Here is a 72,089-nt window from a genome sequence, read left to right as displayed (position 1 = left end):
CGAGGAAAGATTTTGATGGGCGATTCAAGGAGACCCAACTGCAGAAACCAGCAAATGATTATATTGTAGACGGAAACTTTGTTCAGGTATAATGAAATTGAAGGCCATCTTCATATGATTTGCTTCGGCTTTTTTGAATTTTTCTAACCCTTTCTATCCGTTGCAACGCGTCGAGAACAAAAGATTTGGGTACAGATGGAACCAATAGATCATCCGCCCATTAAGGATTCATTAAGGCTCAGCGCCTTTTTCGGCTTCGCCTCTTTTAGGTTTATGATAATGAGATGGATACTGACATCATAATGTACAATGATATATTAGAGATGTTATGCCACAATGCAATAACTCAATACATTGTAGCTCTCTTTGAGAAGATTTAGGTTAATGATATCTGATTAGGCATTCACATCATAATGAACACTTACACACTAGAGATGTCATCACACAATGCAATGACTTGATACATGCAATATCAATGCACAAAGCTTGGTAGTGTAACTGGGGTAATTTGGATATGTGAAACTCACAATAACATCAAAATCTCAACCACAAAGAGATCTTTTAAGAGGTTAGCATTTTCAGTATCAAAAGACGAAGCAGTGAAAATAAAAAGCAAAAATGATCAATAAATAAGAAATAATTTTAAACAAATGATGCAAGTTGTACATTTGTTCTTTATTGTTCTCCTTCTCTTGCAATGTTGGGCTCTTAGTATTTAAGCTCAAAATCTTAGCAGCATAAGAATTTCAAATCTATGGTTACTAAAATGTGAGAATCAACTCTTTATTTATAAGAATATTAGGAGGTTCAATCAAAGATTTCATGATTGAAGGATTGATTGGGAGTGATTGAAGGGTTAAACTCTAAATGAGTCACGGTTTGCTAAGTTGATTTCTAAGGTAAGATGATATATTGCTCCAAATCAACAATTTTGATTGATCTATAATAGATTTGATTCTGGACATAATAGATTACATGGGTGAGTTAATTGATTTGATTGATTACAAGACTAATTAGGTGTATTAGAAGACTAAATTGATTGAATTGTTAACTGGTTACTGGGGAAGGAATTAATAATGTTGCTTGAATATTCAAATTTGTGATTGAAGAGTGAGTTGAAAGTCAGTATGAGTTAACTTTTGGAAGAATAATTATGATTAAATAAAAATATTTTATTTACTTGCACATGTAAGAAGAATAATTACTTTAATTAAATAAATATAATGTATTTAATTGTGAATGGAGATCTGATTTAATTATTACATAAATGCAATAACAACAAAGAGGGAATATGATTAAATAATATGCATTATTTAATTAATTATAATGAGATAGAGTATAACCGAATAATGTTGATTTTTTAATTATATTATATATACATAATTGATGAAGTATTAATTTTGATGTTCAATAATTAAAGTAATTAATGAAAATCACTTAATTATGAAATTAAAGAGAAATTATGCTTTGGAATTTAGAGTACAATAAAATGACACAATTTAATCAAATAATGAGATTACTTAATAACTTAAGAGGAATGTTAGTAAGTTGTTGCATTAGAGAAATTGGCCATTTTTAGGTGTCTACATTTTGTCCCTTTTTGATACAATGCTTTTTGATAACAAAGGAAATGATGCCCCTCGAGAGATTGTTTATACAAGAAAGGCCTAAATGATCTCTCAAAATGCCAATAGTGGCATGTTGTGATGGTTAAGTTGTTGAGTTGTTATCCCTTCCATCAAGGTTTGAATCTAATGGGGATGAGGTCTCCCATTTGTGGCCTCACCCCTCTTTTAAAAAAAAATGATTTCTCGAAATAAGACGTCGATTAAATGATGCAAGAAAAGTATAATGAGTAAGAAGTGAAGAATGTTGGTTCTCTAATAAGTAGATTTCAATGGATTTATTTCTCTATTAAATACCATTAATTAAGTTTTTAACTCTAGAAAAGAAATCTCACATGAATGTAGAACGGTCATATGCTCATCATTTGTTATAAAAATTGGTAGTAGCATTAATTGATGTAGGAACATTTGAGGTAAAAATTAATCTAGTATGAATTAAAAATAATAATCATAGGGCTTGTTATTTTATTTTTTTCAAAAATTTATGTTATTTTATAATAGTATTCAAATTTATAATATTGCATCTTTTGGTACCTTCATGTTTATTAGTATAAAGCTTCATATTTGCTATTGTAAATAAACATTCAAAAAGTATAGGCTCACACACATATCTTACCTCTTATAATTTTATGCACTCAAGATTTATAATGTACATCTCTAGTAGGCTATATCACTAAGAATTTTGGCATTTTGAGAGGAAAAAATAGACCATGCATATGATAAAACCACCCAATTAGAGAAAATTATAGCGTCAATTCATGCCTATGATGAACATAATGTGATATAGGCTATTTGTCAACTTTGTACTGAGTGCATTTGATATTTTTGAAATGAACATAAAAATTGCTTCCCCAAAAATATGACTTTGATTCATTAAAAACCAAGACACATTGTTGTAGAGGGGACTAACATGAGCCTATGGGTGCAAACAAATCATGTGCAAGTACCATGGTGGGAAATAAATAGTTCATCAAAGTATGTCAATCTTATGCACTTAGTGCAAATAGGGGCTAGCCTTAAACATCACACATAGTACTAAGGAATAAATTAAGCTTGGAAAAATAAGTCAACTTTGACAAATTAACACTTTTAGCTTAGGATTCAAATCTTAGTGTGTGATGTTTAAGCCATCTGATAGTTAGGGGGCATCACTAATAGGGTATATCTCTAAGTGTTTTGATGTGTTGAGAGGCAAAATGGGACTGTGTAGGGTTGACCAGCACATTCAAACATGATCATAGTGCTAGTTTGTTACAATGATGATAAAATGTGATATGAGCTACTCCAAAACTTTGTGCAATGAATTAATTTGATAATTTTTGCATTAATAGGAAAAAAAATCCCTAAAAAAATGACTTGAAGTCTTCAAAAACTAAGACAATTTATTAAAAAGGGGATTGCATGATTGTATAGGTTTAAACAAACCATGCATTGTTAGAATGTTTAGAATAACTAAGAGAGTGGGGGGGGGGGGGTGTGAATCAGTTACTCAAGGTCCATAAGTACCATTTGAACAATCAAACATTTAAACATTATTTGTTCTACTTAACTTGTTGTAACTCGATCTCTACTATAATTTGTGCTAGTTCTAAGAAGTAAAAATGTACCTTCAATTCTTCAAAACTCGATTAGGTTTCGAAGAACATTGTTTTGATTTTACCAATTTGTGACTCGAGTGGATTAATTAAAATTTAATATGATATGATTGAGTTAATAAGAATTTTGGCTTTTGTTTTTATATTTGGCCACTTTTTTTACCAGCAACTTGGCGCATTCATGCATAAGAAACATATTATTTTAATGTTGATCATCACTACATATTATAGATCAATCATACTTGTAGAAATATGAAATTGTCAAATACATAATAAAAAAAGATTACAGAAGATTTATAATCAAGCATTGAATAATTAGTAATCATGAGTATCAACACAAAGACAATAAGAATCCAATATTAAGATAATATATTATCCTTCATCAATCAAAAAATGGTCAAATATCAATGCATACTAGATAAAGGTGATTATTTATAATAGAGAATCATTGATGTAGTGATTAACCTTAAGATAACTAATGACATATGTTGCGAATAACATGAAAATTTGTGATTATTCCTGAATGATAGCATCAATAAGAGATAATTACCAAAGTAGATTGGCAAATACAAAGATGACATATGTGATTGAGATTAGTAAAGGGATATAAAAAAAATATTGATTGTGTGGAAGGTAACAATACTAAGTTGGTCAATGTTATTTAATGTGTGTCAAAATTACCAATTTGTTTTACTTAACATAAAGAGTGAACAATGAATGGATGAAATTAGTCCAGAGGTGGCCAACACCCTCAAAGAGATAGCCTAATGTCTTTTTTTTCTTCTAGTCATGTTGTTTTTTTTGTTGTTGGCTTAGCATGAGGTTTTTCATTTTTTGTTTCTTCTGTTGTTGTTAGGGGTGTTGGCATTTTGCTAGCCTTTTGTTATTGGTTGCTGCATTTTTTCGCTCTATTGACATATTTTGTTGTTCTATGGGCTTGGAACTATATCTTTGTAATCTTATATTGTAAAATTTTTTAGGGCCCATCAAAACCTATTTTTCCCATAATAAAAAACAAAAAGAGTGTAAAACACTAGTCATAAAGATTTACATACAGGAAAATCTACATGTTATGAAGAGATGTGATTATGGAGAAGCATAAGATGTCTCTATGAGAATATAATAATTTCCTTATATTGAAAGGGAATAATTGGAAAATAAATCTTAGTCAATTAAATCATCAATTTTCGAACAATCAAACTCAATCAATTTTTTTTATAGGTAATCGATTGAAGACTAGATTATTTATTATTATTATTTTTAGATTAATTATTATCATGTGTTAATCTAATGTAGAATTGAACCCAAGACCTCCTCAATGAGAGGCTCACAATTTACTGAGGCATCCTAGGCTCTTGCCTAATCAAACTTAATCAATTAAGGCATCAATCAAAAAAAAAATTATCTCTTATGCATATCTTATGATTTCGATAGCTTGAACAAGCATTTTGGATGAAGTGCCAAAGATGGTTGCATACATTTTAAGAATCAATGTCAAAGAGAGAACTACCATTTTTGCAAACTTCTATAGTAAGATTAAAAAAAAAAAAATTGATTTTTTTGCAAGTATATAAATCTATATAAAAAACAACATGTCACTATAAGTGATTCCCTGATAATTGCATATTCATATTTTTATATCAAAAATGACAACATATCACTCTTGTCGATATTTTGAAAATGACTACATAAGTTCAAGGATTATCTTTATACATCTATCTAAAACATGTGGAGAGATCAATCTTGAGGCCCCTATCTATTATCAATAACTATTTATTGAAATAGGAACCTTCAGATAGGTATCTCTCAGTGTGTTTTAGATAGATTTATAAAGATATCTAAGCTAGTAAAATAATATACTAACAAATTAAAATTTATGATTTTTTTTTAAAAATTAGTATATTAAAATAATATTATTATATTCATTTTATTTTTTATTTGAATTAAATTGATCTTCAAATGTACTAAATTACTATTTTCTCATCTTTAGTTTAATATTAAAAAAGTTGCACGTTATTAAATAAAAATTGACTATGCAAAGTTTTTATATTTAAAAAAATTCTACATTATTGTTGTTAAACAGATTTGTCGTTGTGAATGTTTTCTTCACAATGACCTTGTGTGCCATGTGAATAGTGATAATTTTGCCAATAGTTGGATTGGCTACAATTGATCACTATCAACTTACAATCTTCCTTTGCATTTGAGAGGGGAAACCCCCTCATATGATGGGTGTATTTGGATTTTTTTGTACTTTTATAATGTCCCCACTAATAGGGTTAGTTAGGGACAAGTAATACTTGCAAAATAAATGTTAGAATCACAATAATAATAAAACTAACTATATTACTCTACCCTCTAATTTAACCCCAATCTTAAGGACGTCTCCAAGTCAGGCTTCTTAGCTCATACCTACCTTGTCATCTTCTCGGAAGCGCACCCGTTAGGATTCTTCTTGGATAGGCATCATCTATCCAAGGCTACTCACATATGCATATGTTGACAACTTCAGAATATTCTAGTAGGTCGATTATTGGCCATGGCAGACAATGGAGATCTTAAATATCTCACATGCTCCATGCTACGATATCAACACTCAGCCATGGTAGACAATTGAGATCTTAAATATCTCACATGTTCCATGCTACAAGTAACATTGATTCTCGTCCATGGCAAACAATGGAGATCTTAAATAACTCGCATGCTCCATGCTACGAGTAGCATTAATTCTCGGCCATGGCAGACAATGGAGATCTTAAATATCTCACATGCTCTATGCTTCAAGTCTCATTAATATCCATGGTGTTAACCCCACGAGCTAACACAATATTATCCACAAGTATGGTTCATAAATAAATTCATAAACACAATTAAACAAAAATAATTCATAAACATACTTTTCTTACCTTCTTTTTCAAGAGTCACACCCTTTCATAATACAAATCCTTTGAAAAGTCACAACACTTCATAGTTATAATCCTTCCGAAAAGTCACAACCCTTCATAACTAAAATCCTTTAGAATAATCTCAATACTTTATAATCAAAATATTTTTGAAGAGTCGCAACTGTTCATAATTATGACCCTTTCAAGAGGTACACATCCTTTCAATATCATTGATACTTTTTCAAAAAGTCACTTTCTTATTTTCTTCACATTACTTTCCTCTTCCATTTTCCCTTTTTGAACTCCTCTCCTCTTCTCTTCCTTTTTTTTTTCCTCCCCTCTCTAAAATAAACTCTCCTCTCTTTTATATCTTAATTTTAAAGAGTCATGTCTATTTGTTAAACATCTCTTGACTTTTTATTAGATTTAGTTAATTTATATTATTCTATGTTATATTATTTATTTACTTACTTATTTATATTTATTTTATTTATTATTAAATTGTATTTAGAATGTTAACATACTATCTACAATATTGTCTCTTGTATTTAATTTTATTTATTTCTTTACTCATTGAAATTTTATTATTTTTTAATTATTTAAAATATCATACTAAATATTATTTTATTAATAATATAGATTAAATAAATATTATTTTCTTATTTATATTTTAGTATTAGTTTTAATATAACTTTATTATTTATTTAATAACATTGTATTATCTAATAATTATTAAAATTCTATCTTAAAATGGGGATATGACAACTTTTTACCTAAAAGTACAAAATCATAGAAAGAAAAATGAATATTGGAAACCTCACTGATAGAACTACGCATACCAAATGAGATTCCATAGTGGATAGAAAATTGTAAGAATGATAATGTTGGAAATATAATAGGGAAAGTGTGATACTAAGGGGAGGGGTTGGGGGGTGCATCAATAAGGATCTATAAAAATTCTTTCACTTCAAACAATAAAACAAATTGATATCACCACATAAAAACCCTCATTTAAATATTTATCTCATATCAATGCAATCATTCACATTAACTTAATATCATATCTACCTTCTAACTTTATGAATGTAAACTCATAAACACATAACACATCATGACACAAATTTGGTAACGCAAAAACCCTCCAAGATGAAGGTAAAACTGTGGTTGGGATGACACCCACAAAATCTTCACTACTGTAACAATAAAGTTGTGTATGCTAAGGATACAATGATTTGATCACTTTTGATGATCTACCCTATGAAGGGTCTACTTTATTAAAGGCTAAAAGAACTACTAGGTTCTACCTTGGTTAAAAGATTTTTACATCACAATGAAGTGAGTATTCTATTAGGAGATTTACATAGGCATTCTAAAGCTACCCTGTTAAGAGATTTAAACCTTGAAACACATGTTAAAATGTTTAGTACTCAATCCTTTTGCTAGCACTTCAATGCTTGATAACAAATCTCCTCTATTCAATATAATATCACCTTGTTGTGATAGATTTCCTCTATCTCTGCTCAAAACTCTTCACTAAACTATTTGGTATCTACACTATGATTCATCTCCAAAACTTCACATGCAATCAAAATCTCCACACACATGCACCCATACACTTATTATATTGAATTAGGTCATAGATCTTCCTTAAATAGATGTTTGGGTGAATCTTCTAGATCCAAATCCATGTTCTAGAATCAATCCTTTTATAAAATAGTCCTTACATTTTTCAAATAGGTGGATTACCTTACCTAGGGATTAGTGGTCTTCCTTTGAATGCGTAATCATCTCCTTGATTACCTCCTTGATCTTCAAAATATGCTTCCATCTCAATAAAAATGATTAACATAAGATTTTATGTCATTCCAAAAAAATATGTTAAACTAAGTTACTCATCACTTACATAAGACTGATGCTTGACATAAATTATTTCTTCATATTGTCCCTCGGCATGAACTAAATAACTCAGCTTTGTAGTACCCCTAAATTGGCACATTGGCATTATGACCACATATATAAATTGATACAGGAGCATCTTGTGTCAGAAAAAATAAAAAAACAAAAACTAGAGGAGAGAGAAAGTGACAAAATTAGATGAAAAAAATAGAAAAAAGGAGAAAAAGAGGAATTTCTATTTTTGAGGTGCATAGGTGGCATAAATAGAAAAATAAATTAAAATGGTTGTCATTCCATTTATCAAGGTGTGTAGGTGGAATTCTAGAATTTTTTGGACATTTCTTTAAATCATGCATTTAATATTTGTTGGGCCACATGATGGTGCTTAGTTGTATTTGGGTGGGAATTAAATATTTGTTGAAGGTAGTTGCATTTACTTTTTATCCCACATTGGTTTTGTTTGTAACATCTTGGGTGATAAGTGCCTATTTAAGCAAGACATATGAGCATTTGTAATCAGGCTTCAAGGTGTGATCTCTTCTTAGTAGAAGCTTGGAGAGAAAGAGGAAGCTAAACAGAAAGTTTTCCTAAGTTTGTCGATAGAGCATCGAATGTGAGGCAATTTACAATAGGATTGTGGTGGATTTGTGAGTTTGCAGAGAGAGCACCAAATGTGAGGCAATTTACACTTGGATCTTGGATAAAGTTGAAGAAGAGCTAGTGGTTGCAATTTCAAAACAAGGAGGTTTCTTGGCAGCTTGCGAGCACAAGTTGAGATCTTAGAGGTTTCTATCAGAGTGTAGATTTGGACTAGCTAGTGTTTGGGTTGGATCTTGATGGATCCTATTGGTCTAATTTCTATTGTATTTTTCCATAACCTAGAAGGCCTTACAACCTGACACATTGCATGTAAAAATTATTTTATAAATAAAGAGTTGTGATTTGATATCAGATCTTGCATTGTTGTTTTGTTTCCACTATGTGGTTATTTGTTGGGGGCTAGGACATATCCTTTGGGGATTCTCCTACCTTGTACTACATCATGAATGGATCAATGTTATCCCCTATTTAATCTCATTCAACTCCATCAAAAATAGAGGACTCAATCTCACATTCAGTCTGAACCGTACACTTGGTTTAATCTTGATTGTTGATTGGATCCAAAATTCTATAAAAAGAGACCTCAACCTCTCATTTGAGAGGAAGCAAATGAAGAGTATCAAATTTTTGATGGATTGATTACTCAAGCATCTTGCATTCAAATTTCTATTTCTTTTACATGCTCATAATCTAGATTACAATGCACTTATTTAGCTTAATTTCCTTCTCATTGATCTAAGATTAATTTGAAAATCATCTAGATTAATTCATATCTTTGCATACAAAAAATATAAAAAACATAGATCAATATTGCATTTTCATTGATTCAAATCGTTTATACTAGTTTGGTTTGGTTACTGAATGTTAGAATGAATGTTGATGCTATGCGGGAGCATTGCAAAACATTGTCATGATGTGTTTGTAACTATGTTTGTCATTGATGACAACATAGTAATAAGTCTGTAGAAGACTGACAGAGTAGTAGACTATGATATTTGTATTGAGAACATTATATTACTTATCTAATGATGCATAGTTACCTGAGTATACTACAATGTGTTTTTGTTACATGGGCAAGTTCTCAGAACCTGAATCGACAGTGTACAAAAGATATGATTGATTTATAGAGAATTGTATAGAAACATCGTATCGGAAAAGAAGTTCCCATTGCATGATTGCTACAATTCACTACAATTGAAGTAAAAGGTTGCATAGTGAACTAGAGATAGTTTATTGACCATTGATGATGTCAAAAAGTGCGTATGTACAGAAGTTGCATGTGTGAAAGTTTGTGTATAACTGTGACCGGACAACCTTGATTAAATGGGTATTTCATTTAATTAATGTATGATAATATAGTGTGAAGCCAACTCAAGGATTTATTATTGAGAATGGTATAATGAAAGATATTTTTCATGTTTTAAAAACATGGTGAAGAAGAAAAGACTTGCAAATTATTGAGTAGAAGAGCAAAGTGATTTACTAATGTGTGTAAGTGACCTTAAGGGTTACTGTTACTGATCACAGAGTTCCAAATCTAATTGCATGATTTGAAGGTGAAGGAGTATGATGTACTAGATAGAGGAAGAATTAAAAGCCTATTACATATCTATTATTTTGAAAGGAATAGTATTGAGGTCAATTGGACAGTGGGTTTGTTGATATGATCCTGCAGTTGTTTGGACAGTGGGTTCAGTTGTCTACCACAACTCCTAACAAGATTAAAATCTGTAACGCCCTGCCAATGGATCCAAAAGAATTAACCTAAATTTTTACTAAGTTTTCCATACAATTTTAAAAAAAAAACATGAAAGATAAACCATTCATATCAAACACATAGTAGTGGAAGTAATAACATACATACAACTAAAAACATTCATAACAAGTTACATTCCTTAAGGATCCCAAGACGTTGAGTCACATTTAATCTAACTAGTACTAAGTCTAACAACTACCACATCCACATGAAAGAATAAATAGAAATTCCAATGTCCACATTATACATTTGTTTGAAATGTCTATTCGGAATGCTCAATCATCCACTATACATGTCACAGGGTATGAAAGGCTTAAAAGAATATACATATGTAAAAATAAAGATACATCATCCTCATCAAATCCATGATACAAGTGGAATAAAGTAAATGAAACCAATAACATACATGATACATCCATCCAACAATAAAGATATAACAACCATCATAAAAGATATCCATCCATCAATAAAACACATCTAATCGAAGTGTGTGGTTCCTCCCAATCGTCAATAACATCATTAGACCATCGTGGGCCCTAGCCATCCCTCTGCATGTAACATCCCAAATCACCAAATAGATCATTGGTATTAACATAGTAGGGACATCACTCCTAAAACATACTACATCATATGCAGAAAGCAATCTAACATGCAAAATAAGGCATAAGATAAGTAAACAACATCATCTATCATATGCTAATCATCAATATAAGGATACATGTTCATCATCATAATCCAAGAATAGAATGAAGATAGATACCAACCAGGATGCAAAAGATGGAATATCACCTACTTGATATGTTGATGTTGTGCCCTCAACATGACATGATGGAGTGTGTACATTGTTAGATGTAGATATTAGCATCTCTTCAACATGAGATGATGATATGACTCCAACATAGGAAGATGGTGTAGCTTCACAATTCAATTGTCATCTTGAGCATTGTTCTCTTTTTCTTTCCAATTCTTCCTCTTTATTTCTTTGTATTGGTGGTTCATGTTCCTCTTCAAAAGACAATTCTTCATTATTGCATTACAATTTTCTTTGTTTATGTAGTAGTTTCATTTTATCTCCTTTATTTACAAAATCTCTCTCCCTCTCTTCCATTGTTTTAGTTTCTAGTTTCTTCCTTGGCATGATAACAAATCATTCAAATACATATAAAAATTACAATTATTTCAATGAATACAATCAATATATATATATATATATATATATATATATATAAAACAACTTGTAAAATTGTAATGAAATATTCATACATTAAAATTTCTAACCATGTCCAAATAATAATTCATTCAAACAAACAAATTTTAATGAATTCACTATATATTAAACAACTTATCAAATTATAATGAAATTTATCTCTATAGTGACAAAGAATATTTAGAAATGATTGCATTAACCTTTTCTATACAAAAAATGTTCAAAAACTCTTCAAATAGTATATTTAATGATTCAATTTGGTGTTTGATAGCTTCTAATACCATGAAACCCATGCTTTTTATCAGAACAACGCAACAAACAATAGACGAAAAAGAGAATATGGGTTAGTAGGGACCCAAACTTTCATTGTAAGCATTTTTTGGTGTTTTCACATAGCACATATGTACGATATAAAAACTCTCTCCCCCCCTCTCTCTCCCCTATCCCACCCCCTCTCTCTTCCCCCTATCTCACCCTCTCCCATCCCCTACTCTCTCTCTCTCTCTCCGCTCCATCCCACCCTCTTCCATCCCCTACTCTCTCTGTACCTATCCCCCCCCTCTCTCTCTCTCTCCCTCTCCCTCTCCCTATCTTTCCCTCTCCCATCTACTACTCCCTCCCTCCCTCCCTCCCTCCCTCCCCTACTCCCCCTCTCCATTTCTCCCTCTGTCTCTCCCTATCCTAGCCTCTCCCATTCCCTACTCTCTCTCTCTCTCTCTCTCTCTCTCTCTCTCTCTCTCTCTCTCTCTCCCCATTTCTCCCTTTGTCTCTCCCTAAGTCACCCTCTCCCATCCCTTACTCACTATCTCTCCATTTCTCCCTCTGTCTCTCCCTATCCCACCCTCTCCTATCCCCTACTCTCTCTCTCCCTCTCTCCCTATCCCACCCTCTCCCACCCCCTACTCTCTCTCTCTATTTCTCCTCCCTCTCTCATCCCCTTCTCTCTCTCTCTCTCTCTCTCTCTCTCTCTCTCTCTATATATATATATATATATATATATATATATATATATATATATATATATATCTTGATCTTCATCTCCATGTTTCTCTAGCCAAATTTTTCTCTTACTCCTCTCTTTTACTATATACTTCTCCCACACACACATCTCTCTCTCTCTCTCTCTCTCTCTCTCTCTCTCTCTCTCTCTCTCTCCCTATCCCACCCTCTCTCATCCCCTACTCTCTCCCCATCCTCTACTCTCTCTTGAACTCTCTAGCCTCTCTCTCTATATCCTTCCCTCTCTCCCTATCCATCCTCTCTATTGAAGTACAAGGTTTACACTGTGTGTGTGTACTATAGTGTGTGCACACTATTTAAGCTTTGAAATTAAAAATGCTTTAAATTGCATGGAAACACTATATAAAGAATTGGATACCACCATGCCTAAGGCTTAGATTTTCCTTGGGGATCCAACTTAAAGGTTTGGAGTTTCTAAATTGGCCTAAGACATGTTTTGTAGCAAGTAGACAAAAAATGATTGATTTTCCTTGTGTGCTCTCCTTCAAGTTTCCTCATGCTTGAGCATCAATAAAATCAAGTTACATGATATTGTAGATCTCTATATTAGCTATATAACCATACAATTTATTTTGAATTCATACTATTTCAAGCATTTCAGCTATAATATCTTTTGAATGTATATCCATTTTCTCTCAAAAACCAACATCCACTAATTGGGGTGTAGATTTTAGCTCGTTCATTGAATTTTGCAACTTAGGTTTTTAGAAACTAGACTCCATTCTATACACTTTGAAAATAAGAAATTTTTATTTTGGATTAGTTTTCAATCATTTCTAGGGGGGGCACAGAGATATTTCACAATACTGGGATGTGTCCAATTACAAAATTCATATTAAAAAAAAATACACATTATAAAATTGCCTGAAAAATCTAGGATAAACTACGCAGTGTTAGGAAACTTTTGACTATAGTGATAAAGAATTTTTATGAAAAAAAAAATTATGGGGGCCACACTTTGCACTATGTTATGTTTTTCCTGAAAAAATAGTACCACTTTCTATGGCCCCATTTTTGAGGACCTAAATCTAAACCATTTTGAAAAAAATTAGTGATTTAGAAACTAGATTCAAAGGAATACTACTATTTTTTTTTGTCATATCTTAAAAATTTAAGTGTAATTATCTTCATATTCTTGTTAAAGTTCATAAATTGTTGATTTTAGAAAAGAAAAGAAAAAGTGGCCACTTGTACTCCCCTTTTGGCACCAAAACTTGGTCCACTTACCCCTAGATGTTGGTTATGACTAGTGTATTGATATCCATTTGGGATTTGAGACTATCTCCTTAGTGTGGTGAGATTGGGCCATTTAGGTTCCACGAGGGTGGGTGGTAGTGCTTTTTCTTATACCATTGAGATTTGATAGTTGGATGTCATTGTTGGATGTCCTTGTGCAATATTTCTTTTCTTTCTAATCTTTTATTTTATTATGGATGGTTATACTCTATTGTACTGTATTTGATTTTTAGAGATTTTATTGATGATGTATATTATTTGGACTTTTCATACCCCTTGACTTGTATAATGGATGATTGTTCGGATTAACTATAGACATAAATAACATTTACATGCAAATATAACTAACATCAAATATACCTTTCGGGAGGCCAACGATGCTGCTGATTGGGTTGCCAACTATGCTGTCCTAACGGGGAAAATGGTGAGGTGGACTGATGAATTAAATAATCAAGTTGATCTCAAAGCAATTATTCATCATGAAGCATTCTCTCTACTCCCATCCTAGTCTGTACTAGCATTCGAGGCATGGGTCAGAACATACAATTATCTTAGTAGGTTCATTTAATCCCCATTTAGTGTAATTTTTTTCACTTATTAAAACAACTTACAATGAGTTACCCTAGCAGCCACTTAGGGCCCCAACCCCCATTGCAAGCCACTTCTCGACATTACAAGTAGATAACCTACCCTAGGCTCATGGAATCATAAATCACAAAATCACCACACTCCTATACAAGCGACTAAAAAAATTCCAAAAGATAATCCACAATAAAAGCATCAAATCTCCATGAGCAACTAAAAAGCATCCATTAATAATCATGACCACGACAGATCTCTATTGGCAACTAAAGGTATCACTAATAATCACAATATCCATTGGTTCTTAACAAGAAACCAAAAAGGAATATCAAGAAAATAATATTGATCGAAGACTCCAAAATGATCGAGTCAAAACATGTCACAACATGACAACATCAAAAATAAATCAACACTTCAGTCCCATCATGGCAACTAGAAAGTAACCCAAGTATAATTGATCAATGACTCAAAAATGGTTAAGTCCAGTGTCTCAAATACATACACCTCAGCTTCACACAAGAAGACTGGAAAGTAATAAAAATTAGTAAATAAAAACATCTCATAGAGAATACCATCACATCACCATGGTTGGGTTTTAAAAAGATTGAGATCAACATGCCATCACATTCTCATAACTCCCAAGCCTCTGGTAGACATTCTAACTGGTTAACACTCTAGGACCACCCAAACTCCAAAACACAGATAGCATAAAGAACAAGATACAAACACATATTTTAGTTTTCTTTCACAATCACATGATTAAGCCAAATATTAGGTTTCAGTTTTCATTTTCAAGTACATTTCAAGTGTATAAGATTCTTCATTTAATCTACAACTCAACCCATTTTTTTTTTGAATAAAACATAGAATTATCCCTCCATTATTTTAAAACAATTTTCTAAAATAATCATAAGATAATTATTTACTTATTTATATCATTGAACTAGTTCCCATTGACTTTTAGATAAAATCATTCACATTATTCAAAACATTAGAATAATACTTATCAACTTTCAAATAATTAGTTTACAATTTCCTTTAAACACTTCAAGGACAATCATTTATTTAAAATAATCCTCATTGATTTTAAGTAAAATAAATCTCATTAATAATTCAATTATTTAATTCCACTAAACACTTATTAATATCTCTTCCTTTTAATTTGCCTTCATTAAAAATCCATTTACTAAAATTGACTCATAATTAATTACACTTCTACTATTAACTGGTGCCAGAGTACCAGGGCCAAGGACAAAAGGCCTAGAGGAACTAGGGTCACTAAATAGATCCTAGGGGGATCAAAGAATGAACATGACCTTGAAGGGTCATTTGATTGTAATAAGTCAACAATGGTCACTTAATAATGTTGTGTTTATGTTTTAAATGTTTTGATTGATCACTTTGTAAAAGGATCAATGATGTAGCCTTAATGGCATTTTGGGAGTTAGTGTACCTAGGGTTCACTTCAGGATTCTAAGGTAGATGAGTTATTTAAAGACCTTAAAATTTCCAATTTATTTTAATATGGAAAGTAGAGCCATTATATGGTTTCAAATGCACTTGAAGTGCCTAAAAATGTAAATTGCCAAAAATTGGCAAAATGAAGCCTAGAAGGCTTGTAGAGGGTTTATAGGATTTAAGAGTGGTTTGAGGATTTAAAGTTGGGATAAAACTCTTGAAAATACTTTGGAATATTAATAAAATGCATAATGATGTAGGGCTATCAAATTTTCATACAATACCAAATTAAATTTTCTCTAAAGTCCTAGCTTGTTGTCGTAAGGCACAGTTCGCTTTTTGTATTGAAAAGACTTCTCATTTGGATAAAATCTTGAGTATAAATGTCTTAGATCTATGTTGGTTTAGTTTTTAATTCATTGCATGCTTTGATAGATTATTTTTGTGAAGTTTAAGCACAAAGAACTCCTGGTTATGGAAAATGGAAAATGATTGTCATTGAATAAAACAGTCCCAGTATGGGGGCCATATCTCCCTAATGAACCATTGGATCAATCTAAATTTTAAATATGTTGGAGAGGGCCAAGTTGAACCAAATCTAACTGGAGAAATCGAATAAATTTTTTCTAGATAAAAAGTTATGAATGTCTGAGTTCAGGTCTATGTAAGGGACAGTGATAGGGTAGTTTGTGATGAATTTCCTTCATAAATAAAACTAGAGTTTCCTAATGTTTTTTTTGCAACCAAATAAAAATTAACATACATATCTAGATTCTAATTTCAAGATTGAAGATTCGTTCATGGAGTATATTCAGACACATATAACAGACACGATGAAGACAGGTAGAGAAACAGTGCAAATGGAATATGTGAAAATCACGAGTGCACTTGGATACTGATGCTAATTTGCTATGTCTCAGAAGTCTATAGAGAATTCCCTTCCTTCTCCAACATTTTCCATTCCTCCAAGAATCAAACCAACCGAAACCCCCAAGTGACTAGAAGTGCTTGTAGAAGCATATGAGCATGTAGAAGCATATGAGCTTCTCGAATGCATGTAAGCTTGTCCATACACACTAGGAGAGCCTCTATTTAAAACCCTCTAAGATGCATCTAGAATGTGTCTAGAAAGAACTAGGAGATAAGTAGGACAACTAAACACGTAACTTCCATGACAAGAAGATAGACATGATGAGGTCTCTAGAATGTTGTAGAGACCATGTGCTCAAATAATGTGCTAACTCCTAAGTGTAGACAACACGTGCATAATTAGAGTGCAAACTCTTGTGTTGTCAACATGACAACTCCCAAGAGCTCGCATACTCCTATGTGAATAAAGATAATGCACATTAATTTATTTAATATTCTCTTTGTTTATTTTTATTAATTTATTAATTTTAAATCTCATGCACTCACTTTAATAAATCCACTTGTTTTAACGTGATATATTTTAATCACATGCATGCATCATGCAATCTAAAATCTTTTAATAATTTTAATATCTTTTCCACTTTTAAATTTATTTTTGAAACTTAATTGATAAAATATTTACTAACTTAAATAATAATAATATTAGTTAACATTTATTTAAAAATGAACTCTAAATATATTATTATTAAATTAAATAAATATTATCACGTTCCAAAGTTAAACTTATAATTTTCATTTCCAAATTTAATTATTTTATTTAATTAATTTCCCAATTAATTAAATAAAATAGATATTAAAATATCATATTAATTTTTCATTAAATTAAACCATTAATTAAATCTTTTAATTAGGCTTAATTAATAGAAAATACACCAAGAACTCATAAAGTAAAATACAAAAACCCATCAAAGCAAAAAAAATTCAAAATCAAACCAAAAGGTTAATATCATGAATTACATCATTCGACATGTTCAAAGGGTACTCGACTCAGATACTTGTCCTAATTTTCAATTAGGACAAATGGCTTAAAGGGTTGGGATTTGGACTTGAGAATTTATCTCCCCTCTCTTACCATTGAGATAATGTGATAGGGTAAGCTCATCCTAGCAATTCAGGGAAGTTGATACCCGGTACCTGCAACCTGCATAAAATCCACGCATCTACAAGCACAATATATACTAAGCTAAATAGGCAATGGCAAGAACTAGTGCATCGTGTAGATCTCGACTAGTAGGTGACTATGACTTTCTTCCTTAACCACATTAGAAATGCTATACAAAAAGGAAACAAACACGCACACCATACACATGCAAGTATGGGGTAAGTATCCATGAGAAAACACTTATGATAATAAATCATCTAACTAATCATCATCAATAATTGAAATCACTGAATAATCATCATGTAAACATGAAATATAAAGTACCAAGTAATCTCATCATAAATCAACTGAATCTGAAACAATATCTAATACATCTCAAAATAATGTCACCAATCATCAATATACAATTGACCTAAAAGAGTTTGGCAATGATAACAAAATGCGACCTAGGGGCAAGCACTACAGAATCTCCTAATAGGGATTCAAAGTCTCCTAACAAGGACTCTTGTACTAAGTGTTTTAATAGACTCCTAACAGGGTCCATCTTCTAATGAGGAACATTCATATTAGCACATCATTTTGTGGGCATCATTCCCACCAGGGTTTTCCCTTTGATCAAGGGTTTCCCTAGTCAACATATCTGGTGTAATTGTTTATGTGCATCTCTTTTTGGTTGCTTCTTACTTTAAATGGTCAAGGTTTTTTAAGAGATTAAATGTTTAAATTTTCAAAAAATTGATTCACCCCTACCCCTCTCTTAGTTATATTGGAGGACTATTGTTTCTAACAATTAGTATCAAAGCCTCAAGTCCTTGAAGAAAATTTTTAATAACTTTGGGAGATCCATGGTGAATCTATTCGTAAAGGAAAGTTTGAGATTTTATGGCACAAATTATGATAGCTAAAAGGATAAAATGAAGACTCATCTTTTGTGCATGGGTCTAGGATATTGGCTTGTAACCAAGGCACCTAAAAACATTGTGGAAGAAGATAATCTTGAAAGTTGTATCAAGGAACAAAGAGAAGTATTCATGTGCAACATAAGGGCAAGAGAAGAAATATTGTCAGCTCTACCTAAAAGTGAGTATAGCCAAGTAAAACAACTCAAAACATCTCATAAAATTTGGAAAACCTTCGAAGGTAATTATGAGGGTGATACACATGCAAAAAGAGTTAGATTACAATTTTTATTTTGCATTCCAAGATGCTAAGATGGTGGAAGATGAATGTATGAGAACCTATACTAGTTGAATATATGAGATTGTTGCAGGAATCACATCTCTTGGTGGAAAGAAGTCTGATGATGAAGTTATATGGAAGATCTTGAAAAGTCTGACACCAGCTTTCAAGACAATAACACAGATGATTCGGGTAATGTTACCTTGTACCGCTAATTTCACCAAAGAAACATTTCTTGGTAGATTGGAAGCTAAAGAATTCAATCTGAAACAATATGGAGAATTAGAAAAAGTTGAGATAGCATTTAGTGCCTTTAATACCAAACCAAGTCTGGCAAGGAACACAAAAGCACAAGGAGACATTGCTAGCAGCAGCAAGTCTATTGAGGAAAAGATCCTAGAAGGAGTGGCTCTTCTTCTGGAAAGAGAAAAAGATGGCAAGAATATCTTTAAATTTTGGACATGTAATGAATATGGTCATTATGCATCTAAGTGTCCTAAAAGACAAGGAAAATATAAGGGAAGATTCAAATCTAGAAGACCTAGAAATTGTTTATATGCTAATGAAGAAGAAGAGGAAGGAGAATCTAATCAAAATAGAAGTGAAGATGAATTAGGATTCGTAGCTATAAAGGAGGATGATCTTGATAGATAAATTAAAGAATAAAGTGCAATTATCTCACAAGTTGAAAGGAAATATTGGATCATTGATAGTGGTTGTTCACATTACATGATTGGTGATATGAGAAAATTTGTCAAATTCAGAAGCCATGATGGAGGAATTGTCAGAATAGGGAACAATGTAGCATACCACATTATAGGAATTAGATCTATCACACTAGATGGTAAAACAAATACCGATGATGTTTATTTTGTTGATGGATTGAAACATAAATTATTAAGTGTTGGACAACTTATGGATAAAGTTTAGCAATTGCAGTTTGGTAATGACATATGCATTATCAAGAACAAGGAAGCAAAACTACTTGGTACTGGCACAAGAACCAAAGGTAATGTATTTTAGTTAAACTCCATTAAAATAACATGTTTGGTAGCTAAAGTTGACAACAGTTGGTTATGGCACATAAGATTTTGTCACATCAACTTTGATAACATTGTGAAAGCCAGTAATACACTTGTTGTGAGAGATTTACCTAAGATCACTAAGCCCACCGACATTATTTGTAAGGAATGTATCTTGGCTAAGCAGAAGAAAGTCTCATTTCACAGCAAGCAGTTTAGTACTACATAGAAGTTGGAATTGGTTCATATAGATCTCAGTGGTCATGTAAGAACAAGAGGATTCTGTGGAGAAAGGTATTTTATGATTTTTGTTGATGATTTTACCAAAATGATGTGGATAGCTTTTATTAAGGAAAAATCATAAGCATTTGAGAAATTCAAGATATTCAAAAACAAAGTAGAGAACGACTCTAGAGTTAAAATCAAGAGCTTAAGATTAGATAGAGGAGGAGAATTCACTTCTAGAGAATTCAATATCTACTATGAAAAGCATGGAATTAGGAGACAATTATCTTCACCCCATACACTTGAGTAGAATGGGATTGCTGAAAGAAGAAACATATCAATTGTTGAAGCAGAAAGAGCTATGTTATTCAAGAATGATGTACCAAAAACCTTTTGGAGAGAGGCAGTCAATACAATAATATATACACTGAATAGAGTATAGATTAGAAAAGGTATGGAGAAAACACCTTATGAGTTATCGTTTGGTCACTTGCCATCAGTCAAATATTTCAAGATATTTGGAAGCAAATGCTACATCAAAAGGTATGTTTCTTGGCTATTCATTAAAGAGTAAAGTTTGCAGATGTTTCAACTATATAAAGAAAACTATAGTAGAGTGCACAAATGTGAAAATGGATGAAAATTTTGGCACTAACAAAAAGATGATGGATTATAACTCTGATGGATATGATTATTCTGGGATGACCAATAAATGTAATGAACTATTTCTCAAGATTAACAATGACTTGCAGAATAATGTGCAAATAGAAGAAGTAAGAGAAGAATAAAGCACAGTACCTAAAATAAGAGTTGAAGTAGCAACTCCTACCCCCCCAAATAAGAATGTAATGAGAAATCATCCTAGAAATCAAATAATAGGAAGTAAAAAAAAAGGAGTAACAACAAGAAGTAGAATCAATGAAGAACTATACCTAATATCTCAAGTAGAACCAAAAAGTTCAGATGAAGCAATCAAGGATTATCATTGGATAAAAATAATGAAGGAAGAACTTCAACAGATAATAATAAATGACACATGGGAATCGGTTCCTAGACCCAAGGACAAAAGCATGATTGGTACAAAATGGTTATTTATAAATAAAATGAATGAACAAGGAGAAGTAATAAGAAACAAAGCAAGACTAGTATGCAAAGGCTACTCTCAGCAAAAAGGAATTGACTATGAGAAACCATATGCACCTATAGCAAGAATGAAAGTAGTCAGAATGTTCTTGGCATATGCAGCAAATAAAAATTTCAAGGTATGTCAAATTCATGTTAAGTTAGCATTCTTGAATGGAGAACCTAGAGAAGGAGTCTATATTGAGCAGCAAGAAGGATTTCCTTTGACAGAAGAGAAGGATATGGTTGTAGCTTAAAGAGAGCCTTGTATGGATTAGGGAAAGAACCTAGAAGCTAGCATACAAGGTTAGATAAATACTTAGCAAAGCTTGGATTTGCTAAAGGAACAATAGATAGTAACTTGTACTTGAAAGAAATAGAAGATGATTTGTTGATAATTATTGTATTTTTTGATGATATCATTTTTGGAGGAAATGATGAAGCTAGTAACAAATTCTCAGAAGATATGAAGAATGAGTTTGAGATGAGCATGATAGGGGAAATGAAATTTTTCTTAGGATTGCAAATTGTTCAAAGCAAAGAAGGAATCTTTATTTCTCAGAAAAAGTATTTAAAATATTTGCTAAAATGATTTGGTCTAGAAAATTGTAAACCTGTTGGAACCCCTATGGTAACTGGTCACAAGTTATCAAGCAAGGATGAGACACCTACTGTTGAACAAAAGAAGTATAGATCTATGATTGGAGGATTTTAGTATCTAACTCATAGTAGACCTGATATAGCAAATGTGGTTGGAATTGTGGCAAGATTTTAGGTTGATCCTAAAGAATATCACTATGCAGTAGTAAAAAGGATATTCAGATATCTGAAAGGGACATCTGATTATGGTATTTGGTATAGTAGAAGTAATGACTTTACTCTTTGCACTTATACTGATGTTGATTGGGCTAGAGATAGGGATGATAGAAAAAACACCAGTGGAGGAGCACTCTTTCTTCATGGTAGATTGGTTTCTTGGCTCAGCAAGAAGTAAGATTAAACCTCACAAAGCATTACAAAGGGAGAATATGTTACAGTAGCAAACAACTGCAATCAAGTCATATGGATGAAGCATATGACAAAGATATTAGAATTACATTCAAAGAACCTATTATAATTTACTATGATAATACAAGTACGGTTAACATGTCTAAGAATCCTATTTTGCATTCCAAGATTAAGCACATCTCTATAAAGTATCATGTGTTGAAAAAGAAAGTTGCAAAAAAAGAAATCAGACTAGAGTACATTAACACTAAGGAATAGATTGCAAACATTTTCATGAAGGCCTTACCAAAGGATATATTTGATTACCTAAGAGGTATACTTGGGGTTATGCCCCTACCTATTTTAGAATAGAAGATTGCAAGAGTGCATCAGTCCAAGGAACAGATCACTATGTTAGACTAGATGAAATTGTGATGCTTCCTTTATGGGGGAGTATCTATGATGAATAGAGTTAGCAAAGGACTCTTGGTAACTAGTAATTGGTATACAACAATGTCTTTAGACACTTGAGTTGTTTATGGACATATATATAGAGTTTTAAAGAAATAGACTACCTTGTGGTCATGCTAATAAATTATAGGATGTTCAAGAAAATTGAACCATTTGTGTATTATCTTTGACATTGATGTCAATGGGGGAGAAGTATGGCATGAAAAAAATTATACTATGGACATTGTACTATGGGGGAGAAGTACTGCAATAAAGGATTTGCATGAAGTAAGATATGATTGATGAAGAGGATTTGAAAAGACTTGTTGGTATTCTTGGAACTAGATGTTTTTCATCTATGTTTCCATCAATTCCAAAGGGGGAGATTGTTAGCATGAATGCCAATGCTATGGGTGAGCATTGCAGAGCATTTTCATGATGTGTTTATAACTATTTTTGTCATTGATGAAAACATAGTAATAAGTCTATAGAAGACTGACAAAATAGCAAATTGTGATTTTTGTATTGAGAACATTATATTACTTATCTGATGATGTGCAGTTACCTGAGTATACTACAATGTGTTTTTTTTACATGGGCAAGTATGTAGAACCTGAATAAATAGTGTACAGAAGATATGATTGATTTACAAAGAACCATTTAGAAATAGAGTATCAGAAAAGTAGTTCTCATTGCAAGATTGCTATAGTTTGCTACAATTGTAGTAAAAGGTTGTGTAGTGAATTGGAGAGAGTTTACTGACCATTGATGACATTAGAAAGTGCACATGTATAGAAGTTGCACATGTGAAAGTTTGTGTATAACTATGAGCCAACAACATTGGTTAAATGCATATTTCATTTAATTAATGTTTGATAATACAATGTGAAGCTGACTCAAGGATTTATTATTGAGAATGGTATAAAGGAAAGATGTTTTCCATGTTTTAAAAACATGGTGAAGAAGAAAAGACTTGCAAATTATTGAGCAGCAGAGTAGAGTGATTTACTAATGCGTGTAAGTAACCTTAAGGGTTACTATTATTGAACACAGAGTTCTAGATCTAATTGCATGATCTAAAGGTGAAGGAGTCCAATGTACTGGATAAAGGAAGAAGTAAAAGCCTATTACACATCTATTATTTTTAAAGGAATAGTATCGAGGTCAATTGGGCAATGGGTTTGTTGATTTGATCCTAAAGCTATTTGGACTGTGGGTTCAACTATCTCCCACAACTCCTAATAGGGTTTGAATCTCCTAACAGGGATTCAAAGTCTCCTAACAGGGACTCTTGTACTAAGTGTTGTAATAGACTCCTAACAGGGTCCATCCTCTAACAAGGAACATTCATATTAGTATATCATTTTGTGGGCATCATTCCCACCAGGGTTTTCCCTCTGATGAAGGGTTTCCCTAGTCAACATATCTGGTGTAATTGTTTATGTGCATCTCTTTTTGGTTGTTGTTTACTTTAAATGGTCAAATTTTTTTAAGACATTAAATTTTTAAATTTTCATATAACTGATTCACCCCCCCGCTCTCAACTATATTGGAGGACTATTGTTTCTAACACTGAACTCTCAATTTTGAGAGCATATAGTGAAACTACTTCTAGTTAGAAGGCAATAGATCATCTTGTCCAAACACGCCAGATGAATAATATCATATTCATTCTAGGATGTTACTGATAAACAATGGTCATGGTTAAGTATGTAATTGAATTAGAGGCCCATATTTAACAATCACATTTTTTGTGCCCACCTTGGGGCGGTTAAATCAATTTGATGACCTCATTTTTATTCATTTTTGACATTCTATTTGTACAAAATAGTGAATTCTCACACGCAAAGAAGTTTTCTCACGCGAGAAACCTAAATTTCTATGATATTCTCTACACTTCCTCACATGGAATAGCATATGCTCATGCGGTGAAAGAACTTTCTTGCACAACAAAAAGTGTTTCCTTGCACGGTAAGGTGCATAGTCTTGCATGAGACTTCATAGCAAAGTATAAAAAAATTGCATTTTAAGTCTACTAGTTATGATTTGTTTGCTCTAACCTCTATTTTTGAACCACGTGTTTTATTATTCTAATTTTTAAAGAAACTTAACAATGGTTTAGAGGATGATTGTTGAAGATACCTTGAAATAAACATATAAACAATATTAATGGTTTGATTGCAAGACATTTCTCAAAGATCCACTTGTCAAAGAACAATTCAAACCTACTCAAACAATGTGTTTTTTTTCATGCTTTTTCATACACATAGTTTAATAGGGCTTGTGAACTTTGTAGGGCTCTAGACAAAGGAATATGGAAGTATGCTCTTTGCTACTTGGAAGTGATGCCAAAGAGTAAATTAGAAAGGTAGACACCTTTGGAAGATAGTACCCAAGGGAGGAAAGAAAGGTAATGGTTCTCCCAAGCAAAGCTTTTTATGAAGGGATGATGCTCTTTTCCTTTTAGGAAAATCAAAATCTTGGAAAAAGATAAGTTGGGATTGATAAGCTAACTCAGTGATGAATATGTTGCACATTTTTGGACAATGTGATGAGGTAGAGGAGTATGCTCTTCTTCCTTTGGGAAAATTGGAAACTTGGACCCTTGAATCCAAGCTACAGTTTGAGTCAACCATTAGAGGGCTTGCTAGAGCAATCCAACCTCCAGGAATGACCCAAGTGAGCATGCAACTAACACCAATAATTCTACCTCACTACAATAAAGAAGCTTTGTAGAGTCAAAAACTTTGAAGCCATGTTAATTTATTCTTCTTGATTATAATATCACATATCAAGAAGAGGCTCTATCTATTGTATTGGCTGATGCCACCCCTAGTCTTGCTAATCAAGTGTGTGTACTTGCATGTGTTAGTGTGGGTTGTTGGCCTTAACCTTGTTCACAAGAACACCAGAGATCAATGTGAATGAAATCTTTTTTTAAAAAAATTAGTTAGTTGCTACGTAGTTCACCTTTGAAAGGGGGCATAATCTTTGTGAAAGGAGGGGGAAGAATCTCTCTTATAGATCCTCACCATAGGCATGTACTTAGATGTTGGAAGTTGTTATATGCCATTGACACCTGCCAGACAAGTGATCATTGAGTGTATATGCTATTGAGTCCTTGGAATACACCAAAAACATGGGCACCTTCTAGTGGGGTGACACAGTTGTGTGAGGTGAGCGCATGTATATAAGTTATGAGACAAAGGTATTATTGCCTCTACTATTTTGGGTTATAGGGACAACATAGTGTCTTTTTTATTCTAAAATTGTCCAAACTATCAAAACAAAAAGGTCAAGACTCCCTCATCCCTTTGAGTTTCTTTCTCCTTAGTTGGATTATTTATGGCCACTAGTTGTATCCCCTTGTCTGAAAATCAAGTGTCTACTTGCCAAAATAGTCCTAAATGGTGTCAAAATCTGAAAATGATGTCCACATCTAACTAAAAACTAAAACATTGTTGATACTTTGTCTAGAACTTGTCATTAGTTATCAGAACTTCTTCAAATTTAGTCAAACTTGTCAGTCTATCATTTACTTGCCTGTATTTCTTGCATAATTTTGCATGATTCAAGACCTTTGGGTCTATTAGTCTACACTTCCTCATGTGGTCCTTTGTACTTCCTCATAGAGGAGGCTAAGTTTTCTCATACGAGAATTTACTCAAACATTGTCAACTTGTTATAGTATGGTCAAAGAGTTGTTAAAATAGATAAGTTGTCATTTCCTCACATGGTTCAACATACAACTTTGCATGAGAAAACATTGAGAAATTGTTATTATGTTTCCTTGAACAGGTCTATATACTTCCTCGTATGGTTCTTCCAAAATCTTTGTGTGAGATTTGGCCATTAAACTATCAAAAACCTATTAAAATTGGTCTTTACTCACCTATTTCACATCATGTACTTTCCTAAGAGGCATTTTTTTGCACAAGTTTGTCAAGAATTGTCTGAAAATAGTGACTTATTTTGAGTTCCCTTGTCAAAACTTGATCCAAATTTGGTCTTTTTCTAAAAGCATTAAGTCATTCCTCTATCTACAATAGTCTAAAACTTAGACATCTTTCTTAGTTGATCAATTGCAATCTACACATGAACTAATCTCATTACTTTGCTATCATATTTGTTCTCTTGTATTTGTAATACCGTGTGTCTTGATAGTCAGCACTCTCGACTACTCTAGCCATTTCTTTGACCACTTGTATCTAGGTATACAACATGCTCACTGATTACTTACTTACTTTGAGATAACATTCTAGTGTGATCCTTGTTCAAACTTTGTGATAAGTCATTATCTATGACTATTGTAACTAGGAGTGGAAACATGTTTCCTCTACATAGACCAAGATGAGGTAGAAATTATGGTAGAGGTCATTCCTACTTCTACATATAGTTTAAGAATAGTGAAGGGTCATCATGATCTATTTCACCTATTGGTCCACCTAGTGCTCAAAGAGTCTTTCCATAAACTTGCAACAAGTTAGGAATCTATTAATCCAAGAACATCAAGACATGGACAAGAAACCTATGTTTTTAAATAGGGAAGCTGAAATTTTATTTGAAACACCTATGCAACCTAAAAAAACTCAAAAATTCTACACCCCTAGAGTGATAGATCAAGATCAAGAAATGGGTGAAAATAGTAGGAGAGAAAATAGAGAGGACTTCCAAAGAACTGAAAGGCTAAAGGATTCTAACGCCTATGCAAATGATTATGGGGGTACTAAAGACATACCCCTAGAAGACATAGAGAAATTTTGTAAAGATAAAAACTTCCAGAAAATGATGGAAATCTTACTCCATGATGAGAAAGAGAAATATTTCTTCAAACGCACTCAAGAAGCAACAAAAATACCTCAACATTTCAATGTTGAAATAATTGCCACACAAGAGGAGGAATATGAAACCTCCAAGTTACAAAAACAACTCTAGGCCATGCAACAATAATTGGCCCAAATGTTGAGAGACAAAGATAATCCAGCTAAATAATACACATTAGACTCTATATTTCCATTTCCTTTTGACAAGTATTTGTACATGCCTCCTTTTTTCTAGAGGAGTTGGGATACCCAAATATGACAAGTACTTAGGAATGTCTGATCCCCAAGATCACTTGAGGGATTTTGGTTCTTTGTCCATGGAATTTATGCACAATCAAACATATGCTATGTGTTTGTTCCCACAAAATCTAGGTGATCAAGCCATGGAATGGTTTTCATAGTTACCTTCTAGAATTAAAATATTTGATGAGATCGCTAATAAGTTAATTTAGAAGTACTCACACAAAATTCAATATCCAATCAACATAAGAGATCTGTGTAACCTTAAACAAAGAGTTGGAGAACCTTTCCTAATGTTTCTCCAAAGATGGAGATAATTGTATACCAAATACTCACGTAAGATTTCCAAAACTAAAAACTTGATATCTTTATGGATAATCTTTTACGTAACTTTGTGTATAAAATACAACTTCAAGGTCCACATACCTTTGAAGACATGATTACACAAGGTATGTGAATAGAAGAGTTCATGGTAAAGAAAGGAAAATTAACCCTTAAAAAAGACATCAAACAAGGGTCTACCTCTAGCAAAGATGAATCCAAGTATGTTAACAAAAATTGAGAGATAGTACATGATGAAGTGGTGGATAATATCACTCCCAAACCTTCTAAAGAGGTTTTTAATCTCACAGATAACATGCATACATCTAAAATCACAGAAAAATATACTTCAAATAACAATACATTTGGAAACAAAGCTAAAAAATCATCTTGGGTTTCTCGACCCAAATGTGAATACACACCTCTGGGTGAGCCTCTTGACATGGTCTGTAAGACTTTAACTCAAAATTAGATTGTTACTTCACTTAATAATTTATGTAGGAGTGTCTTGGGCTTTCTTGCAATCCTACATGTTGGGGGTATTTAGCTTTGGAGTTGTGGGCTTGATCACCAAGAGAGTGGTGCTCAATCATTGTTGAAAGTAGTCTTCACTGAGGTAATTAGTCATTGAAGGGGCTTGATCACTGATGAGCTTGACAGTTACTATTTCTCAACACTTTGTTTTGCTTGATATGTGTTGGCTTCTTAGCATATATTGGTTTTTCAACATATGTTGGTTTCTCCGAAATGCTTGGGAGGTTGCTGACACTTGGCAATATATTTGTGCCAACTAGAGTTATTGGTGCATTCAATGCATGTAGCATGTGATCATGATGTGGATTGATCTAGGATTTTGGTGGACCTATGTGTGGTCTTGTTTATATCTTCTATGTGCATTTAATTAGTGTTGTAAACTTGGGGCTTCTCCTAAGTATTTTGTGTTGTTATCGCGTGTTAACAATAGGTTAACATTTTGTATTTAATGTTTTTATGAGCTAACTTGTGGCTTAAATATGCATTTAAAGCAAGGGGTTTTGTTTAATTTTTAATTTCTAGGATGAATTGTGGCTTAGTTGGGTATAAGCAAGGGGTCTTATGGAGTCTTTAATCATTATCATCCAATTTGGAGAAGAGGATGAAGTGTAGGAGTGAGCATTGAAGAGCTAGTGGCTACGGCTTAGAAACCTAGGAGATTTCTTGGTGGGCTTGCAAGCACAAGTTATGATTTCCTTAGTGGTTTTCTTCCAGAGTGCAAATTTGAACTAGCTAGGATTAGTGTTGTGAGTTGGATCTTGTGGGATCTTACAAAACTATTATTGTAATTACTGTTATATTTGGCCCTAACTCGAAAGGCCTTATAATTGGGCATATTGCATGTAAATAGTTATTTTATAAATAAAGAGTTGTGAATTGATATCAGATCTTGCATTTGTGTTGCATTGTTATTATTTCCATTGTGTGGTTATTTTTTGGGGGATAGGGCAACTCCTTTGGGGATTCTCCTATCGTGCACTGCATCAGGTGGTATCAAAGCAAAGGTTGTTCCTAAGCATGTAGATAAATTGTTGAAGTTGAGGCAATTTGCACCAGAATCATGGGTTGCACAAGGTTGATCTTGTGGAGCTAATTGATCTTCTAGATTTGTGGATCCATTTCTGAGGGTTTACACAACTCTTGGAAAATGCCTTTGAGAAGATTGGACCCTATTGATGATCTTAGTGATGTTGTGGAATAAAGAATCTTAGAGAAGGTTAAAGAAGATTTTAGATCTAAGATGGAGGAGGTTATAGCCGGTTTTAGATCTCAGATAGCATTGATGAAGAGTGATATGATTGCTGAAATTGTGAGTGCTTTAGGCGGTGTACCTAGACATGTGGGTATTGAAGGTAGTTATGAGGAATTTGTCAAAGACTTTGAAGTTGTTGGATCAATTGGTGAGGACTGACCTAATTGTGCAGAGAGACCTATTGGAATTAGGGTTGGTTAGTTTGCTTGACCTGGATCTCAATTGAAGATGAAGCATGAGATGGAGGTTTTTAATTTCTTGGGTACTTTAAATCTAGAAGACCTAATTGATTAGATTGGTGAATTGGAAGAATGTTTTAAGGTTGATGATATTGAGGATCCACTTAGAGTAAGGTTGGCACAAACTAATTTGAAAGGACATACCACTCTTTGGTGGAAGGAACTACAAAGAGACAGAGAGGAGGAAGGTGAAATGAAGATCTCGAGATGGAGATTGATGGTGACTAAGTTAAAGGCTAAGTATATTCTTGCTAATTATGAACTTGATTTGTTTAAGAGGTTGTAGAATTTGAAGCAAAAGGATATGGCTATGAAAGATTATACTGAAGAGTTCTACAAGTTGACTATTTAGTATGGGCATGGGAAACTGTCAAAGGAAAAGGTAGCTTGATACATTGATGGTTTGAGATTAAATATTAGTGATGAGGTTGGTATGCTGAATATTTCTTCTATTGAGGATGCTGATCAGTATGCTTTGAGAGAAGAAGAGAAGATAAAGAGGAGACATCAAGGTAATCCTCAAGGAAAGGACAAGTAGGATAGCTCAACACAAGCTAAACCAAGTGTAGAAGGTGAACCAAAACCTGTTGATTAGAAAAGGAGGACAAGTGGAGGTGTCTTCAAAGGTAATTGTTTCAAATGTGGCAAAGAAGATCATAGATCATTTGAATTTTTGATTGGCAAGACAAATATTATTTTGAATGAAGCTGAAGTCCAAGATAGTCAACATGAGAAAGGAGAGAATTTACTAGCTCGATCAGTACTAGTTGGTGATAAGACACTAGATTCTTGTCAAGGGACTAATTTGTTTAGGACTCATTTTGAATCTCATGGTAAAGTTTGCAATGTGATTATGGATGGTGGTAGTATTGATAACCTTGTTGCTAAGTAGATGGTTTAAAAACTTGGTTTGAAGAGAGTGAGACATCCTTATCCTTATAGGATTGGTTGGTTGCAAGGTGAGCATGCTTTGGAAGTAAGGGAGCAACGCCTTGTTGATTTCTAGATTGGACAGTATAAGGATCAAGTGTTGTGTGATATTGTGGACATGAACAATTGTCATTTGTTGCTTGCTAGACCTTGGTAGTGTGATTGTAGGGTTGTTCATGATTGTGTCAAGAATGTGTTTACTATTGAGAAATGTGGCAAGAAGTTTTTCCTAATTCCTTTGTAGAATGAAGATCTTGATAGGAGGAACCTAAGTATTGATAGCCAAGTCAAGTTTAAAAATTGTGAGAAGCTTGGAGATTAGCATGGAATGTAGACTTGTGGTACACCAAAGATGGATGCAAAGAAGTAGAAGAAGAACAAAGAAAATAGTGTACAAGTTGAACACTTAAAGGACATGTACGTGAAGAAAAGATATGGGATTTATGTGTTAAATGCTAGAAGATGTTCTTCTAGCTACTAGAACATCTTTTAAAACTTGAGGTGTTTGATATAGGAGCATCCTAGGCTTTCTTGCAATCCTTCATGTTGGGGGTATTTGCCTTTAGAGTTATGGACTCAGTCACCAAAGGAGAGATTCTCAGTCATTGTTGAAAGTAGTGTTGTGAGTTGGATCTTGCAGAACTATTATTGCAAATTTTGTTGTATTTGGCCCTAAGCTGGAAGGCCTTGTAGTTAAAAATATTGCATGTAAACAATTATTTTATAAATGAAGAGTTGTGATTTGGTATTAAATCTTGCATTTGTGTTGCATTGTTATTGTGTTTCCGCTATGTGGTTATTTTCTATGGGATAGGACATCTCCTTTGGGGATTCTCTTTCCTTGCAGTACATCAATAATTCTCATCCTTATGATCCACAACCATGACCCACATGGTGGAATGTGAACACATATTGTGAATACCATCAAACCAAGGGTCACAAAACAAAAAACTACATTAAATTGTGACATAAATTTCAAGACCTCATTGATGATGGTGAAATAGTTATGGGTGGACATAACTAGAGTTCAAATCATAGAGCCTTTAACAAACCATTTCCTCCTTATGACAAGGGAGGAAGTTCTAAATAGAAAAATAATAACAAGGTCAACTATACATATACCAATGATGATAATGTGATCAACATGGTTGAACCTTTGGACTTTGAACATTGTGATGTTATTACAATTAAAGAAAAAATGACAATATGAAACCTAAGACTCCATTTATTTTACAAGATGCCACATCTCTTACATCAAATTACAAAAAGTTCCAATTTTGTGCTAATGTTATTACACGTTCTTGTGCCAAGATAGTACTCAAAGGCCCTACACCTTCTATTCCTTAAGTAGATCAACATAAAGAAAAACCTATTGCTTGTCCATCTAGAAAAAAATACGAAAGTCATAATGTCCTTAACAACTGAAAAATATAGTATCCTTAAACAATTGCAACAAACTAATGCTCAAGTAACTAAATTTGAAATACTTAAATTTTTCTTTCTCATAGGCAAATTCTTGCCAAAGGCCTCACTAAGGAAAGCATACCTTAAGATCTTGATCTTGATAGTGTTAGAGTAAATTATTATTATTTACTCTTTTACTTAAGTTTACTTAGGTTAATGCATTAAGTTAATAGTTGTAGTCTAGGAGTTGTTGACAACACGGGAGTTTTTTCCTATCTAAGTCATACTTATCTTCTCACCTTGATCGAGGATATTCCACCTTTTGTGGACGTATGCCTAGTTTTTAATCTTATCTCCTAGAGCTTTCTAGCTTGTTCTATAAGCTTTCTAGAGGCATTTATATTCAGGCTCTCCTATTGTAATTTTATATCTTTTCATATCAATATTGTACAGAAATACTTTTTTCATTGTTGCAATATCTTCTCTCTCAGTCTATTTAGTTTCTCCAAGCTCCACCCTTCCTTCTTTGGTTTCCCTTCAATAGGTTATTTGCATGTAGGTGATCTTAGAGAGTTGTGAAGTTGGATTTCATCAACTTCTACATGGTATTAAAGCTTCCCTGCTGCTTCCTGGCTAAAGAATTTTTGAAGTCGTGATTTGGAGACATGAACCCTAGTTTGTTTATATTTTTTCTTCAATCAAGAGGAAGAGAAAAATTTTGAAGCACTTTGGGCCTTAAAAAAAGGCTACCATTGAGTTTAGAAGGTCTGTTACCATCAAGATCCATATAACACTTTTCATTTTTGGTAACTGTAGCTCTGGGAGGCAAATTTTTTATCCGGAGGCCTATAGACACATTTATTGCAATTTTTGAAAAAATAATAAATTTTCAAGTGCCACCATGGTGCTACCACCGCATGGCCAATGCGCCACTCTATAGCTACCTCTGCTAGTAGTAGCATTGCAGAGCTACTACAATGCCACCCACCTACACCCACTGCTCTGCAACCACCGCCCCACTATTGACCCTCCACCCACCAAGCGACACTATTGGAGCTCATTGGCCCTATGGCTACCACTACTAGTGGTGCCTCTCTATAGCCATGCACTGACCTACTAATATTGTAGGACACTTGGCACAATCAGTGAGTGCCATGTGGCACAAGTGCCATATTGGCACCTGCCATGTGGCCAGTGCTACATCACATCTTTTGCTCCATACTACCACGTGGCATGCCACATGGAAGTCTTTTTTTGCCATGACGGTCATCTAGCCATCAATTTTAAGATTAGAAAATGTTAACATCAACATGATGTCATCACTGCATTAGTATGCTCCTACCTCTCCTTTAGGTCCCTTTTTGACCTACTTGCAGTTTTTTGGCCATAACTTGAGCATACGAAGCTATTTTTCCAATCTAAAAGAACCACTAGAAAGTTGCTTCTAAGATGGAGACATTAGTGTAGGTATTTTGTGGTTTTGATGCAATTTTTTTTCTTTTTTTTTAGTCAAAGTTAGATGTTCTATTTTTCACTTTGGCAAGCATATCTTGTGAATCCCATCTCCATTTTTTTTAAATGTTATATTTTTGGAAAGTTTATTCTATCTACTTTTTAGAAATGCTATAATTTCTTTCAGATTCTGCCCCATGCTCTTTATAGCTTATTTTTGGCATTTTTTCTCTACGGTGGATATCTTGAGTGTTTTAGATCTAAGGATCATTTTCATGGCATAGAATCTTTTGTTTTGGGTTGTACTATATATTGTATTAGCTTTTTTCCCTTTTTTATCATTGTTGATATAATTTGTAAGCATCTTTATGTAAACACATTGAGATAAAATGTTAGTCTTACATTTTGGGTTCATGAACATTGTTTTGAGATAGTTGTACTTGCACTATTTTATAAAGCACCATGGGGGGTTAGTTGTTGCCATTTTTGTGCCCTCTTCCTTTGTCAAGTGAGTGTCCCTTCCACAAGCCCCATGATGTGTTAGTGACACGTTCCTTTATAGGTTTTTGTACATCTTCCTCTCTCTCATTATTCTTGGTTCATTCTACAAAGGACTTTTTCGCCCATTTTCTTAGTTTCCTATCACCTCACCCCGTCTACATTAGGGAGGGTTATTCTATTGTTCTAATGCTTCCTTGGTTTGATGGTTTGATAGTGTGAGCTATGTATTTAGTATTCAATCCTATATACTAGGCAATTGTAGTGGCTAGCTACCTATGCATTTCAGTGAGATGGATCATCTACCATATAGGCACTCTTAGGTCCTACATTCTACTTTCGATGGAGGTTCATCTAATTAGTAGTTTCTTTTTTATAGAGTTTGTGGCTTCTTCATGCTTTAGTGATGCTCTTCATGATATTCTCTTTGCTCTTATTTTCTAGGACATTCCTCTAGTTGGAGACTTCTTCAATCCTTTAGTAGATTTTCAGTTATCTCTTTTTCGAGAGGTGTTTTTCCCACTGGGCTTTCTCCTTTTTCTTTGGTTTACAAAGATTACATTGCATTTCTTTCCATTTGTACATAGGTACCTAACATGGCCTTATTTTTGGGACCCATTCTACATTTCATCTTAGCTTTTGTAAGCTCAAGTGCATTCCCCTAAGTTGCACTTAAAGGGGGGCGTTAGAGTAAATTATTATTATTTACAATTTTACTTAAGTTTACTTAGGTATAGTTTTAGTCTAGGAGTTTTTGACAACATGAGATTTTGTTCCTATCTAAGTCATACTTATCTTGTCACCTTGATCGAGGATATTCCACCTTTTGTGGGCTTATGCTTAGTTGTCAGCCTTATCTCCTAGAGCTTTCTAGCTTGTTCTAGAAGATTCCTAGAGGCCTTTATATTTGGTCTCTCCTATTGTAATTTCATATATTTTTATATCAATATTGTATAGAAATAATTTTTTCATTGTTGCAATATCTTATCTCTTTGTCCATTTAGTTTCTCCAAGCTCCACCCTTCCTTTTTTGGTTTCGCTTCAACAAGTTATTTGCATGTAGGTGATCTTGGCAAGCTATGAAGTTGGTTTTCATCAACTTCTATAGATAGGTTTCAATATATGGTAGGTCACTTGACCTTGCCTCATTATTTTTCCTTTTCTGACAAGGATGATAATTCTTTGAGTCATCCTCATAATCAATTGTTGCATATTGAAGTCATGATATGCCAAAAACATGTTTGTCATGTGCTTATAGACAATGAAGCTAGTCTTAATATATGTTGTACTACTTTTCTAAAACAATTGGGTTATGATGAAGAGTCTATTGATCCTCGTCACAAAATAACCATTAGAGTGTATGATGAAATAGAACACAAATCCCTAGGTCTTGTTGTGTTACGTCTTCAAGTTGGTCCTATAGAAAGAGATATTACCTATTAGGCCCTTGATATTCCTTTAGCATACATCATACTATTAGGAATACCATGGAGTCATGAAATGCAAGTAGTACCTTCAACATAATATCAATGCATCAAGCTTCCATTCCAAGGATTAGAAGTTACTATACTTGCTAATACTAGTTACACATGTAACATGCTCAAGTTTGCTGATAGTTTTGTATCTACTAATAGAGAGTCTATAGAAAGTCATGTCAAAAAGCTCAAAGAAATGAAGAAGAATCTCAAAATAATAGAAACTAGAATGAGAAAATATCATATTGAACCAATTTTTTCTTTGACATATCTCTTACTAAATCTCCTTGTCATCATGGGAGACCATCTAAAATAAAGAGACCATTTGTGGTATCACCTAAGACTGTATTCAATGGTGCCTTTGTAAAGGCCAACATACCTCTTGAAGATGAAGATGAAAACACAGCCATCATCATGTGGTTATACAAAGAAGAAGTCACAACCAATTTTACATACTAGTCTCATGAGATAACTCCTAAAAAGTATGGACTAGGTCTTTAAATGATAAATCTCCTTGGCTACAAAGGAAATGGTCCTATAGGTTGTAACAAAAATGAAATGATTGATCCAATCAAGGAAACATCTAAAAGGCCTTGTGACACAATAGACTTAAACTTCAAGAAAGTTCCCTTTCATCTAGGAATCAATAAATTTATACCAGAATCTGATAGTTCATCTCTACATGAGTCACAAACTAAATATGACAATCAAGTGGAAAGCTCTAATAATGATGATACCTTTCCTTATCCTATTCCACTATATCTTGCTACATTCTTTGCAAAACCAAATGACTTTTTACCATGTGTCAATACCACCAAAGTTGACAATGACTCCTCTAAGAATACTACTAATACTCCAAAATTCAACACGAATAGGGAAAGTCTAGTCATACTATCATTATTGAATGAATTTGTAAAAATAAAGATGATAATGAAAGTGGAGAATGGGTACCCATAACTATTGGAGAATTCTATAAATTTGACTCAATGTAGCATTGATTCTCGAGAATATGAATTTGATTCTCTCTCAAAGGAAACTTTTTATAAGGATGTTGATCAAATTCATACATATGAAAATCAACTTGAAATAGGAGTCTAGGGTTTGGTCAGATGAGTCTCATCCTACTGATGTTGACAGGTCTTCAATTGATGTTGTTAGACCTCAAAGGAATTCAAACATACCTTTGGATGAAATTGCTTTAGGTCTTGAATTACTTGTCCATACAACTAATGATTATACTATGAATGCAATCTAACCCACCACTTCGCTTTCACTTATCTTGAGTTAATAGACTAGAACTCCAATACTACATCTAGTGATGTGCCCATGTTCCATAACAACTATGCTCTCGCTTGCTATCTAAAAATTGTCAAACTAGTCATGTCTTCCACAATGAGAATAGTGTCAATATGATTGAAACTAACATCAAATATCTTAGTCATACAATTAAAACAAAAGGGAATAGACATTCTAATGGTGAAAACCACATTGTGGCAGAGTCATAACCAAAACTAGAAAAAAAAAAGATTTATCCAAAGTTGAAAACCTCATTGAGGCATCTAAAGATAGAGATATTTGATACACTTACAAGTCATTTTCAAGATAGATCATTAGTGTTGACAGATCCAACACAACCAATCAATATGGGAATTAAGGAACATCCTCATATTATACATCTTGCACAATCTTTATCTGTAGAGGAAAAAGAGGATTAATTTGCATGGACTTACTCAAATATTCTAGGCTTAGATCTTGATCTTATAATGTGTCATTTGTCTATCGCACCAGGGGTGAAACATGTCAAATGAAAACTTAGGAAGATGCACCCTCATGTGGTACTACTTGTTAAAGATGAACTAGAAAAGCTTTTGAAATTTGGTTTCATTCATGTCATTGATGGATCTCAAACATAATTCCAATCTCAAAACATGACAAGTCTATTAGAGTTTGTACAGATTTTTGAGATCTAAACAAAGCATGTCCCAAGGATGAGTTTCCACTACCCAACATTGATATGATAGTGGACATGATGACGGGATATGAAATATACTCACTAATGGATGGTTTTTCTGGTTATAATCAAATCAATATTGTAACAGAAGACCATGAGAAAGCTACTTTCACTTGTGCATGGGGTTCTTTTTGCTGGAATGTAATGCTATTTGGTTTAAAGAATGTTGGTGCAACATATCAATGAGAAGCTACTACAATATTCCATGACATGATGCATAAAATGATGGAAGACTATGTTGATGATACCTTGCTCAAGAGTATACAATGAAAACACTCATCTTCAAGATCTAGGACCTATCTTAGATCATATAGAAAAATTCAGTCTCAAGTTAAACCCTAAGAAATGTGCATTTGGTGTCACATCAGGGAGGCTTCTTAGTTACATTGTGTTTACAAAAGAAATCAAGGTAGACCTAGAAAAGGTTGAAGCTATAATAGAAATGCCTCCACCTTGCAACATTAGTCAAATGAGAGGGCTACAAGGAAGACTTCAATCTATTTAAGACTTCAATCTATTTGTAGATTCATGTCACAGTTAGCACATAAATCATAACCTTTCACTAAGACTTAGCATAAATTTGTGAAATATGACTAGAACAAGGATTGTGATCAAAGCTTAATGTAGATTAAGTATTATCTTTCTAATCCTTCAATACTAACGTCTCCTACTTATGGGAAGCATTTCATTTTGTACATCTCTACAATAGACTCATCTCTAGGTATCTTTCTAGCTCAAGAAGAAAAAAACAATAAGGAATGAGCTATTTATTATCTCAATCATACATTGATCTCCTATGAGATGAACTAAAACATTATTGAGAAATATTACTTCATAGTTGTTTTTTGCTTCCCAAAACTTGAGACACTACATGCTTGCACATACTACATGACTAATTGCAAAGATTAATCCATTAAAGTATTTTCTTAGCAAGGCTCTGATAGAAAGGTTGGATAAATAGGTTATGATCTTGAGTGAGTTTAACATTGAATATGTCAAAAGGAAAGCTATCAAAGGACATGCAATTTCTAATCAACTAGCAAAAGCACTAATGCAGATTCTTCTACCATTGAATATTGAATTCCCTAATGAATCTATTTTATTGCCAATACACCAAATATGGGTGATGTTGTTCGATGACTCCTTCACACAACAAGGACCTAGCATTGGAATTTTATTTAGAAAACCACAAAAAAATTCTTTACCTAAGGCATACATGATTCTATTTCCTTGTATAAATAATATTATAGAATATGAAGCCTTAATTAATGGCATGAAAATTTTAGTTGAATGGAGGGTAGATAAAATTAATATCTTTGGTGACTCACAATTAGTAATCAATTAGGACAATGATGTTTATCAAACAAAGGATGAGAAGTTTACAACTTACAAAAGAATGGTTGATGATTTGAAAAGTTAATTTTTACATGTTACTTTCCAACATATTCCTTGGGCAGATAACAAGGCAGTTGATGCAATGGCCACTCTCGCTTCCATGCTACAAATGCTAAAAAATGACTTTCAACAGAAGTTCCTGGTGGAGATGTTATCCTATCCTACTTATGATTCACCCAAATCCCAAATGATTTGTTCTATCATAGGACATGATTCATCTCGCTACCATCATATCTACTCTTACATGCATGACCATATTATTCCAAACAATCTAATCTGAACTGAAAAATGTCACCTAATCTAAAATACTTCACAATATGTCATCATTGGTAACAAATTGTTTAGGAGAGATCTTGACAGTACACTCCTTATGTGTCTATAACCTAACAAGTCAAAACATGCATTAATAGATGTACACGAAGGCATTTGTGGATCACACTCAAATGGCTTGACACTATCTTGCAAACTTATTAGAGCTAGTTACTATTGGCTAGAAATAGATAAAGAGGCAATTAAATATGCCAAGTCCTGCAAAAAGTGCCAAGTCCATGGAAATTTGATTCATGTTCCAGCCAAGGAGCTAATTGAACAATGGACCTTTGATTTGGTGGGTTAGAAATTCATCTATCTTCTTTGAGTGGACACAAGTTCACCATCATAGCTACATAATACTTCACAAAATAGGCAAAATCAATCCCTCTTTCTAAGGCTAATAGAAAAAGTGTACATCTATTTATTCTCAACTATGTCATCTATAGGTAAGGTGTACCATCCTCCATCATTACAAACAATGGGGGGAAATTCATAAATAAGAATCTCAAGGAGATGTGTTCAAAGTTTAAAATCATGCAACAGTGGTCTTCCATCTACTATGCCTAGGGTAATGGACAAGTGGAAGCATCCAATAAGGCTATTCTTAAGATCCTACATCGCATAGTCAACAAATCTGGAAGGGACTAGCACCTTCAAATTAATCCAACTCTATGGGCTTACAAAACAAGTATTAGAACTCCTATGGGAACAACACCCTTTGCTTTGGTATATGGAGTAGAAGTTGTGCTTTCTATTGAGGTCAAGATTCCTACTTTAAAATCTCTCTGAAAAGCCCAATCACTAATGATGGCTATAGAATATCTTGGTTACAAGAGCTAGAACTACTAGATGAATGATGACAAATGGCATTTGATCATCTATGAGGTTGTCAAAAAAAAATCTAAAAGCTACAATAAGAAAGTCAAACCACATGACTTCCAAGTGGATGACCTCGTCCTAAGGGAAAACCCTAAGAATTAACAGCAATTGATACAGAAAGGGAAGTTTGTTGGCTTGGTCCATACATAGTCGCTATAATATTTGGATTCAATGCTTATCAACTCTCAACTATTGAAGGAGAATCACTCAAAGAGCCAATCAATATGCTTCATTTGAAAATATTCTACATCTAACATGCTTTTCAAACTCTTTGTCCATAATTAAATATCCTGAAAAGAGTCTGAATTTTGCAAAAATTCTTCAAAAAAAAACCTATTATCTTGGTGAAAACCTAGCATTAGGCACCTTGGTAATAGCAAAAAAATTTGAAAATACCAATTTTTTTTGGAAAAGTAAAAAATGCAAAAAAATGATAATCAAGAAAAGTGTCATTGATGAAGACCTAGCAAATAGGCATCATGGTAGAAAAAATAGAATCTCTACCAAGAAGGTGAAAACCTAGTAAACATGCACCTCTTGTTTCAAATGCTAGATCCTACAGTGCATCTTCTGGCTCTTGTACAATTTCTTTCCTGGTTTACTTTTCTTCTTTTTCTATATGCTCTTAACTACATTGAAGATTTTTCCTGATATCTACATGGATTGAATCTAATCATAAGTATAGGGGAAACAACCTATGGTTTCGTAGAGTCTCTTAAGTGTTAGTCACTAGTTATTTTAGCTATGTCTATCTATTGTTGCTTACTTTACTACTGAGATTCCTCTCAAACAATATCTCTTGTGTCAGTCACTAGTTATCCTAATTGTATCTTTCTATTGTCACTTCCTACTGAGATTATTGTCAAAAAATATTTTTCTTTGACATCAATCAATAGTTGTCCTAACTAAGTATGTGTATAGTTGTCCTACTATTGAAGAGATTTCTTACATACATGTTCTAAACATCAACATTTCACATCAATCCATTGCAACTAAAACTGAACTGAAAACATTAAGCCTCTTTAAGCTATGATGACCTTTTCTTTGTCATTTCCTTGTGACCAACTAAAGGATGTATGTTTTGACTAGAGAAGCAAGCACCGGGGACATGATGTTTTGTTTCTTTCATGCTTGATGGTTTATTTCTAATGATCTGAAGGATAAATATAAAACGGGTGTCCACTATAAGAGCCTCTATCTTGTGTTGGATGGCCATGTGTACCTTGACTCATTTTATATGAACACTTTAGTGTGGTTGGTTCTTCTCCTTGATTGTTTGAGTGAGTTCTCTATGCTACAGTATAATACTGATACTTGTCCTATTAAGTGAATGTATGAATCACTATGAGTATACTTGTGTACATCTATCTTAGGTTATAAATGCAAGGGTTGTTGCAAATAGAATACTTGTTGATTACTTAGCATGAGAAGGATCTCTTGCATGTCTAGTGTGCTTGCATGCAAGAAACATTCTGGTCATCCTATAATTTATGCTCTGATGCTTATGTTTGCTTACTACATGAAAAGGGACAAATGTTCTAGTCATCCTGGCTTCTTGTGCCTTAGTGCTTACATCTAATCTTGACAAAACTAAGACACATCATATTATTATTCTCATGATTGTAATGTTAGTGTGAATTGTATGACATTCGAGCATCTAAATATAAATCTCTATGATGACAACTATTGACTTGAGAGGTCATTGATTTCTTCAATGTATCACATTTCATCTTAACTTAACAAGCATTTCATTCCTTGGTCAATCTTTCTAAATTTGACAAAGCACCTATCATGAGAAACAAATGTGAAACCTCCATGAGATGTTAGTACACATACATTTTGCATTACCATATCATTCATCTACACATTATCACATCATGTCATAATCATACATTATATCTCAAAAATTGCATTTTCATAATAACATTCATCTCATATATGTTACATATACATACATTTACATTAATTAAAATTGTTTAGCTACACATCTCATGTATGAACAAATATAAGAGAAACAAAGTGTGAGACATGCAATGGTACCAAACAAGAGCTCATATATATATATATATATATATATATATATATATATATATATATATATATATATATCTGTGTGTGTGTGTGTGTGTGTCTTTGTGTGTGTATGTATGTATTTCTCCAAAGGAGTTAGAATGTATGTTGATACAAAAATGAGTGCTACTCAAGCACTGTCGATCTAAAAAATGATACAAAAAGATTCTAATACATCACATAATACATTATTAGATCTAAGATAGAAGAGTGTGCACTAACTATGTCCTCCTTCTATATCCCCAAGTGGCAGAGGAGGAGGAGGAGGAGGTGCATCTACTCTAATTGGAGGGTGTGCCCCCTATGATGCTCTGGCCTACTCAAAGAAATGAGGCACCTACTCTACTACCTTAGGGACTATGTCAATATAAGCTGAATAATAATAGGTTGCTCTCACTGTATGTGTCTGAGCCTCATCCCACTGGCTCTCTAGTTGCTCTTCAAGCTCTTGGATCTCTCGATCTTTCTCCTCTAGGTGTGTATCACACACTACTATTTGGATCTACAGTTCTCCAAGCTATCGTTGAGTTGTCCTCACTTGATCCCTTGATCTCTTCAGAGCACCTTGTGTCTATGTCAGTATATCTCCACCCTGTGGCTTAGGAGTAGTCTAATCTTGCATCTCCTCATTACCTCCTACATGCTCTACCTACTATGGGGGATGGTCCTCCACTCTTGGCCTCTATACCTCACTATTGATGGAACCCAAGGTTCTCATCTCTTTTATGGTATCCTCTATTTGGAACCATTCCCACTAGCACCTAGGTATACCTTCATCTATCATGGAAAAATTGACACCTGCATGGTCCTCTCTTTGGGGCTCTACTACTGTGGCTATTATGGGGCCTAGACTAGTTGCATTGATAGTTCCATCCCCATAGGATCTATAAAACATAGAAAGGGGTGACTAACAAAATGCTCCCCGTACTCAGGAGTCACCCCTCCATCTACTACTACTGACATGTAGTGTAAGCGGGTCATTGTAATCCCAAATGCATTTATCATCAACCTTCTAGGGTCAAATCTCACTGATCACCCCGTCTTCACCTCCTCATTAAAGTAGACATATGTGTAGTACTCATGTGATATATCATGTGGGCAATCTTATTGCCTCCACATGCATGTCAGGAGAAATTTCTCAATCACATGGATCAATTGACCAATCAATGGCCAAGAGGTAAACATATATCCAAGCTATGGTTAGGCATCATCCCATGCTTATGTCTCTTGCTAGGGCTACCATAACACTACTATCAAACCATCTAACTATGCTTGCCACTACCCAGTCTTACCCAGAGTATTCTAGGTCATTTTTCCTCTATATCAATAGTTATATGGCTTGTGAGGCTATTGCTTATTTTCACATATCGATCTTGTGATGGGTAGGTGCTCTCATTCCCATACCTACATCATATTTACACCTACTGCCATGCTCTTTAGCTCTTTATAGATGATCTCATGCATCTTGTGGAACATATGGGACAACATAAACTAACCCCAAACAAAATGTGTCAAATTCTCTAACATCCTCTACAACATCCAACCCCATCCACACTCAAATCCATGCTGACCTCTATCAAGCATCAAATAGCATCCAAGGAAAGAAATGAGCACCACTACTAATCTGTGTGTAGGCCCATATAGCTACACCAACTCCTCCTAGGGAATAGCCCTTCCCATGATTATCTCATGTTGGAATATGGCCCTTAGTGCCAATGTCTTAGGTCGTGGATGTGTATCATACTCAATCTACAACTTGTGGAATGGGATATGAAGTATCCTGTATATTTTCTCTAAAGTGATTGTCATCTATTTGATAGGAAAATGAAAATTATTTGTCTTACAATGGAAACACTCTACCAAAGTTTTTAGCAATCTATGACTCACCCATAGATCAAGGATATCACATAAATGAGAGAGACTGAGTGTATCAATATATGTAAGCTTTGTAGAATCTAGCTACCTAATTAACACTTTGATGGTGAGATAATGTGACTAGAAACCTATATTTGGAAATTGAACCTATGAACAACATAACACTATTAGTATCTAATTTGAACATAAACATAGTAAACATATGCTACTAAAATTCACACATCTTGAAAATGCACTATAATGATCTACAATTTTGAAAAACAAGATGAAAAACATGTTATTCTGCATCTAACTAAACCCTGCATGTTCAAAATCTTGTGTGAGAATTTGAAATATTGTGTGCAACAAGTATATCCTTACATGAGGAAACTCTATACACTGTGCAAGCAAGTACCCTCATGTGAACAGGCCTCAAAATTATGTGAAAATACCTCAAAACCAAGGGTTTTATGAGGAGACATATATGTCTCTTGTGTATGAAAACCCTAATGCCCACACAAAAAAGTTCTCTAGTAGCACTTCTCTATGCGACTCTATTAGAGGCTCACCCTAGAAACCAAGTCCTTACGTGTGGACCCCTATGGAAAGAAAGTTAAAACTATATAAAACAAGCTAAAAATCTAATGAAATGCATGAAATTTGAAACATCTAAGAGTTTTATCAATTACTCACTAGAGGTGCATAATTTATCAACTAGTTGTGTCACCTAGATCACTCAAAATAGTGAGAATACATGAGGACCACCATTTTCACCTTAGAGCTCCTTCTCCACAAAAGACAAATGATGATATGAATTGAAAATGACACTTTGGGCCCTTATATAGGTTTTGACCTAATGTTTCAAAGTGCTTCAATGGACATGAAAATCACCCCCCTTGCTAAATGGACCACTCTTACTCATTTTCAACATCAAAATTAAAATTTGGCACACTTAAACAAATCAAAATCATATTTTAAAAATTTGCGACTGATACCATTAAATGCTTGTGTAGTCTATCTTTCTAATACTTTATGAATCTTGGAACATCATCAAATCAACATTACTCCAAATTTTTGATTTTTTTAAGAAAAAGTCAACTCTAGTCAACCTTGGTCAAACTTGGTCAATTAGATCTCAAAATTACTCTGAATCAACTTCAAATTTTCTCAATGCTCTTTCAAACTATTCTACATTCTTCTAAATCTTTTCTCATATCAATATCTTCACATATATTTCTTCTCATTACTCTTTAGTTTGATCATCTTTCAATTTTTCTCTTGAGGGGGCAAGATGATTACATCATTGAATCTTTCATATCTAGCTTCAACTTAATTTGAAAATAATGTTCTAATCACTAGGGGAATCTTATCATTTAGGGCATCTTTTCTTCCTCTATCTAGGACCATATGTTTTCTAATCTTACTTATTGATCAACTGATCAATCTCACTAACAATTCTATTCATAGCTTGATGGACAGGTATCTAGGTGTTCTATCTAGACTCCTAAGGATTAAGCCTCCTTTTGAGGATAATCCTATGACTCGTGAATAAAGTTTTGTTAAATTTTTTTATGGACTAGTATTAAGGTGTTCTATTTGGACTATGGAGGGTTAAGCTTCATTCTGAAGATAATTCTAAGCTTTCTTTCAAACACTATTTAATGGATAGGTATCGAGGCATTCTAACCTTGACTCCTGAGGATTAAGCCTCATTCTAAGGACAATCCTATGAATCATGATTAATCTTGTCATCTTTTAATAGACAAGTAGTGAGCATTCTAACCCTGACTCCTGAGGATTGAGTCTCATTCTAGGAATAATCCTATGAATTTTGGCAATCTTTATTCTATTAGACATGTATCTAGGTTTTCTATCTAGACTCCAAAGGATTAAGCTTCATTTTGGCAATAACCATAAAAATCTCAATAATTGGTTTCTATGTCATCATTTTTGAAATCAATCTCAATTCTTGTTCGATACTTTAGACTTTTGATTTCTTTCAATCAACATGTTGCTCACACATTTATTCAAAGAGGGGCAAATGTAACACCCCTAAGTTGGCAATTAGCATTCTGAACCAATTTCGGTGCATCAATACTACAACATCTATTTCTTGATCAATTAAGTCCTATTGTACTAGGCATTTATGGGTTTGATCATCTTTACTTGACCTAAGTGTCAAATGCAGAAAATACTTAATCTATATTAATCACATACTTTATTTAATTCCTAATATTGATTGAAATTGGCTAAATTAACCTCCTAATTTAATTAATTTAATTATAAGTCCTAAGTACTTTAATTAAATTAAATCCACCCTATTTAGCTAATACACATAAAAATCTAATTAAATACATTGATTTAATTACATATACATATCACAAGTGTTGAAACTAATTATTTAATTAATTATAATATTAAATTATGATGTCATGCTTGAATGGATCAATATTCTTTCCTGATTCATCTTATATGAAAAAAGAAATTGAATATATTGATTTAATCAAATATGCTCATCATAACTATTGAAACTAATTATTTAATTAATTAGAAAATGATTATGAGCACATATTTGAATGGATTAGTTTTATCCCCTATTTGATCTCATTCAACTCCATAAAAAATGGAGGACTCAATCTCACATTCAATTTAAACCATACACTCAATTTAAACTTGATCATTGATCGGATCCAAGATTCTATAAAAAGAGACCCTGACCTCTCATTCGAGAGGATGCAAGTGAAGAGTATCACATTTCTGGTGGATTGATTACTTAAGCATCATGTATTCGAATTTCTATTGCTTTTACATGCTCATCATCTAGATTATAATGCACTCATTTTGTTAAATTTTCTTTTAAATTATCTAGATTAATTCAAATCTTTGTATACAAAAAATATTATAAACATAGATTAATATTTCATTTTCATTCATTCAAATCTTTTATACTAGTTTGTTCTACTTATTGAACTCCTAATTATGAGAATATATAGTAAAACCCTATCTAGTTAGAAGGCAATAGATTGCCTTCTACAGACATGCCAGATGAATAATCTCATTTCCATTCTAGGATGTTACTAACAAAAAATGATCATGTTGAATTGTGTGATTGAATTAGAGGTCCATTTTAACACTCATAGGCTTATGTATCACTCGACATCAACTATTATCTTTGATAGACTCGACATATACTAGAGTACTCGACAGTAACTACTACTTGACATATGACTTGGAATATGTACAAGTCTTCACTCCTTATATAGTGCCTACCCCTAGTTAACTTTTCTAATTTTATTCCCAAACTCTTTTAGGCTAGTTTATGTTTATGCTTAATGATTAGTAGCATTATTTTCTAGATTATTGGATATTGTTTTCATATTTAGTTGATTTTATGATGAGACTACTTTGGTACTGGTTACTTTGTGTATGCATGATTATACTTTGATGATGATTATTTACATGTGATTTTAGTTATTTAATGATGTTAGTTAGATGGATTATTTATACTTTTTTTTTATGGATACTTACCCTATACTACATGCGTATGGTGTGTCTGTGTATTTTTTTTATGTATGACATTTCTAATGTGGTTAAGGAAGGGAGTCATACTCACCTGCTAGTCAAAATCTATATGATGCACCACCTCCTACCATTGCTTGATTAGTTTAGAATATATGTGTTTGTACATGCATGGATTTTATATAGATTGTAGGTATTGGGCATCGACTTCCCTAAATTGCCAAGATGAGTGTACCTTATTACAATATCTCAATAGAAAGAGAGGGCAGATAAATTCTTAAGTCCAAATCCTAACCTTTAAACCAATTGTCCTAGAAAATTAGGACAAGTATATGTGATGATTACCCTTCTGAATTCATTGTATGATGTAAATTCATGATTATAACCCTTGAGTTTGATCTTGTATGTGGTATTTTATGATGTGTTTTCATATTTTGTCTTGTAAGTCTTTTGTGAGTTTTCTATTAACTAAGTCAAATTAAAAGGTTATTTAATGATTTAATTTAATGAAAAATTATTATGATAATTTCAATATTTAATTATATTTAATTAATTGGTAAATTAATTAAATAAAAAGAACTAAATTTAATGAGAAAATTATAGTTCTAATTTGAGAGTGTAATAATATTCAATTAATTTAATAATAATATATTTAGAAGATCATTTTTAAATAAATGTTAAATATTATTATTACTTAAGTTAATAAATATTATATTAAAATGCTTCAAAAATTATTAAGAGAGAGTAAGAAATTATTTAATAAAGTTTATTTTAATTAAATTTTATAAAGCTTATGCATGAGATTAAAATATAATAAATTAATTAAAAAGAGAAAGCAAGTAAATTTAATAAAGATATTTTATATTGCAAAAAGCATGCATGAAAACATAAAAGAAAAGATAATAAAGAGTTAAAGGGTTGTGATCAAAGAGTTCCCTTAGGTGATCACACAATCAGTGCCCTGAATTTAGGGAAGAACTCCTTATGATCAATTTAGAGTTCATTTTCAAAAAAAAAAAAAAAAAAAGTTTTGGAGGACTAGGGATTTTGGGAGAAGGGAATTTTTAGAGAGAAGTTTTTGAGAGAAGAGATTTCTCTCACAATCTTCTGGCATCAGAACCAGGTAGAGCCTTGTGTTTTATTCACCTAGTGAATTATGTTCTTTGAATTTCCTATCTTCATTGTGCTTGTTCAATTGTTTGTTTCAAATTTTCTCTATGATACATCTTTCATTTTTTCATTTTGAAATTACTAGTATGCTTATCAATGTTTTCTATATATGTGAGGATTAAAAAATATCAGTATAACCCTCATTCTATAGATTAAAATTTGTTAAATAATTTAGGAAGGTTTTTGAAAGAAATTGAAATGTTATATTGAAAATTTGATTAGTTTTTTGTAATTCCTCCATTAAAGTATTGATAGAATTCATTTTTTTAAAATACATATTTATAAAATGTGATACGGGGAGAACTATTATTAAACATTTTTTTTTAAAACAAATAAAATTTAGTGGTTCCTTACCTTTACCAATGGCATTAATGGTCACTGCTACTCGTAGTGGGTACTGTGGCAGGCTTTAAGCCACTACCGCAACAACCATCTATGGCAGCTGCATGACAGCCTTGATGGCTAGCCAATGGGCCTTAAATGCTTCAATATATGCATTTACTTTTTTTTAAGTTGTTTTAAATATAATTAAATAATTTTTTTAAATATATTAATAATTAATCATTTTTATTAATAATTTTTTTATTATTTATTAAATTAAGTAATGATTAATAATTATTAATTATTAAATAATTTTTGCAACAATTTTTTATTATTAATTAATTAATAATTATTAATTTAGTAATTTAAATTAATGATAGATATCAATTAATAGTGTTAATTATATTTAGTGTTATTATTCAATCATTTGATCATTAATGGAATTGGGGTTATTTTAATTAATAATCAATTATTATTATTTTAATAATTTAGTAGATGATCATTATTTCATTTAAGCCATCTTATGATATTTAATTATAAAGCTTGTAATCTCATAAGATAAGGGTAATTGTGTATTTTGTTCAAATACGAGAATGGGTTAAATTGTAAGGGTTAAAATGTAATCTTATATATATGAAAACTTACATTGAATGAAAACTTAAACCTTACTAATACATCAAACTATGTGTTTTTAAAATCAAACCAAACTATGAAACTAAATTGTTATTTGTATGTTGTTTATGTTTTGGGTTTGGGTTGACTAGAGTGTTGACCAGTCTTAGGACGTTTACTAGAGGCTCAAGAGTTTTGTTTCTATGATATTATGATGATTTGATCTTTGATCTTTTTAAAATCATCCATGGTAATGTGTTTGGTATGTTCTATGATGAGTTTGGATTTAATATTTGTTATTGCTTTCAGTTTTCTTGTGTGAAACTAAGATGAATGGTATGACCCATTTGACTTAACCTTTAAGTCTTCGATCAATTATTTTTGGGATGCTTTCCAACTGCTTGTTAAGAACTAAGGTGTTATTGTGGATTATCTTTTGATGCTTTCTAGTCACTTGTATAGGGCTGAGGTGAAATTTATGATTCTTTGATTTGTACTTTTATGAGCCTAAGATAGGTAATTTGTATGTTAAGTTGGGAAGCGGCTTGAAATGGAGGTCGCGGCCCAAAGTGGCTGACAAGGTAACCATTTTAAGTAGTTAATAAGTGAAAATAGTACACTAAATGAGAGTAAAAGGAACCTAATAAGAGTCTTGTCTTTCCTCACCCCTCCCTTGAGTGCTAGTACAGATTATGATGGGAGTAGAGAGGACACTTGGTTGAAACCATGCATTGTTAGTATGCCTTGTCAGTATGAAAGGATACTAGTATTGCATAGAGTCACTAGGGGGCTAGAGGATTAAAAGACTAGCTAGGTAACCCTTGATTTGGTTCATGTGATGACACTTTCCTACTAGCAAGTATATATTTCCTAGATGTTTGTGTTTGCCTCTAGGTCTAGATGTCGATTTATCTTGGAATCTTTGAGTTAGATTACATTTAGGGATTTTCTTGACATAGATATTCCTTTTGATTTTGGGATTGATATCTTATTTGGGACTTGAGACTATCTCCTTAGTGTGGTGGGAGTAGACCTTTTTGGGTTACCATGAGGTTAGGTGGTAGTGCTTTTTTACTTTTACCATTGACATCCATCCATTTGTAAGGTAACTCAGGTGCAGAAACAACTTCCTACACTAATCCCTTAAGGAAAGTATTGTGCAAATTCTATTTTAAGTCCTTACAATTTTAGATTTGATATTATGTAAATAGTAATATTGTAGTCAATAATGAATAAAAAAAGTATATAGAGAAAGAAAACACAAACACAAAGATATGCCAGTGGGGAAAAACCTTTCGGTAAAACAACCCCACCCCTCCAAAACCTGCACAATGTATTATCTTCAACACAAAGGTTACAACACACTTGTGGTGCAAGCTCTTTTAGGACATGGAAGACTTATCTAGTAGCTACCAACAATACACTACTCACACACTCCTCATTATCTATAGCCCTCAAAGTGCTTATATAATGCGCTTAGGGCATCTTTGAAAGATAGCTCTTAGGCATCATAGGAATCTGTCATAACCATTTTAGTAAAGATTTACTTACACACAATTAAATCTTCCAAAAATAGTTCTTATGCATAATAGGATTCCATCATAACTATTTTAGTCATGATCTCTTATACACAATTAAATATTCCAAAGATAGCTCTTACACATCATAAGAATTTGTCATAGGAATCCATCATATTTCAAGATGCTGACACATGCATGTGGAGTGACACATCAACATGCCAACTAGACATGTACACTCACACTTAATTACATTATTTTCAAAATATAAATTTACAAAAAAAAAATAAGAATAGGAATTATCCAAGGTTGAGACACCTTATTCCTAACATTCTCCCACTTGTAAAATGCATTGTAATAGCAACAAGAACTAACTGCTATAGGCTAAAAGGCCCATAGACTCTGAACACCATCTAAACTTCTATGTGCCCACTAGTTTCATCTCTACCTTCTCCAAATTTACCTTTCCATCTTCCACCATATCTCTCATGAAGTGAAACTACTCATCAATGTGCTTCATTGTGGCATGGAAAGTTGGATTCTTTGCAAGGAAAATAGCACTCTGACTATCACAGCAAATAGTAATCTATCCTACATCAATACCAATATGAGAATACAATCTCCTAAGCCAAATGGCTTCCTTACAAGCACGAATAGAAAACATGTACTTAGCTTCTATAGTGGACAAAGAAACCATAGGTTGTTTCTTACTCATCCAACTAATGGCACCACCAAACATAGTGAACATATAAGCACTGGTGGATCTCCTACTATCAATATCAAGTGCCCAATCTAAATCCACAAACCCACAAATACAACCTAAATGTGGACCTCCAAAATAGCTACCATGATAACAAATGGACTAATCTAATGTACCCCTCAAATATCTGAATACTCGCTTAACTGCTTCCCAATGTACCCATCCAGGATTAGCCATAAACTGGCTCAAAACTCCCATTGCTTGGGCAATGTCTGGTCTAGTATAGACCATAGCATTCATAAGACTACCAACTACACTAGCATAAGGTACTCTACTCATGTCCTCCACCTCTCTAAGAGATTTTGGACAATCATCTACAAATAACTTTGTTGCCATAGAAACATGAACACACAATGGTCTGCAATCTACCATGTTGAACCTTTCCAACATAGACTTCACATACTTACTCTGACTCAACCAAAGTTTTTTGTTAGACCTATCTCTACTAATTTTTGTACCCAAGATGTACCATGCTGCCCCAAGATATTTCATCTCAAATTGTGCTAAAAATTGAGATTTAAAATCAAAAATCATACCCTTACCCTTCCCAAATAGAAACATATCATCAACATAAAATACAACAATAAGAAGGCGATCATTTTCAAATCTAAAATAAACACAGTGATCTGATTTTGATCTTACAAATCCAATTAAAAACACAAAGGCATCAAACTTAAGGTACCACATCCTAAGAGATTGTTTCAAATCATACATAGACTTCTTTAATTTGCAAACCAAAGATTATTTACCTTTAACAATGTAGTGCTCAAGCTATGACATATAAATCTCTTCCTCCAAATCACCATGAATGAAAGTGGTCTTCACATCCATATGTTTTATCTCTAAATCATATGATGTAGCAATAGATAATAGAAATCTAATGGATTTAAACTTTACAATAGGAGAGAATATTTCACCATAATCTATTCCCTCTACTTGTGAATACCCCTTTGCAACCAATCTAGCTTTGTACCTTTCAACACTGCCATTCGCATAGAATTTCTTCTTGAACACCCATTTGCTACCAATAGGTTTTCATCCTTTAGGAAAAGGTGCAAGGTTCCAAAAAAAAATTTTTTATCCAATGAATCCATCTCATCATCCATGGCCTTAATCTAGGAGCTTGCATCTTCCATATCCAAATCCTCTTTCAAATATTTCAGCTCATCAGTGTTAGTAATCAAAGCAAAGGCACAACTAGAATCTAACATAGAATAACCAAACCTTTCTAGCTGCCTCCTTACTCTTGTGGATCTCCTCAAGGGCTGAAGTTGAGGTTGTTCTTCCTCTTCTTTTGAACTATCAGAGCTACTAGAGCTCTCCTCATCACTAGACCCAACATGGTCTTTCTATTCAGTCTTCTCAAGGGTAGGAGACAACTGAACAATATCTTCCTTCTTTTCTTTTTCATCTGGTTGTAGCACAATAGGAGAAGATGTTAGCTCTCTAAAAATAACATTTCTACTATCCAACACCTTATTAGTCATAGGGTCCCAAAGCTTGTATCCTTTCATACCAACACTATATCCAATGATAATATATTTGACAGCTTGGTTTTCCAACTTAGATCTTTTCTCCTTTGGAACATGTACATAAGCTTCACAACTAAAAACATGAAGATATCTATTGAAGGCTTCTTACTAGACCACACCTCCATGGGTATCTTACCAACAAGAGCTAATGTAGGAGATTTATTAACTAGATAGCAAGTAGTGGCCATAGCTTTAGCCCAAAAATTTTGTTCAAGACTAGCTCCACTAAGCATACTCCTAGCCTTCTCCATCAGTGTCCTATTCATTCTTTCTACAACTCCATTTTGTTGTGGGGTATAAGGAGTTTTCATATGGCTCTTGATACCTTGTTCTTTATAGAATTGTTCAAACTCTACTAAGAAAAACTCACCACCATTGTTAGTTCTCACACACTTAATCTTCTTACTAGTCTAATTCTATACAAGGGCTTTAAATTCCTTGAATTGACTAAAGACTTGTGTCTTACTTTTTAGGAAGTAAATCCATGTCCTTCTAATACAATCATCTATGAAAGATACAAAAAATATAGACTTGGAGATTGAAGGAACTTTTACAAGACCAAATACATTGGAATGAATAAGATCCAAAACATCAGAAGATTTGTGAGAGCTAGAGTAAAATTAAAAATTATTTTTTTTACCGTAGACACAATGTTTGTTGAAGTCAAACTCAAGATTACAATTATTTAACCCCTCAAAGAGGTTCTTGTTCTTCAAGGTTCTGGGACCCTTCTCAACAATGTGGCCAAATCTCATATGTCACAGCATCGTCTTTTCTATAGGAAGCTTTCCTTCCCATGTGTTTGGACCCCTAGGTACACATGCTACACTGCCATCAAAACCAATAACCATAGTCTTTTTTATTGCTCATTTAGATGGTGGGGATGAAGTGATAGCTACTCTCTTCTTTGAAATAGAAGAACTATTGCACTAAGAAATGCATACATCAAGCTGAAATAGAGTACCTCTTCTAGTACCCTTAGCAAGCACCATAGCTCCTCTCATCATCTTACATCCATCTTTAGAAAAAAAAACTTGCACACCTACATCATTCAACATACTTACAAATAATAGGTTTCATGCCAAAGCAAGAATGTGAATAACCACATTGATCCCATTTACTCATCCATCAAGGAATTTGATAGTGACCCATCCTCATCCAACTATCTTTAGGTTAGAATCATCACCTAAGTACACCTTTCCACCATCAAAAACTTGATACTTTGAGAACCAGCTTCAATGAGAGGTCATGTGGAAAGAAGCACCCAAGTCTATCAACCACACATCATCAAATGCATGCATTTCCAAGGTGACAATGAAAGCATTGCCATCTTCTTGAGGTTTTTCTAATCCTGATTCTAAGGCCTTCTTCTTCTTCTTTAGCTCTTTATAGTCTTTACAAAAGTGCCTAGTCTTATAACAGTTCCACATTTCACCTTGGACTTTCCAGGAGTCTTTGATTTTTTATAGGATTTGGATCTACCCTTTCTAGACTTGTTTTCATTTTTCTTGCCTTTGTCATTGGATCTACCATGAACAACAAGAGCTTCCTTAGCCAAATCTAATGACTTTCTCCTTGTCTCCTCAAATAAAAATGAAGACACCACATCATCCATTCTGAAAGTAACTAAAGTACTTCCAAGAGCCATCACATACATCGATCCTCCTCCTCTATCTTGACACCAGATGATATCAACTTTGTAATTAGAAAATTAAATGAATTTAGATGATCTATAATAGATCCTCCTTCCTCTATTCTTAGGAATACAACTTCTTCCTCAGGAACAACTTGTTCACTAGAGATTTGGCCTAATACACAGAACTAAGCTGTGTCCACAAACTATTTGTTGTGTTCTCATCAAGAAAATTTTGGAGAACTAAATCAACTAGACATATTCTAAAGAGACCCTTAGCTTTTTGATCCTTGAGATCCCAATCTTCTTGAGATATTGTTCTGGGTCTCAGATCAAGTGAAGTCACCTCCCATAAATCACGATCTTTAAGCAAGTCTCCCATCTTAAGTTTCCACAACTCAAAATTACTACCATTAAATTTCTCCACCTCTATTTTTCTATATGATGAACTAGCCATCTCAATCTACAAATAAGATTTAGAATGCTCTACACCAAACTCCCACTCAAACTTGGGATTATATCAAAAAACCCTACCCAACAACTAGGATCAAAAGTTGATCAAGCTTTGATACCACTTGTAAGGAAACTCAAGTGTAGAAACAACTTCCTACACTGATCCCTTATGGAAAGTATAGTGAAAATTCTATTTAAATCCTTACAATTTCATATTTGATATTATGTAAACAATAATATTGTAGTCAATCATGAATACAAAAAATAGATAGAGAAAGAAAACACAAATACAAAGATATGCCAGTGGGGAAAAACCTTTCAGTAAAAACAACCCCACCCCTCCACAACCTGCACAATGTATCTTCAACACAAAGGTTACAACACAATTGTAGTGCAAGCTCTTTTAGGACATGGAAGACTTATCTAGTAACTACCAACAATACACTACTCACACACTCCTCACTATCTATAGGCCTCAATGTGCTTATATAATACACTTAGGGAATCTTCCAAAGATAGCTCTACACGTCATAGGAATTTGTCATAACCGTTTCAGTCATGATTTCCTTACACACAATTAAATCTTCCAAAAATAGTTCTTACACATTATAGGAATCTATCATAACCATTTTAGCTATGATCTCCTTACACATAATTAAATATTCCTAAGATAGCTCTTACAGGTCATAAGAATTCGTCATAGTTCAAGATGTTGACACATGTAAGTGGAGTGACACATCAACATGTCAACTAGACATGTACACTCACACTTAATTACATTATTTGCAAAAAATACATTTACAAAAAAAATAATAAGAATAAGAATTATCCAAGGTTGAGACACCTTATTCCTAACACCATTGTTGTCGTGGTTGGAGTTCCTTGTTCTACATTTCCTTTTATTCTATCTTTGTATATTATGATGGATGGTTGTGTCTATATGATGGAAAATTTTACTTATTGTATTGTACTTTGTTTCATGAATCTGAAAGGGATGATGTATTCTGTTTTGTAAATGTATATTCTTTTAGCCTTTCATACCCTATGACATGTACAGTGGTTGATTGTGCATTCAAAATTTTATTTCCAAGTAGCATTCGAAACAAATGTATATTATTTAAATGGATTGGACTTGTAATTATTCTTTCATTTGGATGTGTTATTTTTTAGACTTAGTATTATTTAAATTTAAATATGACTTAACAGCTTGGGATCCTTAAGAAATGTAATCTTTTATGTTTGCTTATGTATGATTATATGTTATTGCTTTCGTGACATTATGATTGTTGTACATGTTATTCTTTTAAAATAAAAAAATTGAAAAACTTAGTAAAAATTTAGGTTAGTTCTTTTGGATCCCTTGGCAAGGTGTTATGCCTTAGCTTGGTCCATATAGGATGACTCAATTGCAGTGATGACTGAATAATCATGCCTTGTGAATGAGTAAGTGTTTGACACTAATAGATTACATGGGATAGGGATTAACAATCTCCCCCTTCAACATTAGTGGACAAAATACTTCATCATGATAAAAAATTGTTTAGTACAAAAATGAAACACAAGTACTCCCCCTTAGAATATAATCAATACCTTAACTCAATTAACAGTGTACATGTCTTGACTCAAAACTTGGTATATACATGTTCAAAACTACAAAAAATCAAAAACTTGCAATGAAATATATCCTCCTTTATTACCTTCATATCCCCCTTGTGTCCTTTTTAATATTCCACCTTTTATTTTCACTTATGTCTTCTGGGGTGAGTATTTCAAACCAAAATTATCCAAAAAAGGTTTGTGAATTTGGAAAATAGTGCTCAAAGTATCATCCCAATTAGTCCTTGTGGATTCAATTGTCTAAATCTCTAGCTCTAGTTTTACTATAGGATCAACTAGACTATCAATAAATGAAAAATTTGGATCAATATGTGCTAATTCCTTTGCACTCTTTAAATGAAATTGCATAACCTCAAGGTGAGGTGTCATCTATTGACATTACAATCAAGTTTGTTTATTAGTGATACACACTTATTCAAATGATTAGTAGCTATCAAGCTTATTATATAGTGATTAATGTTAACCAAGTAATTCAGGCTCTACTGAGTTCTACAGTTGCTACCAAGTTCTAGGAATATCATTCAATTTTCACCGAGCAATATCTACCAAGTTGGTGATTATCAGTATAAATTGAGCTTCATAATGTTTATGAAGTTTCTTAGTGCAAATTGAGTTCTATAGTGCTTACTAATTTTGTAGCTTCAATGATGTAAATCTAGTGTTGACCAAGCCATACATTGTCAATCAAGTTATACAACTTATACCGAGCTCATGGTGATAGCATTGATCGAGCTATGCAATGTCAACCAAGTGATTCAGTTTATATGCCAAGGTTCACAGTATTCATCGAGTCACCAGTACAAATCAAGTTTAGATTACTTGTAAGTGATTAGTATGAATTGAGCTTCTACATCTACCAATTGCATGATGATGTTGAGTGTTGACAATGGTTGTTGAGTATTAGAACCTCATCGAGTTTGTCTTTAGAACCCAAGAACTTGTAGACTAAGCTGACTTTGTGTATTTTGGTGAAACTTGTATTATAGCCAACTTTGATGAATTATAAATTAGATTGGTATATATGTAATGTATTGTATCACATCTAAAAAAATATAGAAGTATGGAGTAATATGTATTAAGAAGTAGAAGTGCAAAGCAAAAGGCTACAAGCAATATAAGGAGCAGCAAAGATTTATCTATCACAACAAGGTGATCATTACACTCTAAAGGAATCCCACTCAGCAAGTCTAAGTTGTAGATCAGAGATTAGACACTAGTTCATCCTAATAGGTGGAACAGTTAAATTCTTTCACAAGGTAGACTTAACAGTCTTCTGTAAATCTCTTTATCAAGTGCATACTTCATTTTATGTTTATAAATCCTTTTGCAAGGTGGACCTAGTAGTCGTTATTGCTCCTAACAAGACAAATCATTAGAAATGATCATTGTAAGCCTTAATAGGCCAACTTTATACTGTATTACTAAAGCTTGTGGGTATCATCCCCACCCCAGTTTTACTTTCTATTTGGAAGGTTTCTAGGTTACCATATTGTGTGTCAAAGTGTTATGAATGTTTTAATGCTTTCAATTTTTCATGCATGCAATTAGATCATAATACAAATGAAGGATTAATTGGTGAACTAAGATTAAGTTTTATTAGTTACTAATTCACCCCTCCCCTCTTAGTAACTTAGCCTATCTCATATCTCCAATAATTGGTATCAGAGCTTTGTGGTTCTCAGAGAAAAATTTTAACAACTTAAGCAAAGATCAGAGGCCATGGATGTAATAAGGCTATTGTCAATGAAAAGCTAGATTTGGAATTGGCTATTGGGCAACTCAAAAATGCAAACGAGAAACTTTATCTATCCATAAAAAGAAGAAAAGATATTGCAGTACAAATTAATGACAAACTCTATATTGAAGAAAGAACTGAAGATATCTATTTAGAAAGTAATTCAAATGAAGCGAATGAAGCTATCAAAGAACTATTAGAAAAGAATGGTACACTTCAAGAGAAGTAAGAAAGCTGAAAAGAGAACAAGAAATTTAGTTAGTAATATTGTGTGAAGTCATGGAAGAGAAAAAAAAGATAAAAGAAGAGTTAGAAGGAAAGAATAATGAAATTCAACATCTATACCTTCAATAGGAAAACTTCATTGATCAGCTTACTAATACAAATGAAGAAGTCATGAATCTAAAACTAGAGAATGAAAGATTACATAATGACCTAAACACTAAAAGGAAAACCAATGAGATGATGATGAAATCTCAAGCAGACATGGATCAATTAAATGAGAAAAATTAATATAGATAGAAAGGGAAAGTAGGAATTAGATATACATAAGAAGGTCAATCATCCAAGGAGCTCAAAAGAATTAAAGACCTACTTGAAATCTCTAATGTAAGATAGGTCATACATCAAACAAATGTTTGAGTAATGGTAAAGCTAAATTCAATGTAAAATGCTACAATTACAATATGCATGGTCATAGAGCTAATAAATGCAAAAAGAAGCCTAAATTTGAGAGAAAATATCACAAATGCAAGAAGCATGGGCACAAATCTTCTAAATGCAAAACTAAGATATTAAATCCAACAGAACATATTGTAAAATCTATATTTGGTTAGGGCTACAATGCATGGTGTAGATGTCATTACTGTGGAGAATTTGGACACATTGGAAAAATTTATGTAAAACATCACATGAGGAGAAGAGACTCCACTAGAAGATGTTTCATTTGTACAAAACTTGGTCATCTTGCCAAGAACTGTACAAACATGAGAAGAATTGAAGATGAAAGGAAGGCCAAGGCTAACAACATTAGAAAGTAGATAAGACAGTAGTGGATTCTAAAATGTTAGAAATGCTTTAGAATAACTGAGAGGGGGGGAAGGGGGGTGGTGGGTGAATCAGATATTCAATGTTCAAATGTCCAATTCAAACTTTTTCATCAAGTAAAGTGAACCTAATAAATTCTTCATTCATCCAAGCTTGAGCTTTTCTATTTAGCAAGTTACTATAAATCAACTTGCAAGCATAACACATGAAGAATCAACACATAACACAGTGTTTTACATGAAAACCCAATTTGGGAAAAACCACCAATAACATGCTACTAAATTCTCACTCTTCTGAAGTGATGCCCTGTGAAAGGCCTACCCTGTTAAAGTCTACAACACACTATAAAATGTAACCTAGTTAAAGGATTTAACCACCCTATTAGAAGTGGGCCTTGTTAGAGGATTTTAGAACATTCACTTGGAATGTCACCTTGTTAAAGGATTTACAAATGGTTGTTAAACCAACCTAAGTCCATAGGATTTCTACCCTAACTGATACAATTGCTAGAGAGTAACAATAAGGGGTTTTGACCTAATCACAACATACAACTTATCTTGTAGATTTTAAATCACTTTTTAGCTCATAACATTGCTTGGCTTTCAATCTCTATAGTTCTAACAGCTTGACCTCCTTTCAAGCTTTGTCTCATTGATTCTCCATGCTCAATGTACCAGTGCAATCCTCTCTTTCTAAAAACTTATCAAAGTAGAGTCTTTGTGCTCTATTGTTCCTTCTCCTAGATGCCTTTTCCTTGACACCCTTCAACCACTTCACAATTTGGCTCACCAGCAACTCTTACTTGTTAGGATTAAACCATGGACAAAAATAACAATTACATGCAAATATAACCAATAAAAAAAAAAAATAGATCACACAAAAAGGAACACAAGGCACCAAAATTTAACATGGTCCACCCTATCCCTAGGCTATGTCCACCAAATAGCAAGTCCACTCTTATTACAATCTAGTGATTACAATCTGTAATCCCTTACAGCTCAATACCATGGCAAGAACCAATTTTGCATCACAACATAATATAATAATAAAAAATACCTAACCCCAAGTCCATTTATACAAATATTTGATGTCGTCTTATGGTTACAACATGTTGGCCATATGTTGGCCACAACATCGGGAACACATACGTACAATACAATACTTTCCTGATCAATCACCACAAACTAATAATCTCCCACTTGGGGACTGATCAAGCTCCACACTAAACAAAAATCTCCCACTTGGAGACTGATCTTGTAGCAATACTGCTACCACATGGGGCTCCCACTGGACCAAACCACCCTAGACTCTGTTGTTCTTTTATTCATGTTCAATCTCGAAGACCAACTAAAGCTGAAGAGGAGGTCAACTTCTCCCTTGTTACTACCTTTGTCAACATATCTATTGGGTTGTCATTTGTATGTATCTTCTTCAGCTTTAACTATCCATTCTCCAAAACTGACCGAATGAAATGGTACCACAACTATATGTGTTTGGTCTTTCAATGGAGAGCTGAATTCTTTGCAAGATGAATGGCACTCTAACTATCTGTGAACAAATAATTATCCTTCTAAGGATTTCCTAATTCTTCCAAGAAGAATGGAAGCCATATCATCTCCTTGGCTATCTCTGTAGTAGCAACATACTTTGCTTCTATAGTGGATAAAGCATTAATCTTCTGTAACCTAGAAACCTAGCTCACAGTTGCCCCACCAATAGTAAAGACATAATCTATAGTACTCTACCTGGTATCAATATCCCTTGCCAAATTTGAGTCAACATAGCCCTATAAATCAGTAGTAGAGTCCCCAAAGTGTAAACATTTATTGGATGTGCCTCTCCAATATCTGAGAATCCATTTGACTGCATTCCAACACTCAATTCTTGGATGACTCATATACCTATTAACAACTCCCACTACATGTGCAATATCTGGCCTCATACATACCATAGCATACAACAAGCTTCCTACAGCTGAAGCATAGGGTACCTTGGACATCTTATCCTCCTCTTCCTATGTCTTAGGACACATCTCCTTACTCAACTTCAAATGACCAGGTAAAGGTGTGTTGGCAACTTTAGCATTCTCCATAGAGAAACATTGCAACACCTTCTCAACATAATCAACCTAAGACAATGTCAATGTTCTATTTTTCCTATCTCTGCAAATCTTCATACCAAGGATTTGTTTTGGTGCCCCCAAATCCTTCATAGCAAATGCATGTGCTAATTAGCTTTTTAGCCCCTTAATATGATCCATGTTAGACCTAGCTACAAGCATATCATCAACATATAAACATAAAATAATGAAGCTATCATCATACAACCTCTTAAAATAAACATAGTAATCTGAATGATACCTATTATATCCATGCTCATGCATAAAACTATCAAATTTTAGATACCATTGTCGAGGTGCTTGCTTCAAGCCATATAAACTTTTCTTCAATTTGCACACTAAGTTCTCCTTACCTTTGACCACAAATCCTTGTAGTTGAGCCATATATATCTCTTCATCCAAATCTCCATGAAGAAAGGCTATTTTAACATCTAACTACTCTAAATGCAAATATTTAGTAGCCACAAGACTTAAAATAGTACGAATAAAAGTCATTTTAACAACAGGAGAAAATATCTCATCAAAATCAATTCTCTTTTTTTGTGCAAATCCTTTGACAACTAACCTACCTTTAAATCTTTTCTTACCTCCTTCCTCTTCTTTCAACCTATAACCCCACTTATTCTGTAAAGCCTTTTTACCTGCAGATAACTTGCATAAATCCCATGTCTTATTCTTTAGCAAAAAATCCATTTCATCTTTCATTGCAGACTCCCATTGAATCTTAGTATCCACTTGCATAGCTTCATCATAAGTTTCAGGTTCACCAGCATCAATAAGTAAAATAGAATAAAAAGAGGGAGAAAATCTTTGTGGAGATCTAATTTTCTTTGTTGATCATCTAACATTCACCAGTGTGTGTGGTATTTTTTGTTGCAATTGTTGCACATCATGAGGAATGGCTGGAATATTAGCTTTTAGAGTATCATCCAACACTACATAGTCATCTTTTTTCTTCTCATGTTGCTGCAATAGATCTTTGTACAACACATTCTCATTGAATATGACATCCTTGCTTCTTAAAATTTTTTAATTTTCAAATTCCCAAATCCTATAATCAAATTCATTAATGTCTACATCCAACAAATACACATTTCTTTGACTTAGCTTCTAGCTTGGTTCTATTTTCAGAATCTATGTAAGCAAATGCTTCAAAACCGAAGTTTTTGAGAAAAGAATAACTCACCTTCTTACCAATCCATGCTTCCTCTAGAATACCATAGCCCAAAGGAGTAGAGGGACCTTTATTAATCAAATATATAGCAGTATTGATAGCCTCTGCCCACATGTGTAATTGCAACCCAACATGCAACCTCATGCTCTTTGCATGCTCCATTATAGTCTTGTTCATGCATTCAATCACTCCATTTTTCTTTGGAGTCCTTGGAATAGTTTTATGTCTACGAATACCATTAGTGGAGCAATAATCTTCAAATTCATGACTGCAATACTCACCACCATTACCAAATCTAAGACATTTTAATTTCTTAGTAGTCTCATTTTCAACCAAGCACTTCCATTTCTTAAAAATTTGAAATACATTAGATTTTTTTCTAAGAAAATAAACCCATACCTTTCTTGTTGCATCATCAATAAATGTAACATAATAATGAGAGCCTCCAAGGGAAGATACCTAAGCCAATCCCCATACATATGTATGCACAAACTCTAATTTCTCCTTCTTATTTTCCTTCCTAATCTTTACAAAGTGCACTCTCTTTTGTTTTCCATACACACAACTTTCATAGAAATCCATATTAACACATTTTAGACCTGGTAAAACTTTCTTTAAATGAATTAATTTCATACCTTTCTCACTCATGTGCCCAAGTCTATTATGCCACAGCGTTGTATCATAATCTACAGCAGCTATTTGTTCTCCTTGCTCAACTGCAGCAATTGTTCCTGAACATTCATTTTTCTCTGAAACAATCAAAGTAGAAGGAAAAATATGACCTATACAAAGATATAAGGTGCCTACTTTCACACCTTTTTCTACTACAAGGGAACCTTTTGAAACCTTCCAATTTTTATCATTAAAAGTAACTACACAACCCTCATCACCAAGTTTCCCTTCCTGAAATTAAATTCCTACTTAGCCTTGGAACATGTCTTACCTCATGTAGTAGCCAATGATTCCCATTTTTCAACTTAATCTTAATTTTTCCCTTTCCAATAATCTAAAAAGGTTCATTATCCCCCAAATAAACAAGCCCAAAATCCCCTTAGACATAATCAATGAAATAACCTCTATGAGGTGTAGTATGAAATGAAGCACCAGAATCTAAAATCCATGAATCATCAACACTTTCTAAAGATAGAAGCAAAGAATCCTCTTTAGATTTGTTACTTGCCACATTTTCCTCCTTGTCTCCATTTGATTTATCTCCTTCATTTTTCTTTCAATTTCAGCAATCTTTCTTTTTATGACCTGGTTTCTCACAATACTAGTAGTCATTCAGTCCTCTCGATTGAGACCTCTTCACCTTTGACTTTCCTCTTGATTTCTCATGATTTCCAAAGTTATTTCCTCTCTCAATCATTCTGCCCCTTTTTTGTTCATTGTAAGCACTTCCTGATGTAGATCCACTTGAGGATTTCCTATGAGTTTCTTTACTCAAAACAACATCGATCACATCTTCATATTTTAGGGTTCTAGATCTAGCAATAGAATTACTCACAGCCATTACCAAGCTATTTTAGTTTTTAGGCAAAGAACACAAAATCAAGAGAGCCCTAATTTCTTCATCAAAATTGAGACCCACAAAAGATAACTACTTAGTAATAGTATTAAACTCGTTTAAATGATCTGCAACAAATCCACCTTCTGTCATTTTCATATTAAATAAATGTTTAATGAGAAATACCTTGTTTGAAGCAGAGGGCTTTTCATATAATGTCACTAGGGTTTTCATCAACTCTTTTGTTATCTTTTCTTTTGTAATATTAAATGCCACCAATGGTACCAAGCATAACTAAATGCTTCTGAGTGCCTTTCTATCCAAAATATCTCATTCATCATTTGACATAGATCTCTAATTTTTGGCTTTGCCTCCTAACGACTTCCATAAGTCCTTTTGATAAAGATAGTATTCCATTTGCATCTTCCATAACTGAAAGTTCTACCCGTTAAACCTGTCAACCCTCAACTTACCCTCATTTTCCATTGCTTCCACTCAACTATGAGACTCCCACTCAACCGTGAGACTTTCTTGCAAAGCATAACTAAAAGACAACCTCGCTCTGATACCACTTGTTAGGATTAAACCACAAATAGAAATAACAATTACATGCAAATATAACCAATAACAAAAAATAATAGATCACATAGAAAGGAACACAAGGCACCAAGATTTAACATTGTTCACCCAATCCCTAGGCTATGTCCACCAAATAGCAAGTCCAATCTTATTACAATCCAGTGATTATAACCTAATTACAATCTGTAATCCCTTATGGCTCAATACCACCGCAAGAACCAATTTTGTATCGCAACATAATATAATAGTTAAAAATACCTAACCCTAAGTCCTTTTATACAAGTATTTTATGCCATTTTAGGGTCACAACATGTCAACCATATGTCAAGTACAACATCGGCCACATGTATTTATAGTACAGTACTTTCTTGATCAGTCACCACAAACTAACAATCTCCCACTTGATGACTGATCAAGTTCCACACTAAACAACATTACTTCTTGGTCTATGACTCCTTAAATAGAAGTCTAGAATTTCTTTTCCTACTTGATTCTTCTCTCCTTTGGTTTTTGTTTGAATGGGTTAGGTAGGATTCATTGAATCTAACCCACATTTTGTTCCTTCTAGAAACGTGATGAAGAATCCTCTTGAATTCACTCAAGAACAATTTACATAGAATTTTGTGCCACCAACTCATCATCCTTATCCTCCAACTAGTTCACAAAATTCAAGGTAACAAACTTGTCAGTTCAGATCTGGCGAATCTTTAACTTTTCCAATAATGTAGTAGCTCGACACTATTGAAATTCTAGTGCTCAGCACATATTGTGTTACTCGGCACTAACTATGTTTTACTGATGCTCGGCACCTATTATGAATTCACTCGGCATCCACTAATTTTTTCTGACGCTGGGCACTTGTTACTTTGCTCAGCACATGAACATGATCAAATCCTTCTGTATCACTTGGGACACTAAATTTTACATTTTCTCGGCTCCAACTAAAAATTTGCTTGGCTTAAACCAGCTTGCTTGATACTCACTAATGAACTTAGTTTATGCTTTGCAATCAACTTTGTTCCAACTTATTCTTCTAATGTTTCTAAGTGTGGCCAACCTCTATATCTTCAAGTATGTTAACAATACATCATTTAACCATTGTCTTAGTTGATCCTTGCACTTCATTACAAAACCATAACTCAACCTTTCCCTTAGGTACTTTTGTTATATCTTGTTGATTAAATCCTCTTCATCAATCAACTAAGTTATAGTACTTGGATCTTATAAGAAATTTTCATTCTAGCTAATAGCAAGTTTGACATCAATGAAAAAACAATGATTGAAAACATTCTTTTAACAATAATCTCCCTCTTCCAATCAATCTTCTTCTTTGACAGTAATCCTTGTCAATCAGCTTTCCAACATAAAATCTTCTAAGAATGCAAGATGAAGCAATGAACCACATGCCACTTAAGAATTGGGTGACTCAAGCACTTCTACTTGATCTCCCACATGATTACTAGAACTAATATTTTGAAGCAAATATTTTGCATTAGTTCCAGTTAGCTAGAAGGGAAGATCCATATTAGCATTCAAGATGCAAAGGGATCACCACGCATCTCAAGAAATTCAAGACATTACCGAGCGAGGTCAGGAATAAGTAAGTTATTGTGTGGACACTAAGTCATGAATGTTCCTACCAAGTAATTAATTCAATCTGAGTGGAAGATAGTCTATCATCAACCAAGCCAAGAATTTATGGCAATTGAAAGGTGAATTTTATTTTAAAAGGGAAAAATCAAATTCATTTGTCGCGGTGAATTTTCAAGAGCTATTTGTGAAGAGCAATTTCTGTGCATCCAAGCAATCTGTGCAATTTGTTGAAGGTTTTTGTGTTTTCACAAACCCTATTGAGCAATGGCATCCTCTAGTAGCAAGACAAAGAAAGGATCTGAGATGTTAGTTCGAGGAGTTAAATGGAAAGAACTTGACTTCAATTTGAGTCCAACTATTGGTAAAACACATGATCCTACTAGAGCTTAGTCACAAATTCCATCAAAGGTACTTCTGGTAAATGATATCTACTCACATTTTCAATGTTCAATTCAAGACATAGGAACCCTAGAAATGGATGAAAATTTAGAAAATTTGTGTGTGAATGGTGTGTTAAAACTAGTGTATCAACACTTGGAAACCAAGGGTTTAACCCACATCCAACACATGCCCCAAGAATTTTAGATAAAGTGGACAAGGTTTATCCTTAGCCATGTGCACAATAGGCGGTTATGGTTGGAACAACCTATCTTGATAATGAAGAAAATGATTCATTGGATCATAGGACTTTGAATGTTGAAAAAGGAAAAAACCACCAAAACCCTAAGTCAAGTAGAACTGGAGAAGAAAATCCTTGCCAAATAGGATGGAAGAGGTATGAATATTAGTTGTGTAACTAATATGCAGCTGAAATTTGGAATTCATATAATAACACACAAGATATATAGCTCCAATCAACTCAATTGTGTATCATGTGAAGCAATGGATCTCGCTTTCAAAGTGGTCAAGAACAACATGTCCTTCAACCTTGACAAGTTGATGTTGAACCAATTCAACAAAAACATGGAAAGCATAAGAACTTTAAAGAATAACCCTTGTAATTTTGGTTCACTCTTAACTTATTTCTTTTTCTTTTTACAAAAGTTTTTCCCTTCAAAAATTAGTCTTATGGAGAAAAGATGTTTTTTCTTTAACAAATCAATGAGTATATAGCAGAGGTGGGTGAAAATTATGTTAGTATCATGGACGACTATTTTGATGCATTCAAGGATAAGATGAATAACAGATTCAAAATTCCAAGGAGACTTATGGAAGACTACAATGATGATTTTTTTTATGGTAGATTATGACAAGGTGTATATACAAGTAGTAAAATTGAGAGTGGTATGGGTCAAGCCACTAGGTTATGAAGTTCATATTGATGACACTAAGGATATTATTGAAACATTGTTAAATTAATCTATGGATCCCAAGGCTACATATTTTCTACATTTGATGAAGCTAAAGCTAGAATTGAATTAGAGATAAAACTTCCTTAAGATATCAACAAAGGAAGGAAAAGGATAAAAAAAATTGAGACAAACTAGCTCTACTCTCCTATTGACAGAAGGTAAAGGAGATGATATAGAAGAAGAAGATGTAGAAGATGAGGTAGATGAAGCAAAATCAGAAGTAGAAGAGCTAGTCAAGAAGAAAGGTAAGATTATCATAGCCAAACCTACCAAGTCATCTACTATAGTGTTTACAAGGAGAATATTTAAAAAGAAACTAAAATTAGGTGAAGAAACAAAAGATGTAATTTTCAAACAATCTCCACCCACATTTCATGAGAAATGGAAAGAAATTGATTCAGGAGCTAACATGGAAAATTTTAATTATTAAGGTATGAGACTAGAAATATAGAGGAAAGGAAGCAAGTTGAAGAAATGATAATGTCTAAGCTAGGCAAATGGGAATATTCTCCTAACCAACTTGCATAGCAGATTCCCAATGAATTAATGGAGAAAATTAAGCCAAGATGGAAACATGCCAAGAAAATTGCAAAGGACATATATAAGTAGACTCTAATGCAACTCATGCCAAGTTTAAATGATAAAGAAGTGAAAGATTCCATCAAGAAGAATGAAGAGAAACTTACTTTGAAAATTAACACTTTCCTAATACTAGTCAATGGCATTGAACATGTGGTGAGGAATGCCACTAACATATGGAAGAACACCTACAATCTTCATAAGTAGAGTGATTTTGTTGTTAATGTTAATGATAAAGAAGATGATGTTGAAAATGACAAGGAAGAAGAAGACAATGATGATGAAGAAGAAACAATTGATGAGAATGAAGATGATGAGGAACAAGAACAAGAAGCCACTAAGGAGAATCTCCCTAAGATTTAGAGCATTCAGGAAAAAAACCTTGAAAATATTGTAGTAGTGGTTATAGTCTCACTTCTTCACTCTTTGAGAAAATATTTAAGGCCATCAAGATCATAGAAAGCTATTGTCAAGTTGGTTGTGAAAAACACTGCAAATCTAAGCACTCAAAAAATCTTTGCACCTGTTTAGCTTAGCACTTCATTGACTGAAGTGACCATCAATTCATCTACTAAGCAGTCAGTGCTTCATCCTTCATCAATTTTGGTTACTCGGCAATAAGGTGTTTCTTCAATAAGAAATATCTACTTTTGTTGCCATTCCTTCCTTTTCCACTATTGTTACTATTCCAAGCATACAAATAATAAGTACAAGAACAGTTGAGAGAAAGTCTCAACCAAGAACAAAATTTTCTAGCAAAGGCAAAGATAAGGAAGAAGACATTGATCTTTATGAAGATATAGTTATTCCAAATTGGGATATCTCTACTCTGAATCTTGATCAAATGCATATAGTAGGAGAGCTTTTGCAGAAGAAAGCTAAGTAGCAAAGGCTTAGAGAAGAGAGAAACAAAGAGCATCAAGTGCTTGAAGATGTAAATAACATTCTTGCAAAGGCACTCGGCACTGAGGTTGAACTTCTCAACCTATTTTGGCTCAATTAGCAGAAGTAGTCTATAAATTCAATGAACATTTGAATGGATAGGAGAAATTTTTGCAAAGAGTAGAAAAATTTTGAACATAAAGTGCTGGAGCTAGTAGCACAAAAGATGCATTATACTAAGTAGACTTGTCTACTATTCTAGGCTCATTGGAAACCTCTACCAACAATTTCACTTCTGTATTTTGTAAACTATGTGATACATCCATCTTCATGCAGGAAATCAAAGATAAACTCTCGAAGATAGATTAAGATTTGAAGACAAGTGCACACCGATTGTCATTTGATCCGAGCTACAATTGTATTCATGATATAGAAATTAGATTTATGTTTGATTTGCAAGAAAAATTGCTAAGGTAAGAAGCAAAGACAAGGGCCACACTTGTAGATATAGAAGGCATGATTCTTGCGAACATGGATGCATTGTAAAAACACATTGCACATGCTAAAACTCTCATCCATGATAGTAGCTTCTCCATTGTTGATCGCATGATGGAATTATTAGTAGAAGTTTAGATTGCATTGCATGCAAGCAAGGTGTTGCAAGAAAATTGGGACAAGACAATGTCACTAATTTTAAAGGTACTATCTGACTTCTTGTCACATTTTAGCATTACAATGTAGCATACACCTTTGGCATTTATGTTAAAAAGGGGGAGAAGAAGTATATTGTAAAGGGGGAGAAGATGTGATACAATAAAGGGTAGAAGATGAGAAGATGTATATAACATGTAAAGTATATAACATATATATGTATGGGGAAGCATCATAATATTTTACATATCGATGTAAAAATATTCAGATAAACATCTCTTACAAAAGCAATTTTGAAAAATCTCCAAAATAGAGTATGTCACCAAGTTGAAGACATGGGATAAAGACTAAATATTATTTTGAAATTTTTGAGAATTCAGTTTTGATTGATAAGTGTTTTAGTCGCTAATGCCAAAGGGGGAGATTGTGAACATTATAGTCAAGTTTGTTTATTAGTGACACACACACTTATTCTTATGATTAGTAGCTGCCAAGCTTATTGTATAGTTAATAGTGTTAACCAAGTAATTCAAGCTCTACCAAGTTCTATAGTTGCTACCAAGTTCCAAGAACATCATTCAATTCACACTGAGTAGTATCTACCAAGTTGGTGATTATTAGTGTAAACCAAGCTTCATAATGTTTACCAAGTTTCTTAGTGCAAACTAAGTTCTACAATGCTTACCATATTCACAACTTCAGTGATGTGAATCTAGTGTTGACCAAGCCACATAATGTCAACCAAGTGTTTTAGCTTATACCAAGCTCATAGTGATAGCATGACCAAGCTGTGAAGTGTCAACCAAGTGATTTAGTTTATATGTTGAGTTTCATAGTATTCATTGAGTCACCAATTCAGACCAAGTTTAGACTACTTGGAAGTGATTAGTATGAACCAAGCTTCTACATCTACTGAGTGCATGATGATGTTGAGCATTGATAATGGTTTTTGAGTATCAAAACCTCACCAAGTTTGTCTTTAGAACCCAATTACTTGCAAACTGAGCCGACTTTTTGTATTTTGGTGAAAGTTTTATTGTAGTTGACTTTGATGAATTGTAAATTGGATTGGTATATATGTAATGTATTGTATCACATCCAAAGAAATATAGAAGTATGGAGTAATATGTATTAAGAAGCAGAAGTGCAAAGTAATAGGCTACAAGTAGTA

Source organism: Cupressus sempervirens, chromosome 11 (genome assembly GCF_028749045.1).
Source record: "Cupressus sempervirens isolate cs-2001-9-10 chromosome 11, ASM2874904v1, whole genome shotgun sequence".
NCBI classification, from domain to species: Eukaryota; Viridiplantae; Streptophyta; class Pinopsida; order Cupressales; family Cupressaceae; genus Cupressus; species Cupressus sempervirens.
The sequence above is the reverse complement of the archived record's forward strand: the minus strand, read 5'-3'. Positions refer to the sequence as shown.